The sequence below is a fragment of the Callospermophilus lateralis genome, chromosome 5 (genome assembly GCF_048772815.1).
Source record: "Callospermophilus lateralis isolate mCalLat2 chromosome 5, mCalLat2.hap1, whole genome shotgun sequence".
Lineage (NCBI taxonomy): Eukaryota > Metazoa > Chordata > Mammalia > Rodentia > Sciuridae > Callospermophilus > Callospermophilus lateralis.
Window position 1 is genome coordinate 148,978,557 of NC_135309.1, and position 72,089 is coordinate 149,050,645.

Here is a 72,089-nt window from a genome sequence, read left to right on the forward strand (position 1 = left end):
ATTTATTAAGAATACAAAACACTATGAACAATAGATGCAGAAAAATGTTTGACAAAACTCAACTAATGTTTACAACTCTTAAAAAATTAGAATTAGAATAGAACATCAACAAATTGTTAAAAGGTTATATTTGAATATATAACTCAATATTAAATGGTTTAATTCTTCTTTTTTTCTCATAATAAAAAAACAAGAAAATTCTCAGCACATCCATTCAATATTGCACTGGAGTAACTAACAAATCAAGGAAAGAATATATATTAGATAGAAATAAAATACTGTTCACAAAAAAATATGATAATATGCGTAGACACCCTAAGTAATCTACAAAAACTAATATATAACGCGTAGGTAATTTCAACAGTCTTACAGGCTTCTACATGTTAGCAATAAACAATAATAGAAATAAAAATGCCACTCTACCATCAAAGAACAAGAAATAGTAGGGAAAATTTAACAAAAGACATGTCAGACGTGGACAACACCAAAACCACAAAACATCCCTGAAAGAAAACCCAAATAAACATGTAGAAATGACATTTAATGAATGAGAACACAGACTATTGTTGTGCTTTCAATTCTCCCCAAATTTATACACAGCTCTAAAGGAATCTTGTTCAAAATCAACGAGTATTTTTTTGGTAGAAATGGACATGAAATTTTAAGAGGAAAAACAAACAAATGTCCAATACAAAAACTACCAAACTTAGAGTAATCTAATCTGTGTAAGAAAAGACTTACAGATCAATAGGACAAAATTGAGCTTATAAATCAAATTTTACATAGTCAACTGAGTTTTGGTAAAACTGTCAAAATAATACCATGGGGTAAAGAGGAACCTTCTTAATAAATGATACTGGAGCACTTGAATATCAATATGCAAAAATTGAAATCTCAGCCTTTTATGTAAATTAACTCAAGATAAAGCTTCATTATCTCACATGTTTCCCAGAATGGGACTCCTATCTCAATAAACAATAAATAAATAAATCCTATGTGAAAAGATAGACAAAAATATTGTGACCTTGGCTCATACAAACTTTTCTAAGATAGAACACAAAAGGAAAAAAATAGCAAACTGGACCTTCATTAAAATTAAAAATCTTACTTTTCAAAGACATGATTAAGAAAATGAAAGGAAGCCACTGGCTAGAAGAAAACTTTTGCCAAACACATGTCTGGTAAGGGACTTGTATTCAACAACCTAGTAGTAAGAAGATGACATTTTATATAATAGGAAAAAGATACATGAATTACAGGAAAGATATATAAACAGCAAATGTTCAAATTTAAAAAAGGTCCAACATTATTAATCATTAAAATAGCTGAACTCAAGAAAATTGAATATATTAAGTATTTTCAAGGATATGGGTCAATCAGAATTCAACCTTGTTGGTGGGAACAAAAAAACAATCCATTCACTTTGGTGTTTTCAAAAGTGATAAACATTCATTTAATCATCTGCTCTACCAATATTCAACATCTGTCTGCATAAAGCCCATGTACAAATATTCACAGGAGCTTTATACACAGTAGCCAAAACCTAGAAACAATTGAAATACTACTAAACAGTAAATAGGAATATGCAATAAAAAGGAATGAACTACTACTACGTAGAACAGCGCAGAGATCTCAAAATTATTATGTTTAATAATAAAAGCCAGACACAAAATACTGCATAATATTATGATTTTATTTACATAAAGTTCTAAAAAGAAAAACTATAGCGATAAAAAGTCAATCAGTAGTATGTAGGGGTTGGCCATCCCTAGGGCTTAGAATTGGCAAGCCAGATGTTTTTGAAATGGTCACAGATGATATTAGAATAATTGAAATATTCAGCATTATGTTATTATGATCATCATTGTTATTATGATCATCTATCTACATAACAGAACATATTAGGATGACGGAAATATTTTTTATTCTAATTGTTATTATGATTATCTAACTGTAAAAAGTTTTTGAAACTCCTAAAAATTGTACCTTTTAAATTGATGAATTTTACTGTTTACAAATTATATTTCAAAAAACCAAATGGACTTTAGCTAAAAATCATTTTGTGTTGGTGTTGTGAACTATGTGGGATTCACTGCCACCTGCTGGCGGAGTTGTGTAACAATCCTACTTTTAACAATCTGCTCAGGTACACAGCTAATAACCATTAAGTGCTTACTAAGCCGCAGGAACTTGCTTAAGTGGTTTTGCAGGTTTTGCTAATTTAATCTTCCCACCTACTCTATAAAGGAAATCACACTATCCTAACCACCATGGTATATTGAGAGGCAAATACAGGAAATGTTACATATGAATACAATACAACATGATGAGGCTTCCAAATGAGGTGTGTCTGCAAAGAGTTCAGTTCTATAACTATGGCAAGGTTGAGATTTTGCTTGGGAAGCCTTCATTAGAAAATAACTCTGAGTTTTAAAAGATAAAAAAAAAATCTGGATTATTGATCATCATTAGAAAGTGTGATTTTTCTAAAGGTCACCTGGCATTAGACAAGATGCTTTATCTCCCAAGAATGCAATCAGTGGTGTTGCATTCTTGGGCTCCTTAAAATGCTCTTAGTAGTAAAGGGTAAAACACAGTCTCCTAAAAGCCAATTATTGTTATGTTACTTCACGTTTCTCACTAAAACACTCAGGGTCACTCCAGGTGAACTGGGTTGCACAAAATAATCACACAAGAGATAGAGAAACCTTTTTTGGGGGGGTCCTGTGCTGGCTCCTCTGACCTTAAGGATCCACAGGAAGAGGGGGCGGATATGTGCTGAACCTTTTTATTGAGGAGAAGCCATTCAAATGAGGCAAGGGGTCAGGTTTCAGGGGGTTGACTGACAACTAGGAAGGTCACATACAAAGGCCAAGCAAGAGAAGGGGACACACCAAGGGCGTTTCCATGGAACATTCTATCCCAAACAGGGCAAAGGGGTAATATTACAAAAGAATAGGTGAGTGTGGCTCAACCCCAAGGGTGACACGCCTACATCTGAAGACAGAGTCAAGCTGCATTTAGGGAGAGTTTTTGAAGATTGAAATCAAATCTTTCCCTCTGCAATAATTGCTTCAAATGCAGTTCTCCAAGTATTACAGCAGATGGCAGCACAATCATTGTTAAAATGTTAAATTTTGCCATCAAAGTGAAAAAACTGAAGGCAACTTGTTCTTTTTTGATTTGTTTTGGTTTTTGTTGTTCCTCCTTCTCTGTGAAAATCTCTTTTAGGCTGCTAAAATAATTGTACTATGGATGTTTTTAAGGTTGCAGAGCTCAGCAACACCTTAATTATGAAGGTTCTTGAATGCTAAACTAGCCACTGAATTTTTTTTTTTCCTCTTAATTGTGGTAGGAACACAACACTGTTAGAATAGTCTAGAAAGGAAGTGAAGAGATGACTTGATCTTGAGTGTAGCCATGAGGTGGAGTCAAGCTGGAGAAAGTAGGTCACTGGGGTGCCTGGAAAGGTCTGTATTGTCCCTGGTCCATTTTTTGCTTGCTCATGTGCTTGCTCTCTATCTGCTTCCTGGCTGCAATTTATCTGAGTAACTGTCCTCTACCACACACTTCCGCTGTGATGCTCTGCCTCTTCTCAGGCCCAGAGCAATGAAGGTGACCGACCATGTACTAAGGCCTCTGAAATCATGAGCAATAAACTTTTCCTCCTTTAAGTTGGTCTCGTCAGATATTTGGTCCCAATGATGCAAAGGTTACTAATGCACAAACCAAAGGTTTGTATCAGAAGACACAGGTTTGGACTAGGGGAGTTTTGTGAGGTGCCCCTGCTCATCTGTGTCTTGGTTTAACTTAGCTGATGACAGTTGATCCGCTGTTTTGATGAGAAGCACAGTGTTAGAGATGGACACAAGGTAGTCCCAGGAGTAGGTGAGATAATATGGAGAGACAAAGCCTAAAGTCCAAGGACTCTTCTGATCATGGTTGCATTAAGGAGAAACCGAAGATTTGATTAAACTGGCAGAATTTTCACAAAAGTATGATGTCTTAGGAGTCTATGAACAGGGATGGATGGAATATGAGTAACATATTTCAAAAATTTGTAGAAAATCAGTTGGAAAGAAGCCACTGGATGACAAGAAATGGTTAAACTGATGGGGGCAGAATGCAGATTATTATGAAAAGGTAGTGCAGACAATATATATATATATATATAAAAGTATAATGTCTCCTTTAGGAAGTTTGGCAGAAAGGGGAAGGGAAGAAAAGGTTCTACATTTTGACTAGACAGCAGAAACAAGAGCAAATCTTGACACAACAGGAAGACTTGAGCCTGTTTGTGTCTATAGTGAAGGAGACATTTGAAATTACACCAAAATTGTTTTCCTTTTTTTCTTTAATGACATGCAGATAATTTAATGAAACTGCATAACTTCATTTACTAGCAGTTTTGTGGATATAAGAAAAATGTTAGACGATTTTAAAGCAAATTTTTGCAACATGTTTCTTATTATTTATTATTTACACTGGGTCTGCTCAGCTCTTCTGCGTGGCGGATGTCTGAAATTTGGGAGTTGGAGAGTTTGTCATGCTAATCTAGTCTGTTCTCAGTGTCCAAGATCTTCTGAATATTATGGCAAGTGATAGGTCTAAGGGGTCTGTTGTTGCATCAACCAAGCATTTAAAATCTTAGAAAGCTCTGAACAGCCAATTGCTCTGTTATGATATGTATGTTTTGTTGTCAAGGTTTTTAGAGAGCTTTTCATTCTGTTGTTTTTGTTTTTTCTCCGAAGGAAAAGAAATATCAGTTGGCAGTGCTTTATCTTGCTGGCAGATTACTGAAGTATAGAATTTGCTTCTTGCCACTAGAGCTTTGGTGTCCTCATGTCATTATTGTGCAAAGGAATCTGTAAAGGCTGCCAGTTGAATCTGTCTGAGGAAAAAAATAACAACCTTGGGGAGCAAGCAATCGAGTCTGACATTAAATATGATAGAAACACTGGTTTAATTAAAAACAGAGTTTTCAATCAGGGACAATGGAAAGTGGAGAAAAGCCAGGAAGAAGGCAGTGTGGGATACCGCTCCAGGATACTTTCTCTGTTTTATACAGCATGAACAAACAAATTATTTACAAATTCCTAACCACCTGTTTTTGTCTTTAATTCTTTGAAACTCTGCATCATATCTGTTAACAGTCATCAAGGAAAAGATGAAACGACATGTTATTCAGATGATGTTATTCTATTGTACCACACAGATTTTTATGCAAATTAAAGCTCAAATACAAACAATGCAAAAAAATCCTGTTTCATAGTTGTGTTTTGGAACATAAATTTCATTAACCATGATTTATTTATAATGGGGAGGATATTCCATTCATTTGCTCCTTTTTTACATTTTTGCAGAACTGATTGATCAGGTGATTATACACATTATATCACTAAATCTATTATCCTCACCATTGCTTTGAAATCATAGGAATTCAAATTTACATTTATTCTTATAATAGATCCTCTTTCTTTCAGTAAAACGTGTGCGCGCTCGTGCGTGTGTTATATGTATGGTTTTATTAGGTTAGATTTTAAGATTCCCCTTAATGACAAGAACTTGTTACTAATCATTTCTTTAAGCCCTAAAGCTTTTTATATGGTATATTATGAAATACCTAAGACCTTTGCCTTTTGGTCATCACTCTGGTTTCCTGGCTAACAGTCATTCCCCATTTCTTGCCAACAGAAACTTGATTCTTTTAACCTATCTGATGGCCTTGGACAGGAGTCCTCCCCAGCCCATGGATGAAGGTTTCAATCAGTTTGGGAATCCCACTGCTCACCTGTGATTGGCTTGTAGTGGCCACGGGAGCTGGTTCTGGCCAATGAAATCTGAAGGGCATATCTGTTGCGATTTCCGGGAGATTTTTCACCCTCTGTGATAAATGGGGGTGGGGGCGGGTGTGGCTACAGAAGAAGCTCTATCCTCTAGAAAGAGAACTCTTTAGGACAGCTGTGTGAAGATGTGATGGACTACTACCTGAGGTAAACTCAAGGGGAATCCAATGGAAGGAGGCTGAAGCTGGTGGCTGGGAAAGTTGGGCTACTGAACGCTGGTAAGGACTTCTGGACTTCTGGTCAGCAGAGATAATGAATGCTCTCATATTGTTAGCCCAATTTAGTCAGGCATTTTGTTCCTTGTAGCCATAACCATTCTAACTGAGGCAGCACTTTAAAAAGGTCTCTCACATTATCTCTCTTGCTCCTGCTAACCATCATGTGAGGCAGGTGTCCTTTGTAGGACACAGAAGACAATGGGACTCCAAATGTGTAACTGAAATGAAAAGCATCAGAAACTAGTAGGTAACACCTGACATGGAAATCACACCACCTTTTTTTTCCTTCCTGGTACTGGTACTGGGGCTTGAACCCCGGGCTGCTTTACTACCGAGCTATAACCTCAGTTATTTGTTTTATTTTCTGTTTTGAAACAGGATCTCACTAAGTTGCTAAGGATAGCTTGGAATTAGTGACCCTCCTGCCTCAGCCTCCTGACTATCTGGAATTATGGGCAAGGGCCACTGCACCTGGCTGAATTCATAACTCTTGAAGATACTCACAAAGTCTTTTTAGTGCACTTCATTGTTTAACATGCATGGGATCAGTACAGGCTTGCTAAAAGAAGAGAGCCTGCAATCTGATGAAAATTAATTTCTCAGGCGGAGTCTCTCGGGCTTTCTTGTTTGCTAAAGCCCCCACTCTCCCTAACAGCTTGGAGCCCACCTGTGAGACATTATGATTTGTAAGAAGGTTCTTTTTCACATTTGTCCCATCTCTTTTCTGCCTCCCACTGTATGAACTGAAACCCGGTCTGGTCTTATTTCTAATAAAATGCCCCTATCTAGTGAAGATGGCTGTAGTATGACAGTTTAAGCAGAGAACAACCTCCCAGGAGAACATCTGCCCTTTCTCTCTCTGATCTGCTTGTTGGGCATGGAAATATGCAGTTTGCATGCATTTCTACTTCTATTTCTGCAGGAAGAGTTCAGCCTCTCTGTTTCACTCAGGCTCTGACTTAGACCTAGTGTACAGCTCTGGATCCTACTAGGTCCATTTTTTATATTGTTTAGATTTCCACACATGCCTAACATTAAAGCCTTCCCCATCTCCTAAGCTGTTTCTGGGAGCAGGAATGCTTATCAGTCACTTCTCTGTGTTAACTTGGATTCCTCAGGGGACAAAGCCAGAGGCAAAAACTTACAAGATAACCAGCCTTCACACCAGGGAACCCAGGGCCAGGGCCTGATTCATCACCTTACAAACAAAACAAGACAAAAAACAAACAAACAAACAAAAAATAAACCCTTTCATTTTGAGAGAAGGACTTGCTAAATTGCCCAGGCTGGCTTTGAACTTGTGATCCACCTGCATCAGCCTCCTGAGTAGCTGGGATTATGGCTAGGCACCACCAAGCCTGGCTCAAGCTAATATTTTATGGGGTGTACAGCCCCAAAATATCGAAAGTGAAAGTGCTTACATTTCAGAATGCATAGCTTTGCAAAACACACTGCTGGCCACACCTCTTGAAGGACATCTTTTGGAAAGTTATATAGAGCTATTGGGTATTAGAACTGTACTATCCATAATAGAAGAGGAAAGAAGGGCAAGCAAAGTATCTGCTCAGTTTTTCCCTCATTTCCTTCTTGCATCGGTCTAAGTTCATCTGCTAAGGGAGTTCCTACCAGGAACTTCCAGGTGGTGTTCTGCTCACCAGGCAGCCTCAGGGGGTGCCATAGATGCCATGGGTCCTATAAGGCAGGAACACAGGTTGACCTTTCTCTTCCAGGCAATTGCTGTCTACATGAAGTCTATGTGGTGGCCCCACTGGTGTATGATACCTGTCCCTGGTGCCACTATTGCTGGCAGGGAATCAAAGCAAGGGGCTGCGTATGTGCAGGAATTTTTTTAGCCAAGCTGTCACTGAGTTCTAGTGAGACAGTAGCTGAGTCCAGATCCAGTCTGTGTTTCTAACATGCAGAAGTTGTATCTTTCTTTTTCCTTCAGTTTTCTTCATTTTGAAGGGATTGGATTAACATATGCAAACTACAAAATCTTACTTGGTGTCTTCACACTATAGAACATTTTTTTTTTTTTTAAAGAGAGAGTGAGAGAGGAGAGAGAGAGAGAGAGAATTTTTTAATATTTATTTTTTAGTTATCGGCAGACACAACATCTTTGTTTGTACATGGTGCTAAGAACCGAACCCGGGCCGCACGCATGCCAGGCGAGCGCACTACCACTTGAACCACATCCCCAGCCCATATAGAACATTTTTTAACTTCAAGAAAATAAATTGGTTTTTACTTTTTTTATTTTTTTGTTAATTTTTTTTTGTCTCTATGTGTGTGTGTATGTGTGATGCTGGGGATTGAATATAGGGATTCACACATGCTAGACAAGTGCTATATTACTAAGCCACATTCCCAGCCCTTGAGTTGGTTTTTAGAATTGGGAATCTTCTTAGTATTGGTTTTTTTTTTTCTTTTTTTTTTTAAATTGGTTGTTCAAAACATTACAAAGCTCATGACATATCATCTTCCATACATTTGATTCAAGTGGGTTATGAACTCCCATTTTTACCCCAAATACAAGTTGCAGAATCACATCGGTTACACATCCACATTTTTACATAATACCATATTAATGCAGATGGGGTAGAGAGGGAAGAAGAGAGGGAAGGGGTGGGGGGATAGTAGGGGATAGGAAAGGTAGCAGAATTAGTATTGGTTATTTTGTGTTATTAACACTCATTACATCTTAGCAGAACAAAATTCAAATTCTAAGTTTATTTTGCCTTGCCTAAGGTGTTTTGTTGGGTAGACTGAATTTTTAATTTTTAATTTAATTTTTAAAAATTCTTTTACTTTCATAAAGCACACATAAACTGATGAAATTATGTAAATCTGTTGGGGATAGAAAGTCCTCTATTAATTCAAGGGGACATTCTCTAAATTTTTCTTTAACAAAGGATTTACCTTTCTTCAATAATAAGCTAACTTTGATTGGTGAATATTTTCACTGTAAAAGTTTTCCAGCAATATATTGGTAAACTCATGTCTCTAAGTGTGCATCTGGAGGCATAAAGCTGTTTTAAATCCTTATGTCTTGGCAAATACTTGAGCTACATTCCTATTAGCACTAGTCACCAATAAATTCCATTTAACTAATGATGTACAGTATCACATGTGCTGTAGGGAGCTCAGGAACCCCACTCACTGCAGCAACAATGCCACATCCCCAATTTAGCTCCATCTTGTAGTAATATGTTAACCAGGCCCTGCATCTCTTGACATGTTTGGGAAGGAACTGGGAGACTTCAGCGAACCTCATAACCCTAGCCCTAGAGTGATTTATGATTTTGGTGTGGTAAAGTGACAAACACTTAAATTCACTTTTGAAGAAGAGTGGCTGCTGGAGGAAAAGTCAACCACAGATGAACTAATACATTGAGCAATAATTCATTTGGAATACTAGAAAGAGCCTGGTGACTGGACTTAGGTTTTGTTTTTGTCCCTGTTATTTATTAACTCTTTGTATGAGGGTGAGTTTGAAAATTTCTGGACTTGAATTTTCTTCACAAGATAAAAATACTGCTTCTAACCTCAAAGGACCATTGTGAATAAAATAGGAAGCTAAATGGGACACTCAGGTTCAGTGCTGACACAATGAGTTCTTCTCTCCTCCCCGGCCCCATAGGCTATCCTCTGGCATTCCTACAGGCCAGGAATTGGTTGACTTAAAGGACAGTTGCTCTGATTCCTTATCTAAATGCCTTATATTACTCACAAAAACAATATATTTCTTTTCTCAGCTTCCCTTGCATCTAGTGTAGATCATATATATATATATATATATATATATATATATATATATATATATATATATATATATATATTCCTGCACAATAGAACAAAAAAAGAAATGCTTGTGTATTTTCAGGGAAAGTTTCTCATTAATCACAGACAGAAAGAAGTAGCTAGAAACCGTCTGTTTTCTTCCTGTGTTGAATACCTGTGTATTCACAGGAAATTAATAGTTATATATCAGAAGTTTTTATGCTTTTATTGGAATTGAATGCCTCCTAAGGACCAGGCGGTTTCACTATTGATCTGCATGGATTCCCTCATCTAATCCTCACAAGGATCTTCTGGGGCAGGTGTTCCTATTATTTCCATTACACAGCAAAGAGAACCACTCTAAAGGCTCAGGAACCTATGTAAAGTCACACCCTACCTGCCTACAGTTACCTTCCAGTCAATCCACATCAGTGAACTAATTAGTTAAGTAATTAGGTTTTGGCGGCTATCTCATATCTCAACCATAACGTTATGTGTTTAAATAACGGAAAATAAGTTTAAAAAACTGAACTCACTCTTCTCAATAGTCTCGACATGAGAGGTACTCATCACCTTATGTCTCTAGTAATGACATCTTTAGGTATTCTTTCTAATTGACATGTCAGTGTTCCATGTGTGATAGTTTCATAGCCTTTGATGGTAAAACATGTTTTGTTGGCACAAAACCCACTTAGGTTAAACTTCAGGTTTCCATACAGTTATTAAGTTTCTTATTTTTTAATTAGCTTATGTGTTTCCCCTCCTGTCTAAAAGGCATTTCATTACCTCCTAGACTACTACAGGAAAACTATGTGATAAACTAAGTTATGAAATCTTTGTTCATTTTATCTTTCTTAAGAGTTTTTTTCTTCTCCCATCTGATACAATGAGGTAAGTCTTCTTTATCCTAGGTGGTGTACTCAGGAAAAGTATAATTTTTTTTTATGCCTGTAGTTCATGCTACATTTTTGAAAAGGCTTATTGACTTGTCCATGAACCCTTGTTTAGATCCCTTGCATGCAATCTTTCTAGCAAGGAAGCAATTTTAAATGATTTTTAATCAAGCAATTTGTCATTAGAGCATTCGTTAACAGATGATATATACATTTAGCATAAATGTTTAAGTATTTCTAGTGAAAGTATATTTATATCATGAATTCAAACAGGCAGTTATTAACAGCTGTTTTTTATTTGCAGCTGGTTCAAAGATCTTTTTAGATGATAATGCTACTAGTACTTCATGAAAATTGAGATCATTGAAACTGAGACTTTTAACAAGCATTGATTTAGAGTCCTATAGGTTAATTCTTTAAACATTTTGCTGTTTTTTTTTTGTACCAGGGATTGAACCCAGAGGCACTTAACCACTGAGCCACATCCCCAGACCTTTTCACTTTTATATTTTCCGACAGTGTCCCTAAGTCACTTAGGGCCTTGCTAAATCACTGAGGCTGGCTTTGAACTTGAGGTCCTCCTGCCTCAGCCCCTTGAGTCACTGGTATTACAGGTGTGCACCACAGTGCCTGGATAAGCTTTTTAATTTTATAAATATGCCAATTGCTCTTCGCTCTTAGTTTTGAATTGATTTTCAAAAATTACACAATAAAGAGAACCATTTTCCCCAAATTACTTGTTTGTTTAAGTGGACTTGTAGTCAGTCATTGGTATATTTAAAATGATCTCTTCCAAAACATTTAAGAGATGCCTGGATTTAATTTGTGAGAAATGCATGCACAAACTGGAAAAAAAAATTTAAAGAAGAAGGAAATTCTGCTTTCTTCACTCCCTTGTGCATTTTTAAAACCTGCTGACATGCCTTTATTTTTATTTTAAGTTGAATTTATCTTAACAGATACATCAAAATACATGTACAAAAATTGTACATGTTAATGGAGAATCATAGGATGTTTGGATACATGTATGAATTGTGTAATCAGGTTAAACATATCTACCTCCTTGAGCACTTATCACTTTTTTTTTAAAGAGAGAGAGGGAGTGAGAGAGAAGAGAGAGAGAGAATTTGTTTTAATATTTATTTTTCAGTTTTCGGTGGACACAACATCTTTATTTTATTTTTATGTGGTGCTGAGGATGGAACCCAGCGCCCTGCGCATGCCAGGTGAGCCCGTTACCACTTGAGCCACATCCCCAGCCCCTTATCACTTTTTAAAAAATATTCATTTTAGTTATAGATGGACATGGTAACTTTATTTAATTTATTTATTTTTATGTGGTGCTGAGGATTGAACCCAGTGCCTCACTTGCACTAGACCAGCGCTCCACCATCGAACTACAACCCCAGCCCCATTATCACTTATTTTTACTACTTAGAATCATCTTTGTTCATGGAGAAAACATTCAAAATCCTTTCTTCTAACTCATCCAGATATACAGTGCCCTCATTGCTATCTCTATTCACCCCATTGTACAAAACACCCCAGAAACTCCTGCTCTCACCTGTCAATTAGCATCCACTGATCTACCTCCCACTCCTGCTCTCCCCAGCTTCTGATAACCACTATCCTACTTTCAATTTATGTGCATGCCTTCAAAACAAATCACTGAAAAATGTTTTGATCTACATTCATAGTCTGTGAGACTATGTTGAACAACTTTAAATTCTTTCTGTGAAATTTTCATATTCATTAGTTGTGATGGAGTCATGTAATTCCACTCCATGAATTTTTTTGCTTTTTGTGGTACTGAGGATTGAATTCAGGGGTGCCCTACCACTGAGCTACACCCAAAGCCCTTTTTAATTTTCATTTTGAGATAGGGTCTTGCTATGTTGCCAAGACTGGTCTCTAATTTGCAATGTTCCTGCTTCAGACTCCTAAGTTGCTGGAGTTATGGGTGTGCATCACTGAGCCTGGCTTCTTTTGAAATACAAAGTGCTTTCAAAATGGGTTAAGCCAACAACAGCTTGAGTGCTCAATGATTAAGCTTGGAAGATTTCAGATCTCTGTACCATGTTGATATTATCTTTTGTTGAATTCCCCAAATATCCCAAAAAGCCATGTAATAAATCAAGGTCAAACACATTAGAAAGCACTGCAGTGAGACATAGTATCACCTTGACAACCGAACAGACATGAATCTTTATAGATTGTCTTCTGCCTGGGCACTTCAGAGTGCAGAGATGATGGGAGTAGGCAAAATTTGTTTCGTGAAGTTTTTATTTATTTATTTATTCATATTTGTTATATATGACAGCAGAATGCATTCCAATTCATAGTACACATATAGAGCACAATTTTCATGTCTCTGGTTGCACACAAAGTAGAGTCACAGCATTCGTGTCTTCATACATGTATTTGGGGTAAAGACGCCCATCTCATTCCACCATCTTTCTTAACCCCTGCCCCCTCTCTTCCTCTCCCTCCCCTTTGCCCTATCTAAAGTTCCTCCATTCCTCCCAGGCTCCCCGCTCCACCATACTCCCTCTATCCCCATATGGATCAGCATCCTCATATCAAAGAAAAACATTCAGCCTTTGTTTTTGGGGGATTGGCTTCTTCACTTAGAATGCTGTTCTCCAACTCTATCCATTTACCTGCAAAAGCCATGATTTTATTCTATTTTAATTCTGAGTAATATTCCATTGTGTATATATACCACAGTTTATTTATCCATTCTCCCACTCCTTGGTTTATACACAAAGGACTTAAAAACAGCAAACTATAGTAACAGAGCCACATCAATATTTATAGCAGCACAATTCACAATAGCTAAATTGTGGAACCAACCTAGATTCCCTTCAATAGATGAATGTTGTGAAGTTTTGCATAGATAGTCTGAGCAAGGGAAGTATCTTTTCAGGATACTTGGTGAACTATTATTTGACATGTGAGTTCTTTGCTCAAATAATTAAACTCTTGTATCCAATACATTGATTTGCATTAGTATTTTGAAGCACATAGTATTTAGTGGTTTAAAGTATTATCTTTCCTGGGAAAAACCTTTCAATAAACAACAATGTATGTGGATACAGGTGGTCTGAGTTTGAACTTTTAATGTATATATATGTTATATTTTCTCTGCCACTTTCCCTAAAAATAATGGTGGCAGGGTTGCAGTTAGACTGGAAAAGAAAAGGAAAAGGCCAAACTGTCACTTCAAGGCAGGGAACTTAGTTCTTTACTTGAGGAGAAGTTTTAATGGCTGAGAATCATCTTTAGAGTGAGACACATAGAGCTATTATCTTTGGTTCCCCTTTATAGAGAATATTGTGCTGATGTGAAAAGGAGGCAACGTTTGTCAGAAAAATTCTTAATACTTTGAAGTGTTGAGGACAGTCTCTGTGTAGGGAAAGGGAAGGGTAGTTGTGACCTTATGTACTTGCATGGTGAAGGCTTCATTAGCTTTAATTTGCTCTCAGCAAATCATTCTGATTGCTTAATAATAAAGCGTGTCTCTTCAGTTTTTTCCTAGGAGAAACTTTGTTTCAGTTTTTCCATGATAGATGATGATTCTAATATCAGATTTGGTATATTTGGGTGGTGAGATCAATTCTGTTTGGCCTAAAAGAAAAAGCCCTTGCCTGAGTTCAATATTTGTAATTGCCTGTTTACAAATTCAATTTGTAACTGGTCTGTGACTCTATTGGCTTGAATCCTACGGTTCATTATTTCACTTAGCATGATGTTCTCCAGCTCCATCCATTTACCAGCAAGTGACCTAATTTCATTCTTCTTCATGGCTGGCAGTTATGATTTGGATGTGAGGTATCTCCCAAAATCTCATGTGTGAGATAATGCAAGAAGGCTTAGAGGAGAAATGATTGGGTTATGAGAGTATTAACCCAATCAGTGAATTAATCTCCCTGATGGAATTAACTGATCAGAAGCTGGAGATAGGCAGGGTGTGGCTGGAGGAGGTAGGTCCCTGGGGATGTGCCTTTGGGGTATATATTTTGTTTCTGGCAAGTGGAGTCTCCTCTTCTTCTTTCTGATCATCATGTGAGCCAATTCCCTCCACCACACTCTTCCACCATGATGTTCAGCTACGCTTCAAGCCTGGAGGAATGGAGCCTGCTATCTATGGACTGAGCCTCTGAAACCATGAGCCTTCAGATAAACTTCTGGACAGGGTTTTCAGTGCCATCAGTGAAAAGGCTGACTAAAATACCTGGCTAAATCTTTATCGTGTGTTTATGCCACATTTTCTTTACACATTTGTCTGTATACACACACACACACACACACACACACACACGTACACACATACACACAATACATAGAGTTGCCTGTTTTCTCTTTTCTCCTCCTATGATCAAATATATTATAAGTTAAAAATGAGACTTTCTGAAAAATAATCGTTATGCATGTATAACTATAGTTTGCTGATTTTAGTTCTTCTGTACAAATACCAAGGAGTGGAGTAGTTGGGTGATATGGTGGTTTTATTCCTAGTCTTTTTGAAGAAACTCCATATGGCTTTCCAAATGAGTTGTACTAACTTGAGGTCCAGCAAACAATACATAAAACTTTCCCCCACATCCTCACCTCACCAGCATTTATTGTTATTTGTATTCGTGGTGATTACCATTTTATCTGCAGTGAGATAAAATCTTAGTATAGCTTTTTGTTCTTATTTTTTATTTTTAATTTTTTGGTACCAGGGATTGAACTCAGGGGCACCCAACTACTAAGCTACATCCCCAGCCCTATTTTGTATTTTATTTAGAGACAGGGTCTCACTGAATTGCTTAGCACTTCACTCTTGCTGCCACTGGCTTTGAACTCATAGTCCTCCTGCCTCAGCCTTCTGAGGCGCTGGGATTACAGGCGTGTGCCACAGCCACCAACTTCAGTGTAGTTTTTATTTGCATTTTCATGCTAAGAATGCTGAGCACTCTTTCATATATTTGTTGGCGATTTGTATTGCTTCTTTTCAGAAATATCTGTTTAGATCATTTATCCAATTATTGATTGGGTTATTTGTTTGTGCATGTGTGTTAATTTTTTTAGTTCTTTATATATTCTGGATATTAATTCCCTATAAGAAGAGTAACTGGCAAAGATTTTCATCCATTCTATAGGCTCTTCCTTCATGATGTTAATTGTTCATGTATGAATATATAACAATGAATTTCACTTCTCTATAACTATAATGCACCAATGAAAACATAGTAAATAAATAGAAGGAAGATTGGTAGAGTAGAACAGAAGAAGGGAACCAGGAGAAGGAAGGAGATGAGGGAAAGTAGAAGTACTGAGAACTGATGGGGCAAATGTCACATGCACTTACGAATATGTCAAAATGAACTTCACTATGCCTGACTATAATGCTCTAATGAAAACAAACAGACTTACCCTATGGAAAATATTTCTGCTCATATCTTTATTAAGCCATCCTTAAATAGAAATTGAAAATTAGACTGATTAGAAACTGGAATTCATTAATATGGAAATATTACAAAAGTATGAGTGAAAAATATTTTTGTAATAATCAAGCTCTAAGAAAAAAATACTATTTTAAAATACAGCATCTTAAAAGTCTGGGTTGGCTTTGATCACATTAGATTCCTTAAAACAACGTACTTAAAAATGAACTTATTGTTCAAAATTTTTAGTGCCATTTAATTTTCATGGCCTTTCTTACTTTCCACCAGTTTCTATGAATTGGTGCTACTTTGATATTTTGGAATAGGTTGTTATTGTTTTAAGGACAAATATCAAAGTAAGGAGAAAGTTGTTTTTCTTGTTAAGTATACAGCCAAAAAGAACAACATTTTCAAGTTAAAGAGTCATTGCAACCTACTTGAAAAATTCAGGCCAAATGCTAGGAATGTTGTGGTCGACCATTCTACAATGAAAATTGAAAACAGATTCTGTTGGCTTTAAAAAGTAATCTGGCTAATGATCAAGATAGATAATTAATGGACACATAAAGAATATTAAATAAGGAAATTCTCTGAAGTACATAGAAAGAAGAAACAGGTTACAGGATAAGCTCTAACAATTCATTCTTTGGCCAGGCATTAAAGGATGTTCCTTTACAAATAAATACAGAGCAACCTGATTTTCCAAAGATAACACTGAAGGAGTGTTTGGAGAGAATACTGGTGTCCCTGGATTTTGCCCAATTCTTAATAAGGATTAACACCAACCATGTGTATATCTGCTGTGAACCCAGATGATCTCAGAGTGGTTGCATCTTTTATCCTATTCTTTGAGGACCAGAAAATAAATAAAAAGTATATATGCTTTGAAACCAAGAGATTGCTAGATACTTATCCATTTGGTACTTCTGTAAAATCTGTGTTGCTGGTCCATTATTGGTACAACATTGAGAGCCGTCCATAGGCTGTGTTTGAACCGTGTTGTGCATTGTAACCTAGTGAAGGGATAGGTCTGGCACCGGGAACTTCCCACGGCACCCCTTAAATAAACTACTGGAGCCATCGTTCCTTTGTCTAGTTCCAGCTGTTGTGTGAAATGGATGTATCAGGGGCTCCACTTTTGTAAATATGTTTCTGACTCTTTGTCTTTTGTTCTTCACTATTTATTTTAGACTTTAAGTTTTCAGGTGGCTTACACCCTCCTCGGGAGGAAGAAGAAACCCCCAATGAGACACTGGCTGTGGCCTCCAGTAGTACAACATATGTTTTGAGTTATTTTCTCAGTATCGGAATGAATTTAGATCACATCTTTTACTGAGTTCTTTTCTGTCCATTGCCAAAACTATATATACAAACAATATGTATATTTCTATTATAACTTCTAATTATACATGTAAAATACATATATTCTATAACAATACTACATAATATGTGTGATATCATTATAAAATCATAAATCTTGAGATTGAATATTGATTTCTGACTTTTCTAACTTCCTAGCTGTGTGACTTTGAATGAATTATTTAACTTCTCTAAACCTGGAATAATGTCTTAAAATAGGGATAAAAATATAATCCAATCTAAGTATTTCTGTGATAATTAAATGAGAATGTATGAAAAGCTCTTAGCATTCTAGCTGGCACATTAGTATTATTAGTACTCTGTGTGTGCCAGCTGTTGTGCTAAAAGCTTTACATATATCCTCATCTAATAAAATACATGATATTATTTTACATATATCACATAAGTAAAATCATTACATGCAATCTCACTTAATGTTTAATATTCACACAAACCACATATTCTATATATATGAGGGAAGAAAGGAAGGAAAGAGAGAAAGAGCAAGTTAGTGTGAGAAAGGGAGAGAGGGAGAGAGGAGAGAGAAGGAAGAGAGGAATGGAGATGACAGGACACTTGCTTTCTCAGAAGAGACGATCTACAGATCCCACTCAGGAAAATACTTCCATATCCCTGGCATAAGTTCCATCAACACCATGCTCTAAGCAACTGAACAAATGGGACCAGTCATGTTCACTGATACGGAGCCCTGCATGTATAGGGCAAACACAAATTTACTGTTCCTGGTATACATGTTGGTCTTGGAGAGCAACTGCCAATCATAGGATTCATAGACTGCTGTCGATGGTGGCTTTGGAAAGCAATTGAAAGTAAGTCTTATTAAAAGATAGGAGACACAAGTAAATGATAATCACTCACAAGCCACTCTTGGCCCAGGGGACACAAGCTACAAACAAAAATTTTAGGACCCAGGAGAGACAAGTGCCATCCATGGAAATTAGAATTGCCTCATCCTTGATAACCTATGGAGTACGTTGCATAGGGTTTGGGAATCAGAGAAAGCTCTCTGTAAATCCTTAGCCAATTCAACTAATTTGCACTCACAACTGATTCATAGTTTTGAAGAGGTTTGTAAGAGATAGAATTCATAAGAATAGTTTTCATAAGTGTGATCATAGATGAAAACTTTTACATCAGATTTTCAATGCTAGCAGCAATTGAAAATGGTCAAGAAATACTTGCCACTGCAGTCATATTATTCAAATTGAATATGAACTACATTTTGTGTTTTTCTTATCATAATTATTAATACATATAAATTGTACAAACTGAGGGTGTCACTTGTGACATTACTGTACACGCGTGCATCTTGCTTTAATTGTATGCATCCTTACTATACTGTCTCTTGCGCTCCCCTTTCTCTCCTATCCCTTCCCAGTCTCTTTCCCCCACTTCTTCTACCTTTAGGTCAGTTATTTGTTTATTTTTAGAATTTGTGCATACAAGAGAAAATATGTGGTAATTATTGTTCAGTGTCTGGTTTATTTTGCTTAACATGATATACTCCAGTTCCACCCATTTTCCTGCAAATGACAGGATTTCATTCTTCTTTATGTCTTAATACTACTTCATTGCATACATATATCACTTTTGTTTAACCCCCTCATCTGTTGATGGGGCCTAGACTTATTTTATATTTTGGCCATTGTGAATAGTGAAGCAGAAATATGGGCAGGCAGGTGTCTCTTTGGTATGGTGACTTTGTTTCCTTCACGTATGTATCTGAGTGGCATGTCCAAGAATGGGACTTTAGGCAGCTGTTACCCTTCCTACTTTGGGTGAGTTATTGACTGGGGACTTCTACATTACTCTTCCAATGGAAGTATCCACTGAGATTCAAGCTGTACTAAGTTGTGAGTGGAAAAAGATGCAATTTCTCTCAGCTGGGCTGGGTGTGTAGCTCAGTGGCAAAGCACACACCCGAAGTGCTCACAGTGCTGGCCATGATCCCATACCACACAGAAGAAAACAACAGTAGCAACAACATAAAAACAAACCACACAGAAAAACAAAGTAAGAGCAAAAAAAGAGCTATAGGCCAATAACAACAACAACAACAACAACAAAAGAGCCCAAAACAATACATAATAAACTAAATCATCTAAAAATTACAGTAAAATTAATTTTAAAAGTAGGAAAAAGAAAAAAAAGAACAGAGAAAGTCAATAAAAGGGGAAAGAGAAAAAAAGAATACTTACAGTTAAAAAATTAAAAAGAAAAGAAATGCACAAGAAAGTAGGAGAAAGTTTTAAAAAGAGAAAAGTAAGGGAGAGAGTGAGAAAGGCAAAAAAGAGAAAAATTCAATTAAAGAATAAAAATAAAGAAATAATAATGGGAAATAAAAATAACAATAAAAGGTAAAATGGATGGAGGGGAAAATGGTAAAAAAAAAAAAAAAAAAAAAAAAAAAATCCTCCTAACTGCCCAGCATGGTGACACATGCCTGTAATCACTGCATTTCAGGAGGCTGAGGCAGAAAGATACCAAATTCAAGGTCAGCCTCAGCAACTTAGTGGGACCTTGTGTCCAAAAAAATAAAAATAAAAAATAAATAAAATAAAAATTTTCTTAGCTGAACTACATGGAAATGTGGTGACGCTTCTCTCCAGGTCTTTTAAGGTGGGAATCCTCAGGTATGTGTGTGTAAAGAGTAAGCGGGTCATAGCTCCAGCCAATTGTGATTCTTCTCAGCTCACACCAAACAAGTTAGCACAGAAGCACAATATGCTCCACATTTCTCGCTGGACAGGTTTAAGGGAATGTTGACCCAACAGAGGTGTATTCTCTCCAGAGCTTTTTAGCATGCATACCTGGAGGCATGGCGAATGTTGGAGCCACTGTGACCCCTTCTTGCCATCCCACTTTTGGAGGATTATGGATGTCACTGGAAAGGTGAATACTTGCTCCAGAGATTCAGTCTGCATGCTCAGTGGCAAGCCACTGTTGGGACCACAACCAGCTCTTCTCACAGAATAAGTTCTGATGATATGTAGGCCAAGTTGGGTGGGCATATATTCAGCCCAGAGATTCCTAGTCTGTGCACCTGGGGGCAGGGCAAAGGTTCATCGGGGATGCCTCTGAGGATGAGGGGAGCAGTCAAGGTGAGTCATGGGAACTAAGTGATTTACTAGCTTCAGTCCTGGTGCCTTCAGATGTAGCCCCTGTGTGACACTGTCAGAGACTGCTGTCACTTCTCACAGTGGGCAGGGTCACTGACCACTGCACCTTCCACTCCCCTCCCTGTCACCTGTCATGGCCCATCCTCTCTGCTGCCTACACCATTGCCTGGGTCTGTGTCAGACAGTCTTCCAAGACATGAAAACTTGGCATGGCCACCTCCCGCCCAATCAACGCGACAGGTTGTCCACAGGGACACTGCACTGTGAGTGCAGCAGGTTTTCTGATGCCTGGAGTCATTTAATCTCTAAAAATAGAACATTTCTTAAGATGGTTTCTGGTCAACCCACTCAGAGTGTTTTGCTGAGTCATGTAATGAATTACTTCCTCAAACCTGGATTGTATGAGTCACTTTTAGTTAGACCAAATCCCCAAACTGGATTTAATGCTTTTAAGAATCATGGACTTCTGCAGTTAGGGCTGATGGATGCTGTTATTACCAGGGTTGTCTGCACAACCCTGACTTTAGCACATAGCCTTGGGTTCCCCAACCCCAGCAAGGGAGCTGCATATTTCTATTAATGTCACATTTGCATAGTGTCCTTGAATCTAGTGAGTAAATTTTGGGTCAGGGAAATACAGCCTGTTACTAAGCTTGTGGTATATAAATGCTGTGGTAAGTGCTTCCAAACATTTTGTTACTTAACCCTGTGGGGTAAGAACTCCTGAAAGCCTTGCTTTCAGATAATTGAGGTTTTGACAATCACAGAGTTACTAAGTGACAAAGCAGGCAGCCAAAGGTCAGTAGGGCTTTAGAACTCTTACTTTTTATTTTATTTCTTTGGTATCAGGGATTGAACTCAGGGGCACTTGACTACTGAGCCATACCTCCAGTCCTATTCTGTATTTTATTTAGAGTCAGGATTTCACCAAGTTGCTTAGCTCCTCACTTTTGGGGAGGCTGGTTTTGGACTCGTGATCCTCCTACCTCAGCCTCCAGAACTTTTACTTTTCATCAGGAATCAGTCTTGCCTCTGTGGTGCTCAGGCAAAGAATTCTTAGAAATAAAATAGGCACAAATAAATAACAGTACAAACACTTGAAAACCTTGAAGTTGCCTATTTTTACCCCTAGAGGACACTTTCATATTTATAAGATAAACTGCAAATGGAAACTAATTATATTAATTAAAAATGAAATATTTTTAAAAATATGTACATAAGCATATACATATATACATTCATAGCCATATCAACTTAAAGATAAAATCGCCTTTATTAGGTATTTTATTTCAATTTAATTATATATGTGAAGGCATAATTGCTGAGATTTAAAACAAGGGTTTCTTATGGAATACACATATCAGAACACTTGGGTACTTGTTAAAAATGCAGATGTCTGGACTGGGGATGTAGTTCAATAGCAAAGTGCTTACCCAGCATGTGCAAAGCCATGGCTTCAATCCCCAGTTCTGCTAAAAAACAAAACCTTGATATTCATTTAGGATATATTTCAACTAAAGAGTCAGGATTTCTGAAAACAAGGAGACAATTTTTATTTATTTATTTATTTATTTATTTATTTATTTTTATTTTATTTTATATTTTAGTAAACATTAGATGATTCTAATACATACTAAAGTTTGAGTATCTTTGCTTGGCTGTGTATTCTCAACTCTTCTTTTTCATTTGATTCACTTTGGGGAAATGGAATAAAATATAAAACAAAAAATTGCCTTGTCCTCACTTAAGAAAATCTTAGCATGTCTAAGAATAAAGCCTAGCATTTGCATATTAAAAGATGTCCTGAGAGATTACAATGTAAAATCAGGCTTCCAAAGCTAAGAGACAGGCATTTTCAGTAGTTACCAAATTCCTTCATTTGCTAAACTTGAAGATACTACTGACATAATTTCATTGGATGAATTGTTTGCTTGATTCTTTGCTTCTACTAAAATCTACATCAACAACTATATGGAGAGCTCTTAACTGTATTAAGTATTATAAGTAAGCTAGAAATAATTTAGCAAATATGAAAAGATGTGCATAAATTATATGCAAATACTATGCCATTTTATATGTGGGACTTGGGCATCTGTGGTTTTTGTTATCCACAGGGGTCCTGTAATTAATCTGCCATGAAAAACAATGAGTGACTATGTATACAATCGTATTTTATTATTCAAGATATTTGTGTTTATTGCAAAAAAAAAAAAAAAATACATGAGAAACCTTTTCCCTTAATACAGAAAAATAACAGTTCACAAGTTGATGTTCTTCTTTCCAGTCTTTATTTTTTCTCTTTCCTCTATTCATAACATTTTGTGAAATTTTATATTAGGACTATGCCATATAAACAATGTTTATGCTGTTAATATAACATCCATTTTTTTTGTGTGTGTATGTGATATTAGGTGTTAATCCAGGGCCTCGAATGTCAGGCAAGCACCATACTGAATCACATCATTTTTTATTTTATTTTGAGATAGGGCACACTGAGTTATCCAGGCTGGGCTAGAAATTGATCCTCTTACCTCATTCTCTCAAGAATCTGGGATTATAGATGTGAGATATCATACTCAACTATTAAGACTTTCTTAATGAGATTTCCTCTTATTACAAAAAAATTATCTGAAAATTGTTTGCACTGGCTACATACTGCTCCACAGATTATATACACCACAACTTAAGATTTTATTAGTTAATTAGTTAACTAATTAATTTTTCACTGCTGTGGATTGAACTCCGGGGCATCCTACCACTGAGATACATCCCCAGCCCCTTTTAATTAATTAATTATTTTTTGGTTTGGGACTTGGGCATCTGTGGATTTTGTTATCCACAGGGGTCCTGTAATTAATCTGCCATGAAAAACAATGAGTGACTATGTATACAATCGTATTTTGTTATTCAAGGTATTTGTGTTTATTGCAAGGTATAAGGATTTGAGATGGGGGAACTTAATCATTGAGCCCCAGCCCCAGCCCTTTTAATTTTTTTTTTTTTTTAATTGTGACACAGAGTCTCACTAAGTTACTTAGGGCCTAACTAAGTTGCGAGGCCAATCTTAAACTTTTGATCCTCATGCCTCAGCCTCCCAAGTCGCTGGGATTATAGGTGTGCACCACCACACCTGGCTCTTAGCCCCTTTAAAAAAAAAATAAAAAGAATTATTTTTTAAATTTTGAGACAGGATCTCTTTAAGTTACCCAGGCTGGCCTTGAACTTGGATCCTCCTGCTTCAGCCTTTAGAATTTGTGGGATTTCCGGTGTGTATCAATGTATGTGGCTCGGTATTGAGAATGTTTTTGATGAATACTGTTTAGGTGATATATGATTTCTCTATAATTGTCAAATACCTATATTAAAGTAAATAAGAATTCAGGGGCATTTTATATTTTGTATTTGGTTTAAAAAATAGCTTTGTGCCTTTGGAAGAAATTCAAGCCAAGACTTGCCCCACCTGTGGCAAAGCCACAGCTAGGTCATTGTGGCCTTCCTTCTGGCTCTGTTTGCACTCATTGCACATGCACATGCTTTGCTGGGGAGAGATCCAGGGTATTGTCCATTCCTAAGAAGCATCACCTTACAAAATACCCTCACAATTTTCTCACAAATTTGAATTGAGTTTCCTCTTTTACTTTTTGTGTATAACTTTCACCCAATAATAATAAAAATAATGATACAGAGAAAAGCAAATAGATACAAAATTGAACTATTGTTACAATGTATTATCAATCTATTAACCTGTCCTAATCACAATGGTTGTAAGTATTTATCATGATCAGTGACCATACTGCTGTATCAAACTGTGGATACACATCTTTTGACACATATGTAAGCAAATCTGGCTCATGAAAATTCAATAATCATTTCATTTCCTGCTTTTACTTTTGATGTCACATAAAAAGATTGCTTACTATGTTATAATAACTATATTTTCAATTTAATTCTTCTCTGATGTTTTATTATGAAATGTTTCAAACCTTGAAATTTGGAGAATTTCATAATATACACTTATCTTCTTATCATCTAGATTCTACATTAACATTTTAAACTTTTGATCCTTTTTTAATGTATCTGTTTATTTTTCCATTCCTCTATCCATACTATCAATCTGTTTTTATGCAGTTCAAATTAAACTACAGTTTCATAGCCCATTTATTGATTTGGGTTATTTGTTTTTGACCTAAATTTTTTTGAGTTCTTCATATATCCTGGAGAAATATATGAAAAAATATTCAACATTTCTAGCAATTAGAGAAATACAAATCAAAACTACTTTAAGATTTCATCTCATTCCAGTCAGAATGGCAATCGTCAAGAATACAAGCAACAATAAATGTTGGCAAGAATGTGGGGGAAAAGATACACTCATACATTGCTGGTGGGAATGCAAATTGGTGCAACCATTAGAGAAAGCAGAATGGATATTCTTCAGAAAACTTGAATGGAATCACCATTTGACCAAACTATCTTAGTCTTTGGTTTATATAAACCAAAGGATTTAAACTCAGCATATTATAGTGATGCAGCCACATCAGTGTTTACAGCAGCTCAACTCACAATGGCTGAACTATGGAACCAACCTAGATACCCTTCAACACATGAATGGATAAAGAAAGTGTGGTATATATAAACAATGGACTATATTACTCAGCCTTAAAAAAAAGAATGAAATCATGGCATTTTCCGGTAAATGGATGAAGCTGGAGAATATCATGTTAAGCAAGTAAGCCATTCCCCAAAACACAAAGGCTGATTGTTGTCTGTGATATGCAAATGGTAACTCACAAAAGGGCAGGGAGGGGATAGGGAAGAATAGACTTACTTTAGGTAGAGGGGAGTGAAGGGAGGAGGTGGGTAAGGAGTAGGAAGGTAATAGAATGAATCAGACACTATTGCCCTATGCATATTATAATTATATATAATTACATACCCAGCAGGATTCTACATCATGTACAACCAGAAAAATGTGAAATTGTACTCCATATACGTACAATATATCATAGTGCATTCTACTGGCATAAATAACTAATTAAAACAAGTTAAAAAAAAGTAAACTACAGGCATACTTAATTATTTTTACCAACTACTTCAGTGTGTAAACCGTGTGTATTTGGTATATACATACACATTTCTTCTCACATGTGGTTTTAGTTTCCTACTGCTGCTGAAACAAATTACCACAAACTGGGTAGCTTAAAACAACACAAATTTATTCTCTTACAGTTTCATATTTCTGACTTCCAGCAGTATGAAATCAGTTCCACTGGGTTAAAGGTGTTGGCAGGGCTAGATCTTTAGGCTCAGGGGAGAATACATTTCTGTGCTTTTTCTACAGACTGTTTCCTTGTGGCTTGTGATTTTTTTTCTCTTTTGTTTTATTTTTTACAGTGCTGGGAATCTGGGGATCTGAGGATCAAACTTCGGGGTCTCATGTTGACTGAGCTGTATCCCTAGTCCTTCTCTTTTCCACATCATTCCAATCTCACTCTTCCATTGTCACATCTCACCTTATTTGGTGGCCAAACATCCCTCTCTGCTTCCTTCACTTTTAGGTACATTTGTGAATACATATAAGGTGTTTCTAGATATTCCAGGATAATGTCCTGACTTCAAGTTCCTTGACTTTATTACAGATGTCCCTTTTGTAATATAAAGTATCATTCACAGGTCCCAAAGATTGGGACCTTGGTGTATTTGAAGCCATTATTCACCCTAACACATACATTTAGTCCATCTCTTGTTGTTGTTGTTTTATTGCCTGCCTGACTAGGAGGGCATTGGAATTGCAATCATTTCCCTTGAAATCTGGATTGACAGGGTACTGGGTAATTACACTGAGTCCTCTCTTTGAGGATGAGGAGGCAGAAACTACTCTCTACTCCTCTCCTTCTCCTTCTCCTTCTTCTTCTTCTTCTTCTTTTTTTTTTCTGTCACCTCTCAGGACTGGGCCTTATATACTAGTTGCTTAATAAACATCTGTGAATTCAAATTTCAATTCATTTTAGCAAATCTTTATCAAGCCATTATAGTGTTCCAGGTGCTAATGGGCAGAGATAAAAAAAGAATTGAGGTTCTGTTCTCTCAGAGGCCACCTGCCCTAAAGGTGAACCATATGGTAAATAAGAGCCAGTGGACTTAAAAATAGCCATGTCTGTTTTAACAGTTGTATGTTTCCAAAGAACATTCACAAATATTAGTTCATTTGGTGCCATAATGTTGGACATACATCTACTTTTGAAAACCAATAGCTATTTTTCAGTATATTCTAAACAGAAACTTTGGAAAATTTTACTGTTAACCACAAAAAGGTTTGATTTCATGGGGTGGTAAATGATGAATTAATTCTTTCAGAAGAAGCAATTTATTCTAAATCTAAAAGTAGTTTGCATAAAGGATGGTATTTCTTAGCCCAGTTGGAAGATGTACTGATTTTTGCCATGCGTGAGGTTCTTCACCAACTTTCCTGCCATTTCTTGAATATAATTATTTTTAATTTTTTTAAAAATTTGTTTTAATTAGTTACACATGACAATACAGTCAGTTTCTCTTCTTTTCTCTATATTCTGACTCTTTTTTTTTTTTTTTTTTTTATGGTGCTGGGGATTAGAACCCAGGGCCTTGTGCATGTGAGGCAAGCACTTTCTTAACTGAGTTATATCCCCTGCCCTTATATACTGACTCTTAACGTTACTAATGATCTGGCTAATTCAATCTAATTCTAGATATTTTGTTTAGGAAAATTTCTTTAAATTTGGTTAAAAATGAAAACATGTAGAATATAAATTACTTGTTGCATAAAAATGATTAGCAAATTCCTATATACTATTTTATTCCTACCAGAATATTTATATCAGAAAATTATTTTATATGAAAGTTGACTATTTGAATTTATTATGTGGAATATAAGAATGAAAAAGAAGGAAGCAAGGAAGGAAGGGAGGGAGGGAGGAAGGAGAATGAAAATAATACCCATTCATCTCTATCAAATATTAATTGATAAGTAGTTAAGACAAATGACATTAAGAATTTGAAAACAAAGAGAAGAGAAAAAAATCTACAATCTACATCAAAATTTCCTTCTAATTCTAGAAAATTATAGTGTTGAATTTAAAATTAAGAATAATATTTGAGAGTTTTCTTCTTTTCAGTAAGTCCGCACTTGGGCACCGCTTGACTTTGCTGTCGGTACTCTGGACAAGTTATGAATTTAACCAGTTCAGACATCTAACCATTTTTCATTTGTTCTAATTAGTTATACATGAAGGTAGAATGCACTTTGACACATCATACTTAAATGGAGTCTAACTTCTCTTTCTTCTGGTTGTACGTGATGTAGAATCACACTAGACATGTAATCATACATGCATGCACATAGGGTAATAATGTCCAATTCATTATACAGTCCTTCCTCCCCCATACCCGCTCCCCTCCCTTCACTCCCCTCAGCTTAATGAGAAGGAAAAAAGGAAGGAAGAAAGGGAGGGAGGGAAGGAGGAATGGTAATACATTAATTCTTATGGTCTCACTCAGAATGAATAAATTGTCATTTTAAGATTTCTTTTTTTCTTTTCTTTCTTTACTTTTTTTTAATTTTTATTATTATTTTTTTTTAGCTGTACTGGGAATTGAATACTGGAGTTGTAAAACTAAGTTATATCCCAGCACTTTTAAAAAATTACTTATGTAGGATTTTGCTGAATTGCTGAGTCTGTCTTTGAACTTGGGATCCTTCCTTCTTACTCAACCTCCAGAGTTACTGGGGTTACAGGTATGCAACCTTGGGCCTGGGAAGAATTATTTCTGGATGTTTCTGTAAACTAAGTAGATAAAAAAATATATGTATGTCTTTTTTTTTAAAAAAAAGAAGACTTAATTTTAGAGCATTTTTGGTTTCACAGGAAAATTAAGCAGAAAGTTCAAAGTTCTCATACATCGCCTTGGCCCCCAAAACACAGCCTCACCCACAACCAACATCCTGGATCAGTGTTACACTTGATACAAGCTATAAATGTACACTGTCATATCATTGTCTCTAAGCCTAGAGTGCATTTTAGAGTTCCTCTTTGTAGTATATATTTTTGGACAAAGAGAACATGTATCCATTGTTACAGTATCATACAGGAAAGCTTCACTGTCCTGAAAATATCCCACTGTGTTGATTCATTCCTCCCTCTTTCTCTCAACCTTTTGAAACCACTTATCTTTTTACTGTATCCAAAGTTTGGCCTTTTGCAGATTGCCATATAATTAGAATCAGGCAGTATGTAATTCTCTCAGATTGGCTTCTTTCACACAGTACTACACATTTACAGTTCCTCCATGTCTTTTCATAGATTGACAGCTCCTTTCTTTTTTTTTAGCATATAATAATGTTCTTTATGTCTGACAGTTCATTTGGTCATTCAGCTACAGAAGGGAATCTTGGTTGCTTCCAGGTTTTGGCAATTAGGAATAAAGTATTATAAATATTCATGTGCAGAGTTGGGGTTGTGGTTCAGTGGTAGGGTGCTTGCCTAGCATGTGTGAGGCACTGGGTTCAATTCTCAGCACCACATACAAATAAATAAAATAAAGGTCCATCAACAACTAAAAAAATATTTTTAGAAATAAAGAAAGAAAAAAAGAAATAAATATACATGTGCAAGTCTTGTGTGCACTTAAGTGTTCAACTTATTTAGGTAAATACCAAGTAGCTTGATTGCTAGACTGTATTTAGAGTATGACTAGTTTTATAAAACAAAACAAAACAAAAAAACAAAAACACTTAAGTGTTCAAGTTGTTTAGGTAAATACCAAGTAGCATGATTGCTAGACTGCATTTAGAGTATGACTAGTTTTATAAAACAAAACAAAAAAACAAAAAAAAAAAACTTCCAAAGTGTCTTCCTTGACAGCTGTACTGTTTTGCATTCCCACCATCAAAAACTGAGAGTTCATAGCTGAGCACAGTGGCATATACCTGTAATCCCAGCGGTTTGGGAGGCTGAATCAGGAGGATAGCAAGTTCAAAGCCAGCCTTAGCAAAGGCGAGGCATTAAGCAACTCAGTGAGACCCTGTCTCTAAATAAACACAATATAGGGTTGGGGATGTGGCACAGTTTTAAGTGCTCCTGAGTTTAATCCCTGGTTCTGCCCACCCCATCTCACCCCCCAAAATGAGAGTTCCTGTTGCTTCACATCTCCACTATTGTTTGGTGTTGCCAATGTTCTGGGATATCTCATTTCAATTTACTTTGCTATTCATTAATGATCTATCTCCATATGTTTATATATCCTTTGCCTATTTTTAAAAATCAGTTGTTCATTTTCCCTTGCGGAGTTTTGAGAGTTCTTTCTATACTTTGTAAGAAAAGTCCGGAATCAGATATGTTTTTGTAAATATTCTCTCCAGCCTATGACCTGTCTTCTTATTCTTTTGTGTGTATGTCTTATCTGCCTTGCTAGGCCATATCTCTGTTATTATTCAGAAGTGTCGAACTGTGATAGATGCTGGGTGGTCAGATAAGGTTTGTATATTAGCCAGTGACTCATTTGGACATACAGATCTCACAGAAAATTCAAATGGTTGCCTCAGCAAAATGACAAAGTTCTTCACATCATGGACCTTCTGGATTGCTCACGAATAGCTGAAATGTTGAATGTTAAATGCACATATGGTGAGAGAACACCATATTTAATACACTCATATAAACATATTTAGTCATATTCATAAGTGTCTGATTTTCTTCCCAAAGTTTTATAACCTGGAGTTCATACAGCTTTAGGAATGCATGAATGCATTAGTAATGCTTTCCAAGCTGTTAATTTGGAAGGATTATAGTATTTTCCAATTGTTGTGGATTGATACAATTGCCTCATACAGATCTCTACTTTATTAAGATGGTTACATTGAAAAATGTACATGATTTAGATCAGAGGAATATTTTCAACTTTACAAATCATTTTATTGGCTGTTTACTCATGCCTATAGGTACTGAAAGAGTGCTGTTGAAATCAGTTCCCATATTTTATTGGGAAGGAATGAATTCCAAGGTGGTAGGCACAAATTTAGCTACAAATTCCTAGACTGAAGGTGGATCATGTTTATCCAAGGAAATAAAAATATTACTTAGATCTGAACCTGGGACCAAAATATATGTATGTGACTGGTTAGTGTTATGCTTAATTTGTAGCTATAAAGACTCTAGTCTGACCACCAGAGACTAATGTGAGACACATAAGAACTTGAAATCTCTCATCTAATATTCAGACCTTGCATCCCATCAATTAAAAAGAAGCCAGTTAACTCTGAGGCAGGATAGATCAATCACTTCACAAGTACTTTGTGTAAGCTTCCTTTGTCCTATTCTCTCTTCTCATTTTATATCTACATTCATTTATCAGAGTAAATCCACACCAGGAAAAGGAAAATAATTGGGCCTTTGGGGCCTTAATTGGGCACAGACTCTGAATCGATTCAGCTCTTGAGACCAAGAGCACCCTGGCCAATCAGAAGGGGTAAAGTCTTGTGAAGTGGGTTGGTAAATGTAATTTAAATCTGACTGATCTCACAGAAAGCCCAGTAGAATGACGAGTTCATCTCCAAGTCTTTTTAAAATATATCGTCTCAGTAATGGGAAGAATCCTAGCCTGAGCTTGGCACTGTGGAATGCCATGCCACTCTGGAAGGGGTGTCTCCAGAGCTTTCAGTATGGGAAAGTACCCAGCTACTAACTTGTTTAAGGCACTGCTTTGTGGGCAGGGATTTCCTCTTATAATCAAAAAAGTCTCAATTTATATATTACTTAATGCCTTTCCAGTTCTTTTTCTGTGTAAGTAAAGTTAGTTTTAAGTGTTTAATTATGAAACTTACTGGGACAGAGCCACATGATCTCAATCCACAAAAACACCAAGACTCTGGCATTAGTATTTACCCTTTATACGCTAAGAACCTGGGGCTCAGAAAGGTTAAGGATCTTGCAAAGCATAGGGGAATAAGCAGTGTATCTGGTATTGGCAACCTTGGCTGTTTCGTGTTAAAGTCCATTCTCTTAGTGCTTGTAACTACTACCTATTAAGATGAGGGTTCCTGTAAAATAGGAAATGGAGTCATTTTCTGAGACTGGTGGGGATAGTATTAGATTGGGGATTGATGATCAATATAGTCATTTGAGGCAAAAGGAGTTTTGGTCAATGACAGACTACCTATATGAGAGAAGTGCTGTAAGATTATAATTATAATGGAACTGAGAAGTTCTTATCTATCCTAATGTCCTAGCACATTATATTAGTCACATGTTATGGTGATACTGGTGTAAACAACCCTACTGTGCTGCTGGTAGCATAAAAGTATTACACATACTATTTCATACAGTACGTAATGCTTGATAATGTTGATAAATGACTATGTTACTGATTTATACATGTACTAAAGGATATTTTTCATCATTATTTTAGAGTGTATTTCTCCTGCTTATACAAAAGAGGTTTGCTGTAAGACAGTTTGCAGTGTTTTGCCTGGGGCAGCCTTATAACTCTTATGTTCACTGTGACTCCTGATTGCATCAAGAGGCTACACCCGGTGATTGGTTTATACCTTCTAGGTTTGTGTCAGTACGTCCTATGATGTCACACAATGACAGAATCAACTAATGGCATATTTCTCAGTGCATCTCCATTGAGAAGTGAAACATGACTGCATTTGAAATAGAAGTGAAGAGAATCTTGTGACTCAAAGTGTGGTTATTAGTCTAGTAGTTTTGCCACCCTCTTGTAGGAGCTTGATAGGAATGCAGATATTAATCCCCACCCCAGACCTTCTGAATATTATCTGCGCTTTTAATTAATCCTAAGAGATTTGTACCTACACTGAAGTTTGAGAACTATTGGGCCAAGCAAAGTCCAGCAATATTTAAGGGCCAGTTGAGATGGAGACTAACCGTTTACAAGTATTAATATTAATGTTTAACAAATTTGATTGTTGTCAATCCAGAAGCCACTCCACCTCTGATGACAAAGCCTAGCTCCTACTAAAATATCAGATATTTGCTTCCTGAGCTGCCCTTTCATTTGTAGAAAGGGCTTATGACCCAATCCTGGCCAATGATATCTTAGAGGAATGGCGCTAGTTGGATTTGGGGAAAGACTTTTACTTCATTCAAATGGATGAACAGGAGTACATTGCCCCTCCTTATGTATTCTTGTTTTTTGTGATGGTGAATTCAACTACCATGATTTTAATATATATATTCAAGTTTTGCCTTTTGTAACCTTCTGGAATTAAATATTTAATTCCAGAAGGTTACAAAAGGCAAAACTTGAATTTGCCATACACTGAGCACTATGCTGGGATTCATATGAATGAAGTGATGTGAATACAAACCCTGCTGTTTTTCCAGCATTTATTGCTTAAACATTGTTTATTTATACTGAGTCTCATTCATGTATTATGCAGCTAGGCCCATAATGGTTGTATATCTGAACTAAACACAGACAGACATTTTTCTTTGCATTACTCTTTAAATAACAGTAGAACAACTATTTACATAGCATTTAAATTTGTAGTTATATATTATAATTAATCTAAATTTAAAGTATATAGGAGGATGGGCATAGGTTATATGCAACTACAACATCATTTTATTACTTGAGTATCCACAGATTTTGGTAGCGGTGGGAGGGTGAGGGTCTTTGAACCAATCTCCCTGGAACACCTAGGGAAAACTGTAAACTCCTGTCTTTTTTTTATTTGGATGTTGACCTATTTTCTTGTGACACATGGAATAGTAGTAATCATTTTGCAATCTGAAAGCTAGCCCAAAGATCAAGCCAAGATAACAATCTGGTGAATCAATCCTAGAAGCACCATTCCTTTGGATTTCTTATTATATGAGATGATAAACATTCTTATTGCTTAAATCATTTTCATTTGTTTTTTCCACTACTTGAATCTTAAGTGACAGAAAATGGTTTTGTGGTTTTTTTCTTCCAGAAATCCTCAGAATATTAGATTAAGTTAAAATGAGGCAAATTGCAGAATTACTGGTTGAAATTTTATAGGGCAACTGTGTCTAAATCAAAACATTTGAAGGTTGAGGGAAATGTTTCCCTATAGATCTGCATCATAGCATGGGGACTGGGTTAAGGACATGAGTATGGCCAGGATGGTATTTTGATGGGATGAACAAAAGCAGAAGGTCAATATTTGATGACATTATAAAATGTTGTCACATTGAGGTGAGAGTGAGAGGAGGAAGTTGTGCTCAGAAAGAAGATATTATAATTTAAGAGGTGAAGCAATTCCTGCTGTTGCCCTCAATGTGGGTGGGTGAAGAGGGATAATTGTTAATACTATTGTAGGCCAGAAAGTCAAAGAAGTGTCTAACCACCTCATTAGTCAAACCCATGGCTATTGGGGATACTTGGAAACATGGTAGATCTTGATGTAGAGGTGGAATTTGATAACTGTGGGGGCATACTCACACATAAGAAAACAACTGAATTGAAAAAGCCTTCATAGAGGAGGCATATTTGGCTCAGAACTCTTAACGGAGGAGGAATTCTCTATGTAGAAAAATGTTACGGTAAGTGTGTTTGGCAGAGGGAGTAGTGTGTGCAATGCTCATAGAGAGGAAAAAGTATTCAGGGGATGGTGAGTAGTTTCATTCAAATCACAGTGTCCTACAATTTTAAATGTATGAATTTTTTTCTACTCATTGTAATATTGTTGGACTTCAGTTGACTGAAACTATGGGATGTGAAACCACAGGTAAGAGTCGGAGTGTGCTGTTATCAATCTATCACCAGAATGATCTTTCCAAAGACCTGGGAGCCATCTCTTTGCAATGCACCTATTCAGAGAGACAACTCTACCTTTCCTCCCATCCCCTTGGAGGACAATGGTCTAACTCTGGAAGATGCTGGCCTTAATTTGTCTTGTTTTTTCCTATTATAAAGATACAGAAATTTGTTTCTCTTTCAGATCCGTGCCAATTAACAAACCCAGATGGCATGGTCACATTAACCAACCTCTATTCCTGCTTTTGTAACTTTCCACTTCCTGGCTCTGCTCAGGTGCCTGTCATCACCCTGGCTTTCGCCTCATCCTCCCTTTAATCTGTTCTCTAACCTATGCACAGACAGAAGAAGACTAGACAGATGTCCATACACAGGGGACTAAGACTTGACCCTGATTTCTCAGCCTGTACAAAAGTCAACTCAAAATGGACTAAAGAAATAAATATAAGACCTGAAACAGCAAAAATACTAGAAGAAACATGGGAGAAACACAAAAAGACCTTGGTACAGGCAATGATTATTTTAGCTAGGATTTCCAAAAGCACAGGAAACAAAAGCAAAAATTGACAAATGAGATGACATCAAATTCAAATGTTTCTGACCAGCAAAGGAAACACTCAACAGAGTGAAGAGATAATCTTTAAAAAAACAATTGTTTAGTTGTAGATGAACACAATACCTATATTTTATTTTATTTATTTACTTTTATGTGGCGCTGAGGATTGAGCCCAGTGATTCACACATGCTAGGCAAGCACTGTACCACTGAGACACCACCCAAGCCCCAAAGAGATAATCTTCAGAATAAGAGAAATTATTTGCCAGCTATTCATTTGACAGAAGATGAATTTCCAAAATATACAAAGAACTCAAAAAATATAACAATACAAAACAAAGAACTCAAAAAATATAACAATACAAAACAAGTAAAACAAGAAAAAATTGGAAAGGGATCTGAACACATATTTCTCAAAAGAAGAGACAAAATAAATAAATGAAAAAAAATGTTCCATATCATTAGCCATCAGGGAAATGCAAGTCAAAACTACAGTGAGATACAAACTTACCCCAGTTAAAATGGCTGTTATCAAAAGAGCAAAAAATAACAAATGCTGGTAAATATGTGGGTGAAAAGGAACTCTTATACACTATTGATGAGAATGTGAATTAGTTCCATCACTATGGAAAACAGTATGGTAGTTCCTAGGTGAACTAAAAATAGAGCTATTATATGACCCAGCTATTCCACTTACGGGTATATATCTGACTGGAATTAAATCAGCATACATAAGAGAAACCTTCATGCTCATGTTTAATGTGGCACTATTTACAATAACCAATATATAAAACCAGCATAGGTTCCTATCAACTGATGAATGGATAAAGAAAAAGTGGTATATGTGCACAGTGATGTATTCTTCAGCCAAAAAGAAGAACAAAATAGTGTCATTTACAGGGAAATGAATGGACCTGGAATTGATTATGGTAAGTGAAATAAGCCAGATAGAAAGAAAAATACTGCACGTTCTCACTCAAATGTAGAAATTTTTAAAGTTGAACTGAAGGTAAGAGTGATTACTATACGTTGGGAAGGGTGCTGAGGTGGAAGAAGGCTGATTAGACACAATTAATGTCTACTTTATGTAAGCATGGAAATACCATGCTGGATCCCATTAATAAGTACAATTAATGTGTGCTAATAAAAATTGAAATGAAATTAAAAAATGTTGAATGCACAATGGTTCTTTACCCCTTTGGTAACAGTTATGGATCAAAATCTACCCTCACACTGGGGAATGGTGGTGCATGCCTGTAATCCCAGAGGCTCTGGAGGCTGAGGCAGGTGGATCCCAAGTCCAAAGCCAGTCTCAGCATTTTAGCAAGGCCTTAAGTAACTCAGTGAGACTTTGTTTCTAAATAAAATACAAAAATGGGCTGGAGATGTGGCTCAGTGGTTAAGAGCCCCTGGGTTCAATCCCAGGTACCAAACAAACAAAAAACAACAAAACAAAACACTTTACCCTTGCTGCTTTAACTATTCTTACTTTCTCTTTGATAATGGCAAATGACACATTTGTTTATATCCCAAAGTAAATCAAGTGAGCAAGTCATTGTAGGAAGGAAACATGACAGGGGCAGACAACTAGTAAGTGGGTAAACAAAAGTTAACATACATGACTTTCTCATAAAAACAAGTACTAAGATTCTAGAAAAATGGTCTTCCTATTAAATAGGGCTTTTTAAATAATTGTTTTATTTGCTCTAGTTAGTTATACATGGCAATAGAATGCAATTTGACCCATCATACATAAATGAAGTATAATTTCTCTTCATTCTGGTTGTACCTGATATAGAATTATACTCGTCATGTAGTCATATAAGCACATAAATCATAGTGTCTGATTGATTAATTCTACTATACTTCCTAACTTCATATACCCTCCCCTTCCTCACTCCATTCTGTCTAATCCAAAGTACCTCTGTTCTTCCCTAGACATGCACCCTTTTATTGTGAATTAGCATGTGCTTGACAGAGAAAATGTTCTCCCTTTGGTTCTTTGGGATTGACTTATTTCACTTAGCTTAATATTCTCCAGGTCCATCTATTTACCAGCAAATGCCATAATTTCATTCTTCTTTAAGGCTAAGTAATATACCTTTGTGTACATAAACCACATTTTCTTTATCCATTTATCTGTTGAAGGGCACTTATGTTGGTTCCTTACTTCTGCTTTTGTGTTTTGACACAGCAAATATTTATAGAAGACAAGACAATGTTGTCCTCTGGTTAATAAAGAGTCAACATAAAATTCCCTCAAGAAAACTAAAGGCCCACAAATTTAAAAATGTATAAAATTTAATATTAGACATATGTTACTTATTTTCATTCTTAACCAATAAGTAACATTCTTTAAATGGAACCAGTTAGTTGTACTGCCTTGCTATCATTAAACATGTGTATTTGATAGTGTAAAATTGGAAAAGTTATAAAAATCTCTGGCAAACTGCAAGACTAAAAAGCATCTAAGATGCCCAAACTTTACAATTCTGTTAAAAATCTTTCCTGAAGATTTTATTTCACTTTATTTTACAAAAATCAAGAAAAACAAGTATGACTGCCATGTGATGTCAGGTCTTTTATAGTCATGGCCTCCTCCTTCCCCTCCTCGGCGTCCTTGTCATCGTGGTTGACCTCCTCCTCCTCCTCTTCCTCCTCCTCCTATTCCTTTTTCTCCTCCTCCTCCTCCTCCTCCTCCTCCTCCTCTTTCTCCTTCTCCTCCTCCTCTTCTTTTCCTCTTCTTCTTTTTCTTCTTTGCTGGAAATGATAGCATGAACTATTTATGACAGTGTTGTATCTAGTGAAATTGTCCAACCTTTTAAATTTCAAGCTAACTATGCTCCAGTAGAGAGCACAAAATGTACTATTTGGATGCTATTCCCTGTTCAGTCAGGAAACAGACTCAGAAAATTAAATTCCAGGCTAATATGTGTTCCCTTATGTTCTATGAGATTTGATTCAAAAGGAGAACAGTGCTGCTATGTAGTGATGAATTTGAAGTGGCAAAAAGCAATATATCTTACTTTACATTCAATGTGCTGAATATCTTCATTAATTAATTGGCGGGAGGCTGTAAGTCATACTAGTAAGTGAGCAATTAAATTGATGGCAAGTAATTAATTTTAACTAGTTTGGTAGAAAAGAGTCTAAATTACTTTGTTAACCCCATTAAAAGATCACTTATTACATGGAAGTTTATTTGTATGTTGCAGATAAAAGAATCAAAGGGAAAGGAAGGGTCAGAGAAATAGAAAAATCAGGTCCTTGCCCTCCATGGATTTATTGAATAGTAAAAATTTCCAGGAATTGATATTGAACACTTATTTGCTTGATGTTGATCATGACATGCTTGTTTTCACAAAAATATCACCTCAAGTGAAGAATACGAAAAGGAAGAGGATGAATCTTGCCCTTTAGGAATAAGGAATTGATTTCAGAATTATTTAGACAAATTGGACACTTGTGCCAGTTTGGACATTGCCAAAGAACATTTAAAGAGAAGCAGATTTAGGAAAATAAATGATCCTTATAGTGTATCAGGACAGATTGCTTTACATAAATTTGACTTAAATTTACAAGGTTAAGGCAAGTCAAAGAATAAGAGAGAGCCAAGTGATTGAAATAATTGGGCCAGATTCTAAATAAAACTCACAACAATACCAGTGTTAAACAAATCATAGTTAATATCACAGTTAAAATCATAGTCAATCTCAGGATAATAATTGTTTCTGATGACTTATGTCATTTGAGTGGAATGTAAGTGACTTTAGTGGGGGTAAGGGAGGTGATATTTATTTAAATCATCAACTGAAAGGGTTTTGGCTTCAAAAAAAAGAAAGTCAGGCAGTCTTATTCTGGCATATTTTTGCTGGGGGGAAGCTATTTTAAAATATTCCTTTGCCCTGTTCTATCTGCAGGTGAGGAGAGAAACCTGACTTCGCCCTCCTTCTTTATAAAATCTATAGAGGGCAGTAAATAATCTCAGAGTCAATCAGTACCACAATAAAAAAACCAAATAATACAAAGGAACAAAACAAAAAAAAACAAAAACCTCAGAGTCCTGAAATTTGGGGAGTGCATGTGAAATTTTGCCCAGGCTGTCTGCTGTGATGTCTGTCACTCCAAGTTCCCTGGCCAGTTGAAATGATGCTTTTTCTTACCACTTGCTCAAGACAAACACGGTATAAAGTCACATCAGTCAAAGAAAACTATTGAAAAAATAGATAAAATCTAATTTGGATGGAGAAATCATAGACTGAGAGATCCTACATCCTAGTGGGACACTTCTACCTTAAGGGAAGCATTCACAGTCCTTTCAGTGCATTACCTCTTCCCTGCTGGATCTCCACACCTACATACTCTCTTGGCCATCAAGATTTTCCCAGGGTAAGCCTAGTTCCTGGTATGGTTCCCTGGACTTCCACAACACTAAACAAACTGGCTCTGTCAGGGAGGAGACTCGATGGCCTCCAGAAGGTCTCTGAGGGCTCTCTGGAGGCAACTGTTATTTCAGCTTCAGCAACATTATGGTTTTGTATGGTTGGACCAGATGGTTTTCTCAGTCCTCCCAGTTCTAACATTCTATGACTAAACAGAGTCTGTGGGCAGGCCTGGGAACAGACTCATCACATTTCTCTGGGAAAATGCAGGACAAGTCCAAACAAACTCAATAAGTGAACTTCTGGAATATAATCCACTGAAGTTGAGGTGGACTAGATTGGAGTGAAACACGTGGGCCTTGAAAGAGATTATTATTATCTGTATCTGGCGGCATCAAGGGTGCTAATTCAAATCCTAAAGTAACCATGGGTTGCATTCATTGGGTGTGAGAGAGCCCCTGAACACATTGGCAGAATTCGATTCTTTTAGTTTGTGTTTTGTTATTGCAGTGACAGTATTCACTCACGAAATGGTTGTGAAAACAATGAAAACTTCGGAAACTGACTTCATAAAGAAGGGTTCAAAATTTTTTACTTATTTGTTAAGTATATGATGCATGAAGGAACTTCAAAAATATTCTTTTTGAATTTGGAAGAATATTACATATAAATAGATAGATAGAACAAGTAATTTTATACATAAAAATAAAGACACACAATTACCCCACTATGAATATTCTGCAAGAGAAAAATACAAGATAATTTAATGTAGTTAATACTTGATCACATGAGAACCATATTAGTGTCAAATTCGTGGACTGCCTGTGTACTTCCTGTTCTTGAGAAAGTAAAATAAATAGGCTAAAACCTAAGAATAATGCAAAACACTGGCTATGCAAAATAGCTTTAAATGTAAATTCTTCATTTAAGAATTTTACTAATATCCCCCCGCAGCATCTCTGCTTATTTTGTTTTTCTTCCTCTTCATCTCTTTTTCTCTGATTTGGTAAGTCAACAAGGGATGAGGACATGAGGCTGTCTTCTAAAACAAAGCCAGGCATTGACTGCTATGACACACTGATGTTCTCAAGCTTGGGAAACATTCACGTGCTTAATATTTTTTGAGCTGAAATAGAGAGTACCCAGCCTGACTAGAAAAACAGCCGTCCCTAGAGGCAGACTGTGGATGGCAGAAAGATCAACCTTGAGTGGGAATGCAATTGAGAAACCTAGTCCTGATACAATATTTGATCAATATCCATCAAAGGTTTGCCCAACCAATGAAGCTTCAGTAGATCAGAGATTCTTTTTTGTGGTACTGAAGATTGAATCCTGGGGCACCCTACCTCTGAACTACTCCTGAAGCCCTTTGTCTTATTTATTTTGTTGTTTTGAGACAAAGTCTCATTAAATTGCCAAATCTGGTTTTGAACTTGTGATCCTCCTGCATCAGCTACCTGAGTGCCTGGGATTACAGGTGTGCTCCACTGCACCGACTATCATCAGGGATTCATTCTCTCCTCCTCCTCCTCCTCCTCTTCCTCCTCCTCCTCCTCCTCCTCTTCCTCCTCCTCCTCCTCCTCCTCCTCCTCCTCCTCCTCCTCCTCCTCCTCCTCCTCCTCTTCTTCTTCTTCTTCTTCTTCTTCTTCTTCTTCTTCTTTTAAAAAATATTTTAGCTGTATATGGACACAATATCTTTATTTTATTTATTCATTTATTTTTATTTGGTGCTGACTACCAAACCGAAAGCTTCACACCTGCCAGCAGGCACTCTACCACTGAGCTTCAACCTCAGCCCCTCATCAGGGATTCTTAATTGGAATTTCAAGAGGATGGGCAATACTCCAGGGGTAGAGTTTCAAATAAAGGACCATTTTTACATCGCCTTCCACACTTCAGAGATCCCAGTGTATACCCAAGGTCATGTTTTAAATAGTTTGACATCATAATTTTTCCTCCCAACTTACTGCAGTATAAGCTTTTGTGTTTGAAGTGGGAAAAGAAAATTCTACCAACCAGAATCCTGTATGAAAAGAGAATGTATTTAAGAATAATAATTTCTGCAAACAAATCAGTAGGGGAATATTTCATTTTCTAGATTCAAAACTTTGATCATTCTGTATTTGTATAATATTTGATTTTTACCTAGATATAAAGAAGGAGGGGGTATCTAGGTAAAAATCTAGGGTTTCTTTCGGGTGGGGGTGTATGCAGTCCGAATAACAGTGGGATCCTTTTGATCTGGGAAAATAACATGTTCCTGGATATTATTAATATTATTATTTTTTTACCAATTGTGAGAGCTTTATCCTCATGTCATCTTTCCATTGGTATTATTTAGAGAGAGTATATATTTTTAGCAAAATCTTCCTTCCATATGACAAAGTTTTTCCAGCACTATTCATGTAATTGGAAAGCTGATATCCTTTGTCTCAACTGAAACTCATGTTGCAATTTGGTTATCTTTGTGGTGGTGTTGCAGGGTGGAGCCTTAAAGAGGTGGTTAGTCCAGGAAGAGGGACAAATGTCTCTCTTGAGAGTGGTTTTTCCCTAAGCTTTGTCTCATTCCCACGCTGTCTATTGCCCTTCCACTTTCTGACCATGTAGGACACAATAAAAATCCGTCACCAAAGCTTGGATTTTCCAGCTTCCAGAATGGTGAGCCAAAATAAATCTTTTTTCTTCAAAAATTATCCAATTGGTGGTATTTTCTTATGGTAACAGAAGAATGGGTAAAGACGTAACAAGTAATACTATAGTAACCAGAAAAATGGATCATTAATGAGAATCCTCTATTATTGAACTTCACACATGTGTAAATTATGCCAGAGTAAAACCATGAAAAATAAAAATTAATATATCAACACAGAAAGAATTATGGACTAAAACTTTTTAATTACATTGAGGCACTTTTACAACTAAAGGAAATAAAACATAACTACACATTGGCCTGTCAGTAATGAATACTAATATTGTGTTATTAGTGTCTGTTTTATCCTTAATTTCTGAAAATTCAAAATGACTTCATAAAAATTATTCATTTGTATATCCATGTTCAATAGACATCACAGTCAGAATTTTTCAGTAATCCTTGTTCGTAATCAATCACAGAACAATTTTTAATGAACTTAATTTCAAGAAATGATTTTCACATGTAACAACAACTATAAAAATAGTTAAATTTTTCTTTGTAGAGCAATTTTTAATTTACAGAAAAATTATGACATTAAGATAGACAATTCCCATCTGCCCACACCCAGTTTCTCTTATTAATATCTTACATTAAAACTAATGGGCATACATTATTTATATTTCATTAATTTTTATCTAATGCCCATTCTGTTAATCAGTGAAAAGTTTTAAGCATCAGAATGTTAGATAGAAATCCATACAAATCCCATTTCTCAATAAATTCAGGAAATTGCAAAATCATCCTCAGTTTGGGTCAATTCTAGTGGCCTTTAAATGATATTTTTTAAAAAAAGTAAAAATGTAAGTTCTACAAGAGTTGCAGATCATTTCTAGGAGTACATATTCCTGCATTAAAACAAGTGATTCGGAGTGACTGACAACACAGTATTGTAAACGTAAAGAAACAGGAATTGAGTTCCCAGTTTTGAGAGAAGTTGTGACATTGAATCTGTGTTGGTGGCTGATAGTTTAACTAGACTCTCTCCAAATTAATTTCCTTTCAGAACACAATGTTTATTAAAGTGTAAGTAATAAATATATATTATTTTGTAGCTTACTTAATATATTATTTAATTTCAACGGAAATCAGGGCAATTGTCTCGATTTAGAATTTGAAACAATAACCAACAACAAAACCAGATTGAATTTGTCATATTGTTTTCTTGATATAGACAATCCCCTTCCCCTCATTGATGGCATGCTAGTCAGACCACTCCCACCACCTACCTCTGCACTTGGTACATCATTGGGAGGGTCTCCATGGGCCACAGATGCAACTGTCAGCTTCTTTCAACTATTTTCATTGGGTATCTTCTCGTAATAGCTCAAATAAGCATTTTGTAAAGTTATAAGAAATGCTTTCATGATGGAATGTATTATGGATCTAAGTGACACACGTTGGTCTCTTGTTAGTGTCACCCTTATACTCACCCATTTTTTCCTTCTTTCCCTCTTCACTGCATCCACTCCAAAGTCCCTCACATCCCCTATTCTCCCCTATAGGCACATTACCAATGCACTTTTCTAACTAATATGTGTTCTTCTACAAAAGACCTTCTCATAGAGAGTGCCAAGAGAATGGCATTGTGTGCCTTGTTATATAAATGACCAGGTCATATACAATTTTTCATAGAGTATTCATTTTTTCCCCCATGACTTGCTAGCTTCTAGAAGAAAACAGATTGGTAATTTTCAGTTAAGTTCATGATTTGTAGCTGGGAAAAAAAAATCAAAGCAAAGACATGAATTGGTTCCTTTTTATTAGAAAGACTCATTGTAAACCTAATTATATGGCTGGTCTCAGATGCTGAAAAAACCATTGCAATTAATGCTCTGTTATGGGTTAAGCTCCTTTATTAATGTGTTGGAGAAATGAAAGGGAAGGTACTAATTCTTTTAGAAATTCTTTGCAAATTTGTAAGTGATTATTAAGTGCTTGACTTTTTTTTTTAAACAGATTGCATTAAATTCATTTGTCAAAATTCCTTCATAGATATAATTTTCCAAAACTTTAAACAATTCTCTTTCTCGGTTTTTAACCTTTCTGCATTTCTCAACATTGTTTATACTTACTGAATTGTAATTAGCAAAAAGATAACTAGATATTTTGAACATTTTTTTTGCTCACAACATTCAATAAATATATTTTGATCGTAGACACATTAATTTGATGGTTCTTACTTGATGTAAGCAATTTAAGCATCTTCTATTCTCACATTTTGCTTTTTTCCTTTACTTTATGCTTGAAGTAGAGCAGGGTGTTTTCTATTTTTGTTTTTAATTTTACTGTTCCCCAAGGCTTTCTTAATTGTGTTTTTCTTGGGTAGGCCACGTCTTGCCTCTGAATATTTAAACCATGACTAAAATATACTCTCACAGCATGGGACTTGTTAAATGATTCTTTAAAAAGAGAAATATTTAGTTAATAGGTAACAAAGATAATTTATAGTACATCACTGCAGATATCAGATATATACCTAGAAATTTCTCAGAGAAATTTAATTCCAGAAATGATTTTGTTTCTTATTTGCTATTTATCACATTGTGGATCACAAGAGGTAGTGGTGATAGTCAATGAGATGCAGTACTGCAGGAAGAAGGTTAATAAAGTTATTTGATGCCTTTGCTCATTTTGTGCTTGCTTTGCATAAAATGTGTTATTCCATTCTTTCAACTGTCATAATACAAATAATTCAGATTTAGACATAGGGAAGTTAGGTTCACAGATGTTCAGAAGCTTGGTCAAGATTGTATTGGTGGGGCTGGGGTTGTGGCTCAGTGGTAGAGTGCTTGCCTAGCATGTATGAGGCACTGGGTTCAATCCCCAGCACCACATTAAAATAAAGAGAAGTAAATGAAGGTAAAATAAGATTTATTTTTTAAAGATTGTATTGGTGATGATGCTCTTTAATTACTCAATTTCATTTTTTTTTCTGATTTTTGTAAAGACTATGACTCAATTTATTTTATTGGTATATTTAGGCCTACATGTTTTAGAAAATTCATGTGCTAAATATGGTTACCAAAAGATTTTGATATGAAATCAACTCTCCAGAAACAACAAATTTCACCTTTGTATTCGTGATGACTGCAAAATATGTTCTACCTCTCCTGCTCTTGTCTTTTTCTTAAGAGTGACAGGAGGTTTTATTATATTGTTAAGGCTACATTGACCTCTTAATCCTCCTGCCTCAGCCACCTGAGCGTCTGGAATTACAGGTGCACACCACCACACTTAGCTCTCTGCTATTCTTGCCACTTTGATACTGGAGGAGGAACTACGTGTGCTCCACTTGAGTGTGGTTGCCAGAGGTAATGACACTTTGTGATTTTTGAGCCTGAATCATACAAGGTGATTTTTAAAATCCTTCTTCTCTTGGAACACTCACTCAATCCAGCCCAGATCCTGTCAAAAGCCCGGGCAGTTGGAGAGAGTATCTTACAGAGAGAGTCTCAGGGTCCTGCCATTAACAGAAACAACGGAGCTGGTAGTCAATGACAAGCACCAGTTCCCACCATGTGAATGAATCATCTTTGAAGTGAGGCAGGAATCGCTGGTCAGATGCCCTGCTGATACCACATGCAGCAGAGGTGCCTTCCACCAATGGGTCCTGTCAAAACTAAAGATCTATGAGCTATAGAAACTGCTGGTGTTGTTTCAAGTCCCAGTATTTTTTAATAGTTGGTTATTTAGGAATTAACAATTGAAACAAGGGCCAAACATTCTCTTGGATCCATGGAAATCTTTTTGAAAATAATTTTTATTGCACCAGTGTCTGAAACTCTCCTTTCCATTAGATGAACTAAGATGTAAACTGACAAAAAGGACCCAAGAAGAGCTGGCCAGCTCCAGGAAGTCTTGCATAAAAGTTTGGTAATTTTTGTTTTGTAATATTATACTTAGGCTGCTCTATTACAAAATTCTGTTTGTCTGTTTTGACCAGAAACATCCAGGAAAAAAGAAATCATGTTTATTTTCTCCAGATTTTTGCAGTCATCTGAATGAAGGAAGCAACCTTTGTACTAGTTAATGTTTTCCAAGGAATATACTTCAACTACAGACTGTTTTGTTATTATAAATTGACTTCTATATTAAGTCTAAAATTTAATAAATGTTTTATTTAATTTGTGAAGTTTTTTCTTCTTAAAAAGAAACCTGCTTCCTGTACACATGGCATGTCTCTTTTCTATCCATCTTTTTGTGTGTCTTATTCACATTTTTCTTGACATTATTTTTTCTTAACAACAAAATTTTCTTTCTTCCTTCCTTCCTTCCTTCCTTCCTTTCTTCCTTTCTTTCTTTCTTTCTTTCTTTCGGAACCACTGGTTAAAAACATCAATATGATGGTTTTCTAGTTACCTAAGCTTAGAAATCCACTTGACAAGGTCATAAGATTATCAACTATACTGTTCAACTGTATATTTTATTATGGAATAAATAAATCATGTTCTATAATAGAGTTGGATGACCAAAATTCATATTAACTACATGAAAGGGAAAACGGACAAGAACTCAGGGAATTTACACAAGCGCCCTCTCTTCATTGTTACTTTCTGAAGTTCAGTATCTTGGAATACTAATCCTCCTGTCAGGTGTTGCTTTAGCCTTGGGCTTCCCTTTCCCTGGAAAACAGAACTCACAACAGAGCTTGTGTGTAACTGATTTGTTTAGGAAGTGGCCCTAGGTAGCAGAAAATGGGCACTAGAATAGTGTGTGACATGGAAGGGGGAAGCCTTGATTTCTCAAATTGACTTCTACTAGAGCTCTTGGGGGAGCTTCTGATAAACTGCTTAGAAAGTGTTTTTCAAGGGACAAAAGAGGGGGGGACTTGTTTCCTGACCTTGTTCTCCCTTCACAAATGGGCTCCTAGGTCCTTTGTGTCTAAACATCAAGTGGCTTTTGTAAGTCTCTTGCTGTGACAGTGGAAAGAAAGAGCAGAGTGTTGTGTGTGCCACTGGGATGATTAATTTTCAACTAGCCTTTGTAAGATTGGTTTCCACGGTGATAGCTGGGAGAAAAGGTAGATGGAGAGGATATGAATCAGGACACCAAAATTTCCCACAATGAAATTTTTAAAAGTAGGAGAAAAATTGTTTCTATGTTAGAAGTGGTTTTAAAAGTTCAGTAATACAAGAGTAGAAGTACCAGAGTCTATTAGAAATAAGGCAGAGAGTGGGTACGGCACAGTAATACATGCCTTCATACATTCCAGAGTCTGAGACAGGAAGATTACAAGTTCAAAGCCAGCCTCAGCAATTTAGCAAGATCCTGTCATCTCAGAATAAAAAATAAAATGGGCTGGGGTTGAGGCTCAGTGTTTAAGTAACAAGAGTTCAATCCCTAGAGTCTGTCACGTACAGATGGTAACTACTTTAAAATTTAAAAGTTATATATAATCTACATAAAGAAAAATGAGAACCAAAGGTATAGTAAGGTGTTTTCTACATATAATTGGAATATTGGGAATATTAAAGATTAGTAAACAGATGCTTGTTTTAGTGGCAACAGGGACTATGGTCTGATGTTTAAAAATGTTTACATACATTATTATTATTTTGTAGAGAGAAGAGTGAGAGTAAGCTGGGCTTGATGAGTGAAAGAGATAAGAAAACCGAAGGATGTGAAAGTTCTTAAATATGTGGGAAGACCCAGTGACAGCAAAAATTCTTCTAAACAGTGTGTGAACTACTGAAAAAGACCAAGACACTGCTCCATGCAATCATGCTGGCTACGCAGTATAAAATGAAAGCACAGAGCCCATTTATAAAAAAGCAGAAAAACATTGTGGTTAGAGTAAATGAAATAACTTGTGTTTTTTTTTCCCACGGTCTCAGTCTCAAGTTGTCACAGGATTTTTACTTGTTTTAATGCCTTTCTAAGTATGAAAAATTAAAGTGTTCCACTATGCGCTTAAATTCTCCTTTTCACCTTTGTATTATACAATGCCAATCCAAAATGCAAAAATCAGTATTTAACTCATGTGAAATCACCAACTTACAACTTGTATTTCATGTCTCTGAAGCATGCCTCATGCTGGCTGAATATAATCCAGACTTGGTAAAGTTGTGGGGAAGATACACCTTGGGTATGGAGAACTTGCTGGGTGAGTGCAGACTCTCACAGTCACCTGGGGCCCTGCCTTGTGGACCAGGGCATGTGGACATTTCCTAGGCCCTAAGAGCTTCTGGACTGAATCACTGAACTTGGCCAGGGGAGAGGTCTGGTTAGTAAGCCAGGCATCTATCTTTCCCACGAGCCACTGCCCCAACCAATGGCTAGCAGGTGAACTCTAAGGACCTTTAGATCTGTGCCTCAGGATACACTCCTCAGTGCACTAAGGGCTGGGTTTCTTAATTTATCCACATATTGTTTGATCTGACCCAGCTTCCTGACTTGCAGTGATATTTGGGGTCCCTACTCTATGGAGGATTGCTTATTCAGCTTTCTTTCTCACCCAACTTCTTAATATGTTTTGGAATGCTCCACAATGAAAAATTGATGGGATCCAATCAATTTGCCTTCATCCCAAATCTATCAAAATGCTAATCAGAAGAATGGTTCTAGTTGTCAAGATTGACTGTCTCTGAAAGCAGCTGAGGCTATAAAAGCACCATTTTTTTCCATTTCAGAAGAGGTGTCCCTGACAATAGAGGAGCTGGCTTGCTCTCATTTGGTCTAAGGTATCAATGCCATGAGTTCAGCATTCAATTCTGAGTGCTATACTCAGAAGGACACAGATTCACTGGCATTGTCCATCAGGAATGGCAAAGTATTTTGGAAACATGATGTACAAGGAACCATTGAAATTCTTAGAAGAAAAGAAGATACAGGTATAATAGCATTAAAGAGGAAACCTCAGGGTTCTCAAATGCAGAACTAGTATTACTAATTTGATATGGGAGGAAGACAAATTAAGAGGAAGGATCTTTGAATGGAAAAATTGTGCAAAAGGGAGAATTCTCTGAATTGTGATATATGCAGGAAGCTTTTCCTCATTGGCAGTATCTGAACAAGGAAGAATAATTTGCATCAAGGCCACTGACCAAGATAGAACTTGTTCTACTCAGTGGAGTTGAGTATGACTAGCAGGGAGTGGTTCTTAGATTGCACAGCACCATTTAGTACTCTGAGAAGTCATTTTCTGTTATAAAATGTTGTGTTAAAGAGTTCCTAGTATGTGTATCAGTTTCCTAATGGTTTTGTAACAAAGTGCCACAGTCTGAGTGGATTTCCTAACAATAGAAATCCTTTGTCTCACAGTTCTAGAGACTATACATCCAAAGTAAAGTTGTTGGTAGGACCACACTCCTTCCAGCCCTAGAGGAGAATTCTTCCTTCCTCCTTGAAACGGCTTGAAAGAGACATTTCAATCTAGAATCATGAAAAGTAGGAACAGGTCTAGCAGAAATGGACCAAGAGTAAGAGTCTTAAAAAAGAAAAAAGTCTTGGAAAAAAACTGTTACTCTTGGTCTAGCAGAAATGGACCAAGAATAACAGTCTTGAAAAAAACTAAGGGGATGTGACCCTAGCTTCTGCTGATTGCCATCAACATTGGATTTCCTTGGTATGCAGCTGAATCACTCTAACCTCTGCCTCTGTTCTCATAATGGTACTCCATTAAGGGATAAAAATTGTATTTGATTCCAGATTCCCCTAATGATCTCATTTTAAATTGAATACAAACACTGTATTTTCAAGTAAGTTCCCATTTATAGGCAGCAAGGGTCAGCACTTTAGCACATCTTTTGAGAGTACAGTGTCCCAAAGAGATGGACATTCTGTACTTTGACACTTGGTTCCGTCCCTGCAATGTTGATCATCAAATCAAGTAAATTTGTCATTTGGAACTTTAGTGTCTGCTTCTGTAAGATGGGAGAAGTCACTTTCTCTGGCATCTGACAGAATCTGACGTGAATATAGAGGGAGTTATATAAGCACATGTTCTGAAAAAACCTACATAATGGGTGTCTTCATTGCAATTCTCTTATCTTAACTCCATCTCCAAATTACAGCTCTTTCTTCATTTTGAGCATAATTAAAGCATGAAGGCCTGAGTCTCTAACACATGGAAATCTCACAAAGACTGGTTGCAAAAGGCCAACAGGCAGGATCCACAATAGATCATGACAGACGGCATAGATTCATTTCACTTTGGAAGAATCTGAGAAAATGAACTAACTTAGTCAACTCATTCTGCTTGGTCTACATGAGGAAAAGAAAAACACAAGGGGATTATTTTAGAAACTTATTCTAAGACTCATTCTAATTTTTCCCTGCCCACTTCCTTTGTTTCCACTACATTCTTTTCAAAGACTTTCAAGTGATGTAAATCTGTCATTTTCTTTTATCAGGCCCAGTTTTCCATCCAGACCTTGACTTCCAGCTGCTCTTTGGGCTCACCATTGATTATCATTGGTGATTATTTGAGTTGAGAGGCAACATGTTTCCAAACAAAAGGATGAATGGTCTGGTGTTAGAAAAGACTAAAAAGAGATATTTTAAGCTAGAACCGTGAAAAGTAGGAACATGTGTACCAGAAATGGACCAAGAGTAACAAAGAATCTTGAAAAAGAAAAAAATCTTTAAATGCATTGCAAAGCTACAGTAATAAAGGTGGTGTGGTAGTAGTATAAAGGCAGACACATGGAACCTTAGCATAGAGTCAAACATCCAGAACTAAACTCTTACATTAATTAACTCTTAGATTAATGACCAATTGATTTTCGAAAAGAGTGCTGGGACAACTCAAAAAAAAAAAAAAAAAAAGAAAAAGAAAAAATAGTAATTTTATTAAATGGTGATGTGACTGTGGAATATCTACATGAAAAAGAGAGAAAATGGTATATAATTTATAACATAGACAAAAATTAACTCAAAATGGATCAAAGGCCTAAATATAAGAGCTAACTTTATTAATTCTTTGTGACCTTAGATTGAAAAATGTTTCCTTTAATCAATTTTTAATTTTTAATTAATAAAAATTTAACTTTTAGTCAAAACTAACATTAATAATGAATTTTAAAACTTCACTTCATTATTAATATTAATTTTGATTAGAAATAACAGTTGTATCCATTTTGGCATATAATATGATGTTTTGATGTATGTATACCACGTGATATAATTAAATTAAGCTAATTAACATACCCATCACTTTGCTCATCTATACTTTTTGGTGAGACAATTGAAATTTAGTCTTAGTTGATTTGAAATATGTGTTACATTATTATTGACTACAGTCTTTGATTCCACTTGTGTATCTGAAACTGTACCTTTTGATTGACAAATTTCCACGTCCTGCCTTCCCAACCCTCCACTTCTGGTATCCTTTCTACCCTCTATATTGGGAGTCCACCTCTATTAGATTCCACATGTAAGTGATGTTAAAGTCTGTAAACAAGTCAGATTGGCACCTGTTATTTTGCCAGAGAAATGTTAGAGTCTGTAAACAAGTCTACATGGTGCCTGGCCAAATGCCAGAGGGAGTGGTTTGTGAAGTAACAAAAGCGAGCCATTAAGTCTGGAGATTCCTTATTGGTTGACTGATGTATCTATTTTATGCTAATTAGATAAGCTGTGTAAAATGTATAAATATCGCTCAGATCCTACAATAAACGGCTTCCACTCCTGCTGCACCAACGTACACAAGTCATTCGTCACCCCCCGGATATTTTGCTGCAGCCGGACTGTGGCAGATGGTGGCCCATACGGGGAGCCCCGGGACACTCAGGGGTAAGTGATGAAAAAAGCTGCCCATCCATAGATAGGACGGGAGCAATCTGCTCGTCCCTGGGCAGATAGGGTGAGAGGAAAAATGGCCATTTCAAGAAAATGGAGAAGATTGATACAGTATGTTTGTGTCTTGTTTTGTCTTGAAATGTTGTATTGTCTTTGTGATGAAAATATGGAAGGGGTGAGAAGTAAATTGATAAGGGAAAAAGGCACCCCAGTGGAACCAAGAATAGTTAGGGCATGTGTTGATAAAAGCCCAGAAACTCTAGTCAGAAAGAAAAAGAAAGTTCAGAAGAAGGATTATCAGGAAAAAAGTTGCAGCAAAAGGCTATTACTAAATACTTTTCGTTACCAGAGGGTGCGTGAATCGACAAGGCGGCTGCCACCTGCCCAAGCTGATCATGGCGCAGCAAGAATTTTCCAAGCAGCAGTTGCCGGCTCTTCCCCGCCACCCTGCCTGGGGGAGCAGAACGCCACTGTGAGCCCAAATCTAGACCTGACCTGGAGGCACAGTCTCGCAGGCTTTTGCTCCCTGTGCCCGGAAGCAGTTTGAGTCTGGGACTCTCCCCAGGGCCATCTGGGGCTGCGCGGGATGCTAGAGCTGGAAGAAGACGCTACTGGCATCCCTGAAGTTTGATCATTTCCAAGGCCAGTAACTACAAGGGTTCTCCCATACCTGGAAGCTAATGAGTAATGAGCACTATTAAGGCTTATTTCAAATGTAAAAAATCCTTGAGATAATGTACTAAATTGTTCAGAAGGTTGTTTTCTTAGTGAAATGCTACAGGATTTTCTTTAGCCATCCAGAGTCCCTGCCTTCATCCCAGTGCCGGTGAAAACAAAGGTGAAAGAATTTACAGTGTTGCTGAGAACCGGAGGAAACTTTGGCTGAGAACCCGACGAGACTTTGGAGCTGTTGCTGTTTCTGCTGCTACAACTTAAGCTAGCTGTCTGCAGAACTTACCTGGACTGTGATTTACCTGGACTGTGAGTTAATCTATTGAGACACTGCTTTATCTGGACTGAGACAACAAACTGTAATCTACAACAAATTGTAACTCGATATCTTTGCTAATGGTGTCATTGCTGGTATAATTTTTCCAAGGGCTTCTTGCATGGAGCCATCAATTGGCTTGGTATTGTAACATTTTGTATCCTCCCTTTCTGTTTCTAGCAGGTTATTTATGGTGTTTCTGTAAAAAACACTATGGTCGTTATTTAAATTAAACAAAAGGGGGAAATGTTAAGGTCTGTAAACAAGTCAGATTGGCACCTGTTATTTTGCCAGAGAAATGTTAGAGTCTGTAAACAAGTCTGTATGGTGCCTGGCAAAATGCCAGAGGGAGTGGTTTGTGAAGTAACAAAAGCGAGCCATTAAGTCTGGAGATTCCTTATTGGTTGACTGATGTATCTATTTTATGCTACTTAGATAAGCTGTGTAAAATGTATAAATATCGCTCAGATCCTACAATAAACAGCTTCCACTCCTGCTGCATCAATGTATACAAGTCATTCGTCACCCCCCGGATATTTTGCTGCAGCCGGACTGCAGCAAAGTGAGACCATATGGTATATATCTTTCTGTGCTTTGCTTTATTTCACTTAGCACAATGTCCTCCAGATTCATCCCTATTGTCGAAAATGACAGTATTTCTTCCTCTTTGAAGTGGAATGATGTTGCATTGTGTAGGTTAAGGAAATGGTATCTTTGATGCTGCACCAAAATCACACAGGACAAAAGGAAAGAAGAGATTAACTGAATTTCATCAAAATTAAAAACTTTTGTGCTGAAGAATGATAGTATCAATCAAAGGAGAGGAGAAACTACAAAGTGAGAGGAGATATTTACATGTTACATGTCTGTTAAGGGACTTGTATCCAAACTATATAAAGAACTTTGACAACTCAATAGCATAAAGTCAAGTAACCTGATTAAATGGTGGTGGTGGTGGTGGGGAGAGAGGCCTAAATAGGTCTTTATCCTAAAAAGATTTTAAATGGCCAAGAAGCAGATAAACACTCAACATTGTTAGTCATCAAGCAAATGTGAACTCAAACCACAGTGACATACCACTTTACAATCAATAAGTGGCTACAATAAAAAAGATGAGCAGTGCCAAGTGTTGACAAAGATTTGTAGAAACTGAAGCCCTTGTTTCTAAGGGCTGGTGGGAGTGTGAAATGGTACAGGCACTTTGGAAAATGGTTTGGCAGTTCTTCAAAATGTCAGACATATAATTACAGTATGACTCAATAATTCTACTCCTAGGACCATACCCACAATAACTGAAAACATATGTCCACACCAATACTGGAATGTTCACAAGAGCAGCATTCAAACATGAGTGCATTGACTGATGAATTGATAAACAAAATGTGGCATATTTTTACCATGGAATGCTATTTGGAAATAAATAAGAATGAAATATTGATACAGGCTTCAACATGAATAAAGATTGGAAACATTATGCTAACTGAAATAAATCTGTCAAACACACAAAAAAAACCCCACAAACTGTATTAAAGGTCTACAATAGGCAAGTCTATGCAGATAGAATGTAGATTATCAGTTGTCCAGGACTAGTAAATGGCAAGGGTTTGGGGCTGATGGAAAATTTCTAAAATTCATTTACGGTGATGGTTGCACAACTCTGTGAATATTCTACAGTCCAAATAATTATATCATTCAAATGAGCAAATCATGTGCTACATAAGTCACATCTCAATGATGCAGGTAAAACATGCTGTAGGAGAAAGACCTCATGTTTTTGTTAGAATAGTCAGGAAAGGAGACTATCAAGATATAGCATGTAAAGTGAGTTCCAAAGATGTTTCGGAATTAGCCAGGGGAAAATGAAGGGATGAATTTAGCAAAGACAAAAGCCTTAAGTAGAAAAGAGGATTTTGTATTCAAGGTCTGTGGTTATCAGAATGTCATGATGGCCTCCATAATCCTCACCCTGTAGTTCATGTCCTCTATAGCCTCCTTCCCTTAAGTGCAGAGGAGATCTGCTACTTTTAGCCAGTGAAATTATGGCAAAGATGAAGAGATTTTTCAGTTGTGATTCAGGTCCCAAATCAGATATTTTTAGCTAATTCAGTGAGATTGTCCTAGGTGGGTCTTACTTGATCAGGTGAAAGCCCTTACTAGACGGTCTGGGCCCTCTCCAAGGAGGAAGAGACTCTCTCCACTGATCCTGAGAAAGTAAGTGCCAGGTAGTGAGAAGCCTATGGAGAGAGGCCTGTGGCAAGGAACTGCATGTGGCCTCTAGGATTGAGGGTGAGTCTCTGCCAACAGCCAGCAAGAAAACAGGGACCTGAATCCTCATGGAATAAATGCTGCCAAAAACATGAAGGTCATTGGAACCTGATCCTTCTCCAGTTGATGCTGTAGATGACAAGCAAGTCACCACCTGGACTGCAGTCTGGTAAAGATTCCGAGCCCAGCATGAGAACTTAACCTATTGCATTCATTCTTTAAAAATCTCCGTAATGATCACACCTGTGTATCCTTTACCACCTGTCCAGATATTTGTCAAAGATTCCCATATTCTTCATTTTTCTTTTTTTTTAGTTGTAGACAGACACAATACCTTTATTGTATTTATTTATTTTTATGTGGTGCAAAGGATAGAACCCAGGTCCCCATGCCTGAGAGGCAAGTGCTCTACCTCTAATCTACAACCCCAATCCCAGATTCCCATTTCTATGTCAGTCTTCCTCAAACTCTGGATTATTTGTTACTTGATTAATTAATCCATTATGTCCCACCATCCTATATAGAAGTAAAAACTTGGGACTTAATGAGATAATAAGAAGCTATAAATGTATTTAATAATACTGTTACCGAGTGTTCTTTTGGTCTTGCCCGTGTTCTGGGCTCTGAAATAAGCATGGCAAAGTTACTGCTACATGAAGATTATTTTCAGCTTTTTTTTTTTAGAGGACACAGATGACTAAGGAATTCTAAAAGTTTTTTTTTTTATGAGAAAGAAGTATGTTAAATAGTACAAAAATACAGAATGATAGTATGGGGAGTGTTAATTTAGATCTACTCCTATTTGAGGAATGTCTGAGTAGGTACAACAGTGATGTGAGAAACCAAGTTAAGCAATGATCTTGGGGAAGAGCATGGCATTAAGAACATGCAGCAAGTGCAAAGGCTCTGAGACAGATGTAATCTCGATGTACTTGACAAGGAACAAGAAGGCCAGTGCAAATGGAACAGAGCAAGTCAGGTGGTAACTGGTAGGTGTTATGGTTTGGATGTGAGGTGTCCCCCAAAAGCTCATGTGTGAGACAATGCAAGAAGGCTTAGAGGTGAAATGATTGGGTTATGAGAACCTTAACACATTTAGTGAACTAATCCCCTGACAGGGATTAATTAAATATTAACTATAGGCAGGCGAGGTGTGGCTGGAGGAGGTGGGTCCCTGGGGCCCTGCCTTTGGGGTATATATTTTGTCCATGATGAGTGGAGCTCGCTCTCTGCTTCCTGGTGTGATGTCTTGAGCTGCCTCCCTCCTCTACACTCTTCTGCCATGATGTTCAGCCTCACCTGGAGCCCTGAAGGGTAGAGCTGGCTGTCTATGATCTGAGACCTCTGAAACTGTGAGCCCCCAAATGAGGTTTTTCTCCTCTAAAATTGTTCTTGTCGAGTCTTTTTGTCAAAGCAGCAAAAAAACTGACTAAAACAGTAGGTTAACGGTCAGGGAAAAAAAAAAAATAGTCTCTTAGGGCCCTTAATTCTAGCCCATTCAAACATTTTGTGAGATTTCCATGAACGAAGCCTTCATGTCTTTATTGAGCTCCCAAGGCTCCGCACAGGGTATTTTCTTTGCCCTTTTCTAACAATATCTTTCATAGCCCCCTTGCATGAATTCTTCACATAAGACCAATAATCCAGTCTTCAGACCCCCCTGATGATGACTTTTGCATGATTGTTCTTCCTCCGCCAGTATCTTGCAATTCAAATGGGTCTTCATCTAGAGACTGACGCTCCAGTTTTACTGGATTACAGAGAAGTTTCCAGGAAGTCCTGCCCAGGTCTACTTCTTGACTTTTGACTGACAGCAGGATGACATCAGATTTTCAAGTCTCCGTTGCCTTGGCAACTCCAGGTCACCTTGGCCCATGCTGACCAATTCTAATTGGATCCTTAACCTTACATTCTTATAGATTTTATGATTAGGAGGAATTATTCTTATCTCCCAGAGTTTCAGGATCTGGTCACCAAAGTCTTCCCCTTCAGGGTAACTTGGATTCCTCTTATCAACATTATTTGGGGCCTGTATTTCTCCTGCAGTTCACAGGTAGTTTGCTGAGGAATGTAGGGTAGCCTGTCCACTTAGGCCAGGCGGGGGTGCAGGTGAACCGCTGCTTGGAAAAGAAAGCATGTGGGGGTCAGCCCAGTGGGCCCATTTTATAGAATGATTCACTTAACTTCATATCCTCACCCTCCTCCTCAGTGTGTCCCCTAACAAAAAGACTTTATCAATATTATGCTGATGAAAAAAAAAAAAAAAACCGTACCACCTGTTACAAACACACTTAAGAGATTCAAATCAATTTTACTTCAGGGCCTTTTACAAACTCATTTTTAAATACTCACTCTACTGTTGATTCTTGAATGTAACGGAAGCACCTTTTTGCCCACTCTCCCCTTTTCTTTATTTAATCTTCTTTTCTCCTTCCTTCCAAAATTTGATTTCTTTGCTTTCTAAAAAAGTATATGTACTAATATTAAAGATCAAATTATTAAGCAAATCTCTATTCATATCCATGATATAATAATAAGGGAAGTATAGATTTACAGATTAAAGAATATGACACCACAATGGTAGCAATGCTTTTATGTGAATGGTATTTTTATCATATCATAAATATCACAATTGAAATGACCACATTATTGCTTTCCATGTTTGTGCATGTTCCCTGTTCCCTTTGGTCTCCAAAGACCATATTTCTAGTTTCAGAAGGAACTAGTGATCCTCCACCCAACAGATACTTCCGGTAAATAATTTTACAGGAAATACTGGATACTTAATACAGCCAAGTGTTCCTAATCATTCTCAGAGAATTATGTTTACTACTATTGAATGACTTGGCAAAAGATTCTTATGGCTACTTATCTTTTTACGTGAATACACTTCACCATGATTGCCTTGAAGGCACAGAGCTCCTGAGAACAGACAGGCTATGGGATGTTTGAGTGGGGAGTTTTAATAATGTATTACATAGAAGAGTTGAATTAAATTAATATGGGTTTTCTCAGAAAAGTCAAAATATAGGAAGGGGAGAAAAATAGGAGAGATCAGGGATTTTACTGATACTTACTGAATACTTACTGATACTTACTGAGTTACTGAATTTGATTTTGATAAGCATTTCTCAGTGCTATGGGGATATGTAAAAAGATATATGTTTTTTTTTCTTTTTTGTTCACTTCATAAGGTGATTGGATTGTGAGAGTCTTAACCGAATCAGTGAATTAATCCCCTGATAGGGATTAACTGAGTGGTAACTGAAGTGGTAGGGTGTGGCTGGAGGAGGTGGGAATTGGGGGCATGGTTTTGGGGTATGTATTTTGTATCTGGAAAGTGGAGTCTATCTGCTTTCTGATTGTCATGTGAGCTGCTTCCCTCCACCATAGACTTCTACCATGATGTTCAGCCTCACCTCAAACTCTGAGGAATGGAGCCTATTCTCTGTGGATTGTGTCCTCTGAAGCCATAAGCCCCTAAATAAAGTTTTCTTCTCCTAAAATTGTTCTGGTTGGACCTTTTAGTCACTGAAGCAAAAGTGCTGACTAAAATATAAGGCTGTAGAAGTGAACATATGACTATTTTTCACAAACTTCAAAGCACGAAATTCTAAAAGTACCAAAAAAGGTGACTTTTCATGAAATAAAATCTATAGAAAGTGATGTTTCAGTGACAAATTACAGGAAACAATGTCACAGTGGCTTTTTTCTTTAAAAATCCATATAAAGTGATTGTAGAATAATGAATAAAATATTACTTCAAAGTAACTGGGAAACTTTTGTCTTTGATTTATTATTTCCTCATTTTTTTTTTAACCAGGCATATCTGTATTTGAACAGAACCTTAAATATACTCTATTTAAAAAAGCAATAAAACATGCTTACTATTTTAATAGTATGTGAAAAAAAAACTGAGGGAAACAAATAAATATTATTGATAATTAAATTTTTAAAAGAATTGTTAATATGATTTTAATAATAGTCCTGTATTATTTGTTATCATTATTATTATGTTGTTTGAATTTCTTAAGTAGTCATCACAAATTGGAAAAAACTGCTGAAAGTCTGTGATGTTGATAATGAACATACTTTGTTTCGTCTTTGTATTGTTTGTTTTTAAGTCTACATAACTGCTATGGAATAACTGATTGTGGTAGCAAATATTCCCTGATGAAGACTTTAAATATTTTAATATTAGGCATATCTATAACTTAATGCAAAAAAACATGAAAATATGATGAGAATAACTCAAACAGCGTGAACATTTTCAATCCCTCGAAATTTGACAGTATGTGGATAGACTGCTCAGTTGATTATTTTAATATATATATTTTTTGTTCCTATGAGGTTTTTAAATGTTGAGATTCATTCTAAGTATCAAGTTATATTTCCTCTCCTCCACAAACTAGATCACATTTTATTTAAAGGGTTGCTTTGGATAATGACACTCGTAGATATGAGAAGTTTGCCTAAGTCTTTAAGGTTCAGGCAATTTAAGGCCATTGGACTATGAATTAGAATCACAAAATGATTTTAAAAGCTACCAAAAATAAAAGAAGCAAATGACCAGTTTTAAATTCACAGAAATTTCAAATTCATCCATAGAATTAACCAGAATTTCAATTATTTTTCCTGACTATGGTCTAGAAAATAAAGACATAACACTGTCTTATTAGACTAAAAAATTGTCTTTTAATCTGTAAGTACATACTTGCATCTGTTAAAAAAAAAATCGAGTCATGACCATTACATGAATGTTCCAAGGAATTGCTATTTCTTAATTTTACTTTTACTGAAATCTTAGGATTACAGTACTCTTTTGAAGCATATATATATGAAAATTTTGCTTTAGAGATAAATATTGTCTATATTTTGTATTATATATGATTATGGGTGGAGAGTAGCTATGAAAAACTGTATCAGGCAAGCCCAGCTTACATTTGTGATGAAATAATGTGAATGGTGTCCAGGAACTCCAAGTTCTATCCTATAGTCTACCCCATTCTACTTGTGTGGCCATGGACTTTAACATGGCCTTTAACCACAGTGTTCCTGTTACCTCATCTATCAGTGGGAAGGATCACTATCTATACACTCCCATGGATTACAAATTCCTTGAAGGCAGAGACCTTGTTATTTTCCCGAGCATCTTTTACAATGCCAGGCACTAGTCATTTCTTAAAAACGACTGGTTGAATACATCAATGAAACAAAAACATTCAAGTATGAAATAATTATATAATGATAATATCAAAAAAGTTGTGTATGTAGGGGCTGGGGCTGTGGCTCAGTGGTAGAGCACTTGCCTTGCATGTGTGAGGTACTAGGTTTGATCCTCAGCACCACATAAAAATAAATAAAGATATTGTACCAACTAGAACTAAAAAAAAAAAATTAAAAAAAGATATGTATATAATTGCAAAGAAGCTTATCAACTCATTTTGGTTATTTTGGTCAAATTTGAGAAGTAGTTGTTTGATCAGGAGAAATATCACTGCACCAGGAATCAGTTCAGTTGGGGAATCTAGAATGCCATATCGTCCTACTAGTCATTGAGTCGTAGAGTCTCATAGATGGTAAGGTTCTGCAGGGTGTCATCTGTGTCATCTTATAGATGAGAAAAGGAGAGTTCCCTTGTCCTGATCCCTACAGCTCCTAATACCCAGATGCCCTCTCTTCCTCCTCACATCTCTTCCTCCCACTGCTCATGCAAGATCCTAAATGCACCAGCTGATGTTGTCATCTTTGGGAGGTTGTGTTAGGCTATCCCTGAAGTTCCTTAGCATTATGATTTTCAGATAATTTAGAGGGGAGGACTCTCTTCATTGGTTTTTATTCCCTGTTCATATCTCTAGCAAAACAAACCCGGGCTTAACACATGGATGGACAAAAGATACTCCAATAATGCTCACTTTCATCATAAAAATGATGATAAGGATTCAATATCTTTATTTTCCAAATAAAACAAATGAACAGCAAACAACAAGTCAATGGTACATTCCAAATAAAACAGAATCAGCAAAGTAACAACTCTATAGTGCATTCAAAGCAAGAAACAGAGATGTTTGATTCTGAGACATTTTTGCCAAGGAATCTGGGTGGCCGCCTCCCAGTCCAACTGTTTCAAAGCAAAACCCTTCCAAAGCTGCTGGTGAGTCAGAAGCACACAGTTCTGGCAACACTCCTGGTAACTTGAGCAGACTGTTCTGCAAACTCACAAGCTATGGGGAAAGGGAGACCACAGTGATAGCAAGGGCATTCTTAGGAGAAGGGTAAAATTGGAAGGAAAGCATGGTATCTAGGAGAAGCAGCAATCTCAGAGAATCACTTAAATTTTTTTCAGAGAATCTACAGTTAATTCATTCTCTGGTAATGATTAAGAATGCTGTTATTTGTTGTGCTCTAAAAGCTAGGTGCTGAAAAGAAATTGAATATCTGTTACCTTTTTTCAAATATTATATTTTCCTATCTTTTTTATTTTTTATTTTTTTATTAAAGCATTATAGTCATACATAACAGTTGGGTTCATTCTGTCAAAATTATCCATGCATGGAATTTGATTTCAGTCGTTTTTCTATCTTATTTTTTCCTTTTCATTGATTCTTGTTATTTATACATAACATTGGGATTCCTTTTGACCTAATAACTAAGATATGAAATATAATTTGCTCTAATCCAGTCCCTAGTATTTCCCCTTTCCCTTCTCCTCCTCCTCCTTTGCCCTGTTCCCATCACTCTATTCTACTGATCTTTCTGCTGTTTAAGTTTACTATTTATTTATTTAATTTATTTATTTAGTATCTTGTGGGTTTATATGATGGTGAGATTCACTGTGGTATATTAATACATGTACATGGGAAAGTTAGGTTAGATTCATTCCATTGTTCTCCCCTATCCCGTATTTTCTTCTTACCCGCTAAATCTAGTCCACCAATCTTTCTTCTATTTCATTGGAATCCACTCCTAATTATTTGTTTCCTTCTCTCTCTTTTTCCTCCTTTATTTTGGACTATCTTCTGCCTATCAGAGAAAACATTTGACCTTTGACTTTCTGAAGCTGGCTTATTTCAATTAGCATGATAATCTCTAATTCCATCCACTTACTAGCAAATACCATAATTTCATGCTTCTGTTTGCTGCATAATACTCCATTGTGTATCTGTTGAGAGACACCTAAGATGTTTCCATAGCTTGACTATTGTGAATTGAAATGCTGTAACATTAATGTGGCTGAATCATTTTAGCATGCTGATTTTAGGACTTTTGGATACATAGCAAGGAGTGGGATAGCTGGATCATATGGTAATTCCATTCCTAGTTTTTTGATGAATCTCCATACTGCTTTCCAGAGTGGTTCTACTAATTCTTTATCCCACCAACAATATGTGAGTATACCTTTTCGCCCAATGTTTGCCAACACTTACTATTATTTGTATTCTTGAAAATTATCATACTTATTGGAATGAGATGAAATCTCAATATAGTTTTTATTTGCATTTCCCTAACTGCTAGAGATGTTGAACACTTTTCATATATTTGTTGGGCATTTGTATTGATCTTCCAAAAACCAAACAAACAAAAACGTTGGATTTCAAGGTTCAGACTCACCTTGACCTTTTAATGATGGCTTTGCTCTCTGAGAAATTCATGCTGTTTACTGGTCTATAATGTAGTGGGCCGATGGAAGCCATTTATTTTCTTGCTTTCTCATCTTTGGTGCAGTTAGGAAGGCAATCAACAGAAAGATAAATCAGAATGCCTGGGTTTTACTCATTGATGAATCTTACTCAGTGACACTTAGCAAGAAATTCTCTAGGCTGGTTTTCTCACCTATTCTGTAGGCTATTTTTCTTACCTATTCTGATTCATCATCTGAGATTCCAAATTCTTTTTGGGGATGGGGACTAGGGATTGAACTCAGGGGCACTCGCCACTGAGCCAAATCCCCAGGCCTATTTTGTATTTTATTTAGAGACAGGGTCTCCCTGAGTTGCTTAGCACCTCACTTTTGGCTGAGGCTGGCTTTGAACTTGTGATCCTACTGCCTCAGCCTCCTTCTGGGATTACAGGCATGCACCACTATGCCCTGCTAGGGGGTTCCAAATTCTTTAGGGTCCTTCAGAATGTAGTAAAAACCTGAATTTTTTTGGGGGGTGGCATTTTAAATAAAAACTTACTTGAAATCAATTATGTGCTCCTCCATTGGGGCACATGATCTGAGCTTCCTTTACTTTTTAACAACAGTAATAGAAACATAATGTAGTTCCACAAATTGTCTTATCATGATCAAAAGCTATCATGTACAACAAATTATTTAATTAATTAATATAGATTGGTACATAAAATCTTTTAAGGCAAAAGTTATTAAGAGAAAAAATGATGTACCGTATTTCTTCAAGTGCCGCAGTCCGACTGCAGCAAAATAACCGGGGGCTGACGAACAATTTGTGTAGATTGATACAGCAGGAGTGGAAGCCGTTTATTGTAGGACAGGCGTGGTATATATACATTCCACACAGCTTATCTAATTAACATAAACTAGATACAGCAGTCAACCAATAAGAAATCTCCACACTTAATGGCTCGCTGGTGCTACTTCACAAACCACTCCCTCTGGCAAAATGCCAGGCGCCATCCAGACTTGTTTACAGACCTTAACATTAACCACTCCCTCTGGCAAAATACCAGGCGCCATCCTGACTTGTTTACAGACTCTAACATTCGAGGGTCACAGATGGGAGCCCATGTACCTAGTCATTTCTAGAGTTGTTCCAGCTCCACAGGTCTAGGTCTGGGATCTGTGAACTTCCTCTGTAAAATGATAGATGACAACTATTTTATATTTTGTGAACCAAATGGTCTCTATCACAATTAATCAAGTTTGCTTTTGTAGTACAAACAGCCATAGGCAGTATGTAAAGGGGCAGGTTTGTATTCTAAGACTTTATTCACAAAACCAAGCAGTGGGCCAAATTTGGTCAGCCAACCAAAGTTTGCTGGTCACTGTTTTTGATGATCCACAAACCCTGGAACTGCTTGCTCATCAAGGAAGGGAATGCAGAGACAGAAAGATAAACAGGAAGAAATCTGCTTTGTCTATTAAAGTTTTGTGACTCAGATTTCTATTCCAAATACAGTGACCATAAAATGACTCCAGATAAATTGTACTTCAAAGGTTTTAGAAAAGATCCTCATGTTAGGTTCTCATTATTCTATTTGTTCTTATAAAGTCAAGCCTAGCCAGCATCACACAAGCAATCACTCTAGGTTGGCTCTCTTCCTGCTGTTTTGGTCACTGTTGGTCACCTAGGCAAGATAAGAGGAGGAGGGGGACACGAGAAGAAAGGAAACCTAAAATCTATAAAAGGAGTAAGACGTACATACACTTTTGGGCACCAGCTCTAGTCTCCCTCTTCTCTGGAAGAGTAAGTCTCTCTCTCTCTCTCTCTCTCTCTCTCTCTCTCTCTCTCTCTCTCCCCCCCAACCCCCTGTTCTGTTTCTTAAATAAAACTTGCTTTCTGCCCTTGCCTTGGCATTTCTCAGATATTTAATCTTCTGCTCCAGGGGAACAGGGACCTGATCCTGATTTTCAAGATCAGTTTTATTATGATTTATATATGAGGCATCCCCCAAAAGCTCATGTGTGAGACAATGCCGAAAGGTTTAGAAGTGAAATGATCAGGTTATAAGATCCTTAACCTAGTCAATACATTAATTCCCTGATAGAGATTAACTGGGTGGTAACTGTAGGCAGGTAGGGGATGGCTGCAGGAAGAGGTTCCATGGGGTCATGCCTTTGGAGTTTGTATTTTGTCCCTTTGAGCAGAGCTCTCCTCTGCCACACACTTCTGCCATGATATTCTGTTTCATTTGGGCCCTGAGGAATTGAGTCAGTTGTTGTGGACTGAGACCTCTGAAACCTGAGCTCCCATAATAAATTTTTTTCTCTTCTAATTGCTCTTGTCAGGTATTTTGGTCATAGTAGTGAAAAAACTGACCAAACAGTGCACAATGAGTTGTGGAAGTTGTATCCCAAAGAGCATGTTGCAGAATTCAAGCTTAGCTCTTTGGAGATTCCCAACTGAGGCTAGCAAAAGTACTAGGGACAGAATATCCCAGAAGATGGATTTTTTTCCCTATGGTGAAGCTTCTAGTTGTGACAAAATATCCACATTCTCTTTCTTCATGTTCATTAGAACTTCACATTTGTAGCTGCAATCCTAGTTGCCTGGATTAAATATTTATTTAAAACATGTACTATTCCTGGGGAGAAACCTTACATGTCTGTTTGATGTGCATAACGCTGGTAGGTTTGGTTCATTTCTAATTGATTCATTTCAGAAGTTGGCCCTAGGACAGGATGGAGGCAGGAGCGGGCAGGGTCTGTGGTACACTCCAGTGTGCCCCTCACTCATCCTTTCCATTGGTTCTGTTAGATTTCTTTCCCACTTTGCCTGGTCTACAGCCCTTCTTATTTATAACAAGTATCTTATTTTGATATGCAAATGTTGGCAACTTTTACTGAGCAAGCTCTCAATTACTTGCTGCCTTAGTTCAATAATTGCATATGGTGGAGAAGCCTTTATTCTGTTTTGCATTCTTGTTGATATCCCCAAGAAAATTTTCTTCACTCATTGACAATTATATACTGAACATTGACTATATGCTAGTGCTTGGGATGTAGCAATAACATGGTAAACAATACAAAATCAATTTCATTGATTTTTTCCTTTTTAAAATGTTTTTCCTTTACTTGAGGAAGATTCTTTTTTTTTTCCATTTCTCAACTTGCATTCCTAACTCCTTACTCCTGTGTTTTCTGATATGCTAGCCATCTTTCATATAAAAGGGCTGCCTAACTACTGTTATGGTTTGGATGTGAAGTGTCCCCCAAAAGCTCACCTCTGAGACAATGCAAAAAGTTTCAGAGGAGAAATGATTGGGTTGAGAGCCTTAACACAATCAGTGAATTAATCCCCTGATGAGGATTAACTGAGTGGTAACTAATAGGTGGTAGTATGTGGCTGGAGGAGGTGGGCCATTGGGGGCATGGCTTTGGGTTTATAATTTGTATCTGGTAAGTGGAGTCTCTGTTTCTGCTGCCTGATCATCATATAAGCTGTTTACCTTTGTGATACTCTTCCACCATGATGCTCTGCCTCACCTTGAGCCCCAAGGATGAATCCAGCCACTTATGGACTGAGGCCTCTGAGATCATGAGCCCCTAAATAAACCTTTCCTCCTCTACAGTTGTTCTGGTTGGGTCTTTCAGTCACAGCAGAGAAAAAGCTGACTAAAACAGCTGTAATTCAGAAATTTTAAAATTTTCTTTGTCATTCACCTGTATTTTTATAGCTTACTTCATTACTCTTTTTGCAAAAATATTATTTACTATTAATTAATTAATTTGTGTACTCTATTTATAGTTTCCATATGAATGGGGTTTTGTTTTGGTGACCTCCATCTGCTGGCAACTCCCCAGAATTTTCCTTTAACCATACAAATCCCTTAAATATCTTCGCTTAATCATCACCTATGATTTCTGACTTTTTTTTTTTTTTTGGTACTGAGGATTAAACTCAGGGGCAGTCAACCATGGAGCCACATCCCCAGCCCTATTTTGTATAGTACTTAGAGACAAGGACTCATTGAGTTGATTAATGCCTCACTGTAGTGTAGTTGAGGCTGACTTTGAACTCTCAATCCTCCTGCTTCAGCCTCCCAAGCCACTGCACCTATGATTTATTAACTGGCAAATTGAATAAACTTCTCCCAGCCCCATCATTATAGGGGCATTTGCACTGCCACTACCTCCTTCTTACATCTGTCTGTCACTCTCAAATCTGGAACTTTGTACCTCCTCGACTCCTCGGGCTTTGCTGAGCATATTTTCTTCACCTTTTTCACAGACGTCTCTTCTTCCATCATCCATTCATTATATATTTTCCCCAAGATTCTGTGACCAACTTATTATTCTCATTTTATGCATTCTCTTTGAGTTTACCACCCATGTGGTTTTAGTTATCACTTTTTGATAAGTCTAAAATCTATGAATTGTGACCTAAAATCTCTAATAGATTCATACTTTCCAGTCCATCTCCTCTTGGATTTCTGCTTAAATGTAGCACCAGCATCTCAAATTTAATCATTTCCTATCTTCAGACTTGGCCTCCTCAAATCCACCCTCCACCTAACACCTGTGAGTGTGGCCATAATGCTCCTCTATGGGGACATTTTCAGTGGTTCCCCATTTCCCATAAGATGAAGTTCAATTCCAGCTGTGAATATCCCATCCTTCTTGAATTAAGCCTGTTTGCCTTACCCTTTACCCTTATCTTTCACTACTCATCACCCTGCCCTTTAGAATCCAGAAATTTCACACTGTTTTAAAATTTCCACATCTCTGGTTGCTGTCATTATTTTTATTGGACTCTCCTCCCCACCTCGCCCCTGCTTACACAGTACACCATATCTTACAGATGTTATCTCCTTTATGAAGACATCCAACATGCTCAGGCCGGCATGAGTTAAACCCAGGCCTATCTAACTCTAAACTCAGACTTTTGTTATTTGATCTTATACTGCCTTCATGTTCTGGAAATTGTTCAATAATATGTGATTTGTTCTAGAGTCTCCATTCTGGAGAACAAATTTGCTTTCTTTCTTCTCTTCTATGGGCTGCAGAACGTTGAGAACCCCTATATCTACATTTAAAATATTACAATTAAATTACCTATATGTGTGTCTATATTTTCTAATAGAATGTAAATTTTCTAAAAGCAAAACTCTCTATTCTTCCTTTATCCATACATTTAATCAAATTTGTTAAACGTTCACTGATTGTGAATACTGAACTCTTTGGTGTTCACTCCTCTGTGGCATTCACCTGTATCAACTTCATATATGGATCTCATTCTGGAATGAAGCGAAATTTTTAATTAGGTGTTGAGCAATAATTAAAGTGACCTTTTCCTCCCAACTGAGCCTAACACCCTTTAACCAAATTTGAGTGCTTCATGCTCTTCTTTTTGATGAGGTGTTTTTCACTACAGTCTTTTAGTAACTAAAAAAATGAATTCTTGTTGGCGAACATACATGCCCTGCATACTTAACATTTCCTTCTGTAGGAGGGAAAAAACAAACAAAAGGAACACAAATCTTATAGAGCTCGTATGTTCTGACCTACATGGAACTGAAGTGTAGATAATGTAATGTGTTAGATACTATGAGGTACAGGTTCTATACATTATCAGTTCACCTTTTTTGTTGTTTGTGGTTCTGGGGATTGAACCAGGGCCTTGTGCATGCTAGGCAAGCACTCTACCTCTGAGAGCACTATTAGCTACTGTTCTGACCTCTGTTTTTCAGGAGAAAAGGAACACAAAAATTATTTATCTTCTTAGGAAATACTGTTAAGCATGAGAGCTATAAGTCTGTAACTCAAAAAAGACATTTAATATTCTAGATTGCAAGAAGGGCCACCTAATAGAGATCCTAGAATAAATCACATATTATTGAACAATTTCCAGAACATGAAGGCAGTATAATAAGATGAAGTATTGAGAGTATGAGCTTAGAATTAAATAGGGCTCGATTTAACTCGATTTTGCTTATACTTTATCAATTCATCTGAACATTGGTTATTTTAACAAGTATTGATGGAGCACTTTTTATATTCCAGGAACTCTTAGGAATACTAGGAAACTCATGGAGAGCATGACACAAATTCCTTACCCTCATGGAGTTTAGATTCAAATGGTGTATACAGAAAAAAAAACCCACATACCCTTATAAATGAGCCAAGGACTTAGATAATGTCTGAAATGAATAAAACAGGAGATGCTAATCTACACTGGGCAGTCTTTACGAATAGATGTTGTTTGGGCAGAAAATCATTTGGCAGAAAGTACTCCATGACCTTGAACTTTTAATATACAGGCTGTAAAGAAAGAGAGATGGTACACACTTTTAATCCCAGCTACTCAAGAGGCTGAGCCAGGTAGTTCACAAGCTTTTAGGCCTGTTGGGGCAATTGCATGAGAGACTTTCTCAACATAGTATTACAAGGACTGGGGATGTAACTTGGTGATAGAGCACTTTCTGAGCATGCATGAGGCTCTGAGTTTAGGAAAAAAAAACTGGAAAGAAAGATGTTGGTAGTTTGGAGGAATAGAAAATGGATGTGCTCACTGGAGCATTGAGAGAGGAAGTTAGAAAAGTAGAGGGGATCCAGAACATATAGAAAGGGAAAGCTCATGGAAAGCAGTTTGAGTTTTATTCAATAACAGTGAAAACTTCTAGAGCACCTTTAGTGGATGACTAACACTTAGTGCTATAAAAGATAATTCTGGTGTCATTTGAAGAAATGGAATGTAAGTGACTTAACTGCTTTCATGTAGACTAAGATATTTTGGAAATATCGTATTAGCCTAAGTCTTTGTTTATACTAATCAAGCTAAAGAATGATTGAGTTGTTCATAAAGCAATGGTTTACCATGATAATTGAATTTAAATATAAAATAATATAAATCAAGTAATAAAACTGATAACTAAGTATATAAGGGCTTTAAACAGGACATTAAAATACATTAGAAAGTATAGGCCCTACTGCTTCTTTAATTTCAATTCTGAAATTTGATTGTGTGAAAATGGTGACAGTGACCAAAGGTGGCACTTAGAGAAATACTTGTTTGTTCCATATAACAAACAACAACAACAACAACAACAACAACAACAACAAAATCCAGAAATATTATCGCCTATGAAAACAATGCCACAAGTCTCATTCTGAGCTGCCTGAGCCTGTTTGCGCAGGTGGAGGGAGGCAAGGAGACAGAGGGGGTGTGTTGCATGGCTACATGTAGCTTATTGCCAAGAGTCTTGTTTTTGTTGGGGTACTTGGTCCCTCAGGCTTGTAACATTATTGAAAATAATTAATTCAATAACTAACTGGAGCAAGACTTGCCTTAAATGAGGTCTGTGTCAGGAATGAAGGATTCTGAGTAATCCCAAATCCAATTCTTTGTACATAACTTCAACAAATTAAATGAAAATACAAGAGAGATAATTAAATCTAAGTGTTCCCAGTTGGAAAACTTTCTTCTAAACTCCATCTCAGAAGCATCCAAGGAGACAATGTTTCCTTTCCCCAGTGTGTGGCACTCTGCTTCCAGCCAAGCCTACCTTCAGAGACAGTGTGTTGGGTTTTGGTCAGGTTCCCAGGTGGCTTCTCAGTCCCACCTGATGATTCATCTTGGCTGGGGTCCAGTTGTTACAGATCAGAATTGGAATTTCTCCATGAATTTGGAGAGGTGAAGCGAATTGTTTTATCAGATAATCTTGAGGAAAATTTAGGAAACTGGACATATGTGGAAGTTTTGAACCATCAGGCATGAAAAACGGAGAGGGAACTAGTGAAAAAGGAGACACGATGGCCATGAGTCAAGTATCTTGGAGGGAGCAGGACCAAAGCTCCTTCTGTGATTGGATGCATGTAGGGCATCTCTGCTGGAGTGTGGCCCATCCCTCTCAGCAGACAGAAAACCCGAGTTCTTATTTATACCTTTTCCCCAGATACCTCTGAGCTGAGGAAGGACCATTAAACAATCTGGGTTTAGGTGGTTTTTTGTTTGTCTGTTTGGTTTTGTTTTTTATCTTGTTTAAGCAGCCAGAACATATAATACTTAAGCCTCTTTTAGAAAAGAAAAATATATACACACAGAAGCATGTGTGTGGGTTTAGACACACACAGAAAGAGAGTGCCATCTTTAAAATACTTTAGCACAATGAATTATGGGCTGATCTCATATAAAACTATTATTTGCAAATTGGTGAAGAATGAGCACTTTGTAAATGTGAATGGATGTCATTTCTTTTGTGGGAGTTTATACAACCAGAGCTCTCTGAGTCGACTGCTCTAGTCATGAATCAGATACACACTGACAGATGGCTGTTGTTCAATCAGGGTTTCTTAGCTTTCTGAATATGCCTCATGCTTTTCTGTTTGGGTTCTGCTCTGTTCACTTTAATCCTTCCTAACCCTTCTTTATCCATCCTTGCTATGTTGTAAATGTGGGTTCCTATTCACTAAATTTGGCTGGAGGAAGGTGACTGAATACAAATTTTAATCATTTGGGCTTCCATTTTTTTTTTTCTCATCCCATGTGTTTCCTCTGCTCTGATTGAGGGACATGTGAGAGAAAATTTGAATGCTTCCATTTAAATTAGAGCAGTGTCCTTTTTTTAGATTTTGCAGCTGATTTGGTTTGTGCTGGTCATAGGTTAAAGGAAAGTATGTCTAAAACACTCAAAATGAGCAAGACAATTTAAGACCCATTTAATCTTTATTACTTCCTATTCTCACTTTAACAATGCAAGACAAAGTATTAAGACCTTTATTCTATAAATGTGGAAACTGGCTTTATGAGTTATATAAATTGCATATGATTGTATCCACCAGAATCATGGCTGTGTGTTTATGTGTGTGTGTGAGTATATTTTTGAGGTTTCCTCTCCAAATCCCCTATACTAGCTCTAGATGAGTGATCAAAAATAGAAAATATCTAAGTCTTCAGCAAACCTTTCTGACCATATAAACATTTTGAAAGGAAAACATCTTTATTGTTGAATCATAAGAAGACAATGATTTGTTATTTATTTGACTCCTATCCTAACTTGGTTTTGTTACACAGATGATGATATTGTTTCTTGAGGCATTTAGTTGAATTTAATGGTATGATTATGTAAAGGAGTCACTTCTCATGTTTCACTGATATTATGGGAATAAATTCCCCATAATCATGAAAAATTTTGATGCCAAATGACATGTTAAGAGAGTTGAACACATTGTTTTGACTTTTAATAACAACTTATTTGTGAATAAAAGCATTTATGCATTACTTATTTCAAGCAGTAAAGAATCAAATTAGTGGTGTGTGTGTGTGTGTGTGTGTGTGTGTGTGTGTGTGTGTGTAGCAGGGAACAACAGAAAAATAATTCAACCTCAACACCGTGGCA